The sequence below is a fragment of the Prinia subflava genome, assembly GCF_021018805.1.
Source record: "Prinia subflava isolate CZ2003 ecotype Zambia chromosome W unlocalized genomic scaffold, Cam_Psub_1.2 scaffold_31_NEW, whole genome shotgun sequence".
Lineage (NCBI taxonomy): Eukaryota > Metazoa > Chordata > Aves > Passeriformes > Cisticolidae > Prinia > Prinia subflava.
Window position 1 is genome coordinate 1,580,997 of NW_026960608.1, and position 60,948 is coordinate 1,641,944.

At 49.1% G+C, this 60,948-nt stretch overlaps 4 protein-coding genes across 12 annotated transcripts; 3 read left to right on the plus strand and 1 right to left on the minus strand.

The window, feature by feature from the left end:
- Positions 1-4,863: 4,863 nt before the first annotated feature.
- Positions 4,864-11,104, plus strand: LOC134565012 (arrestin-C-like). Its single transcript, XM_063424367.1, has 17 exons — positions 4,864-4,880; positions 5,275-5,305; positions 5,635-5,695; positions 6,057-6,101; positions 6,394-6,593; positions 6,703-6,762; positions 7,005-7,072; positions 7,369-7,504; positions 7,583-7,667; positions 7,775-7,847; positions 8,351-8,488; positions 8,920-9,003; positions 9,265-9,288; positions 9,366-9,418; positions 9,814-9,823; positions 10,643-10,645; positions 10,935-11,104. The coding sequence occupies exons 1-17, from the start codon at positions 4,864-4,866 to the stop codon at positions 11,032-11,034; spliced, it is 1,188 nt and encodes a 395-aa protein (XP_063280437.1). The 3' UTR covers positions 11,035-11,104.
- Positions 11,105-11,891: 787 nt separating this feature from the next.
- On the plus strand, positions 11,892-31,745 carry LOC134564977 (ras-related protein Rab-6A-like). 8 transcript variants are annotated; one of them, XR_010083729.1, is made up of 10 exons: positions 11,892-12,076; positions 13,398-13,456; positions 15,114-15,167; positions 17,152-17,251; positions 22,980-23,108; positions 23,387-23,498; positions 27,033-27,126; positions 28,234-28,477; positions 28,830-28,896; positions 29,713-29,784. XR_010083729.1 is itself a non-coding variant. In XM_063424316.1 (9 exons), the coding sequence occupies exons 1-9, from the start codon at positions 11,998-12,000 to the stop codon at positions 29,775-29,777; spliced, it is 759 nt and encodes a 252-aa protein (XP_063280386.1). In that variant the 5' UTR covers positions 11,892-11,997; the 3' UTR covers positions 29,778-31,745. The 8 variants fall into 8 exon arrangements, 7 of the variants coding, with proteins under 7 accessions (XP_063280386.1, XP_063280387.1, XP_063280388.1 ...); XM_063424316.1 differs by lacking the exon at positions 28,234-28,477 and having other exon boundaries at positions 29,713-31,745; XM_063424317.1 differs by lacking the exon at positions 28,234-28,477 and having other exon boundaries at positions 17,152-17,247; positions 23,003-23,108; positions 29,713-31,745.
- Positions 31,746-33,467: 1,722 nt separating this feature from the next.
- On the minus strand, positions 33,468-36,316 carry LOC134565031 (PDZ domain-containing protein 11-like). Of its 2 annotated transcripts, XM_063424393.1 has the most exons (6): positions 36,100-36,316; positions 35,903-35,986; positions 35,363-35,419; positions 35,011-35,109; positions 34,865-34,925; positions 33,468-34,211 (listed from the first exon to the last, which is right to left on the minus strand). In XM_063424393.1, the coding sequence occupies exons 1-6, from the start codon at positions 36,184-36,186 to the stop codon at positions 34,177-34,179; spliced, it is 423 nt and encodes a 140-aa protein (XP_063280463.1). In that variant the 5' UTR covers positions 36,187-36,316; the 3' UTR covers positions 33,468-34,176. The 2 variants fall into 2 exon arrangements, with proteins under 2 accessions (XP_063280463.1, XP_063280464.1); XM_063424394.1 differs by lacking the exon at positions 35,903-35,986 and having other exon boundaries at positions 36,100-36,314.
- Positions 36,317-36,526: 210 nt separating this feature from the next.
- LOC134565032 (chromosome-associated kinesin KIF4-like) lies at positions 36,527-58,544 on the plus strand. The gene is given in 32 exon segments (XM_063424395.1): positions 36,527-36,923; positions 37,001-37,115; positions 37,810-38,000; positions 38,243-38,332; positions 40,864-41,030; positions 41,208-41,302; positions 41,484-41,603; positions 42,986-43,161; positions 43,657-43,718; positions 44,379-44,518; positions 45,791-45,845; positions 46,024-46,129; positions 47,922-47,940; positions 47,943-47,986; positions 48,266-48,451; positions 48,820-48,923; positions 49,152-49,296; positions 49,745-49,855; positions 50,332-50,415; positions 51,019-51,132; positions 51,330-51,485; positions 52,037-52,131; positions 52,563-52,692; positions 53,788-53,958; positions 54,297-54,401; positions 54,577-54,630; positions 54,632-54,655; positions 54,737-54,838; positions 55,510-55,659; positions 56,425-56,541; positions 57,200-57,322; positions 57,837-58,544. Coding segments are annotated over 32 exon segments (3,651 nt in total). The 5' UTR covers positions 36,527-36,800; the 3' UTR covers positions 58,014-58,544.
- The last annotated feature ends 2,404 nt before the right edge of the window (positions 58,545-60,948 follow it).

Here is a 60,948-nt window from a genome sequence, read left to right on the forward strand (position 1 = left end):
AGACCCCCCTTCACCACTCTGCCTTCTGATGGCTGACCAGAGAGAACTTCTAGCTGTTCCTATGGGAACAAGGACTCAGCATCTACTGTTTGCAGTGGAATGATGAACTGGGACAGCACCTGCTCCTTTGGATGGCTGCAGCAGTGTGGAAAACTCCGATCGGACTCTGCAATCCTGCTGATGATTTTAATAATGAGCTGATCACTCTAATAAAGAGCTGAATATTAATAAAGGCATATGCCCTTTTCTTTTCAGACGGCGACTTATCCCATCAGGACAGGGTTCGGACAGCATCGCATGTCCTGGATGCAGTCCCAGAGGTTTTACTCCTCATGGCCAGGAGGCAGCAGGCCCACACGCATGGTGGCTCGAGCTGCCAGGGTGATTAGCAGCAATTAATTACAGATGAGCATCAGCCACCATCTGCTGTCCAAGTGCCTGGCAGCTCCAGGGATGCTCAGGGGATAGATGGAGAAGCAGATTCCTGCTGGAAGAGGGTGAGGATAAGGATGAGGATGGAGTGCTGTGCCAAGCCAGGTTCCTGACTGTCCCCCACCCTTGGCACCACTGGACATCCCTGCAGCCCTGGGCCAACACTAAGGGACTGTTCCCCCCACCTCCTGCCCCATCCCTCCAGTACAGATGTGCCAAAACCCCCTGAGAGACTTCCTCCTGGGTTCCCAGCCTCGAGAGGAACCTGTGGCTGGGCCAGCAAGAAGTTGGGCCACCCAGTTGATTTTGGGCTGCTGTTCTGGTCACACAGCAGCAGGTGCAACTCTGCCCAGCACCTGCCACGGGGACACACAGAGGTGGCAGTTTTGTGTGGGGCTGGAGACACCCATCCTGATGGAGCCCCAGTCCCACCAGTGCTGCTCCCTCCCATTACTTAACAGCACGGCAGTAATTCCTGGCAGGCGTAGAAGTGCCTGTCTCCTGATTAATGCCATCCATGCCGCTTAATCTGGATCAGGGGAGGAAGACCTGGAGCTCTAAGGGGCTTTGGGAAATCAGCAGTGCCTGCTGTGAGTGTTTATGTAAGGTGGCTGTGGTGTGCAGTGCCAGAGACAGAGCTGGGACTGTGCCAGAGGCACCTGGAAGCTCTGCCAGCACCTGGGCACAGGTGAGGTTGGGAAGGCAATGTGGCTTCACTGGGGCCAGACTGCTGGGGGCTCTGGCTGCACCAAGGCTCCCTCCAGAGCCTGTGGATGCAGGAAGCCCCATGGCCCTTCCCTGGGAAGGCAGGACACTCCTGGGCATTGTCCATTGGGACAGAGGGATGAAGCCAGGCCCCACAACACTCCACCAGCCCCACATCCACTGGTGTCCCGCCCCTCTGGAAGTGGCTGTTTGAGCTGTACTTCACACAGTGCATGGACCTGGAGGGATGGTGGGATGAGATGAGAGGAACCTCTGGCCATTCATTACACAGAAAAAAAGAAGGCCTCTTTCATTTCCCTGTTATTTTGAACTCTGCTTCCTTCCCTGGTGCTTGGTTTGGAGCACAGCGTGAGCATGGGAAGAGATGTGGGCTCTGTCCATCTCTCTGCTGTTTTGGGGAGGGGAATTATCTGCTCCCCAACTTGGGCAAGGCTGAATCCACCCAGTTGGGATTAGGCTGAGCTGAAGGGACCCAAGATGAGTCCTGCTCTCCACCTCATTACACTGTGCAGACCCTGCAGAGCCAGTGAGTGGCCTTGGTTACAGGGCCCTCATTAAGAGCATAACAAAGAGCCACAAACAAAGCTCAGGATTAGGTGTCCCAGGCACAGTGTTGGGGGCCCTGGCCAGGCTGAGGATGTCCAAGTGGGGCTGCCTCCTCCTCCTTTTCCTCTTCCTCCTCCTCCTCTTTCACCTGCCAGTGTGAAGGTCACAGTTCACGTGTCCCCCTGACTGTGGCAGAAATAGTGCCCGTTAATCTGGAACCTAAGCAGCTCTCCTCTGTGCAATTAAAGAGATCACAAGTCCTGGCCCCAGGGAACGTGTGCTGGCAACTAAAGCCCTGCCAGTAGGGCTGCTGGGCATGGCATGGCAGCTCTCAGTGGCCATGGGGGAACAGGTGAGCTGTGTTTGGGAGGAGTTGGTACCCGGGTGATAAATGTTGTTGAGCTGATTCAGGATCCTGCGAGGAGGTACAGCTCCTACAGGGATATCTTGATCCCAGTGCTCAGCTCTGGGGGTCGAGCCAGAACCAAGTGCAGCCTCAAAGGAAGGGCCTGAGTGATGGTGGAGGTGAGGAGGATGAGTGGGGCCTTGCTGGAGCAGTTTGTAGCTGCCTTGGGCTGTCCTTGTGGCCCATCCCTAGAGCCAGTCCTACAGCCATTCCCACATGAGGGTTTCCCACACAATGGCTGTGGCTGGGACAGGGTTGCAGTGGGAATTCTGCTTGCCTGACAGCCATAAGGTAGAGCCACTTTGGGCTTTCCACAGTCTCCTCTGCTGCAGCAAACCTGGAGTTAATGATGCACTAATTGGGTCAGGTGAAGCCAGCCTGGGAGTTATGAAATGAGGCTGGGCTGAGCAGGCTGTGTTGGGGACAATGGCAGCTCTATGTCCCACCCCCTAGGGGTGGCTGGGCCTTCCCTGATGGTTCAGGGAGGGTGAATCCTGCCTTCACCCCATCATCTTGCACAGCAGTGTCCCCATGGGGAGGGTGTCCTGTGTGCCCTGGGTGCTCTAGGTGGACAACCACATGGGCACGTTGGCCATGCAGGAAGCTGCTTGTGCCTCCATCCTTCTGTTATCCAGCCAAGAAGGTGAGTGAGGGAGAACTCCAGGCTGGTCCCTCCTTCTCTGCCATCTCCACCCAACCCCAGGCCCATCCCATCTCCCCTTGCCATGGGAGCAGCTGCAGAGAGCCCCTGTGGGAATCCACACTCCTTCCCACCAGGAGCAGAGCTTCCACCTCAATTACCATCACCTCGCTCCTAAGCCTCCTTTGCCAATCCCTCTAAGCTGCTTTCCCAGGGCTCCAGCAAGAGATGTATTTATAGCCCACTCTTACTCATGAAGCATCTCCCCAATTAATCAACTAATAGGATTCTTCCCGCAAGTCCCTGTCCCCGGAGCACTTACTTAGATATACACCCCCTGCAGCCCTGGCCGAGGCTGAGTGGGCGAGATCAGATGCCAGGGGAGGGACAACCTGGGGGGATATAAGAAGCTGCAGGACTGGGAGCAGCCCATAGTGACTGGGAGAGGAAGAGAACATCTGTCTGTCCATCCACCTGCCAGGTAAGTGTGGTCGGCTCGGCTGCCTGGGCCCTGCCAGAGCTTCCGGGTTCTGAGGGTTTGGAAAATAGGACAGGGACACTGGTGCTGGGTTGTGGCTGGAAGGAGGGTGGTTTACAGTTGAAAAATGGGGGAAATGTGGACACAAAGGATTCCAGTGTGGCCAAAGGACACAGCGGAGGGGTCGGGTAGGGACATGGGACAGCTGAGCCAAGCCAGGGAAGGTCTGAGTCCCCTCTTTGGGGCTTGGGAGATGCAGAGCAGGAGTTCAGCTCTTCTCCCCTCCACCTTTCATTGCTTCATTCCCAATTTCTGGGGTCTGGAGGGAGCCAAACTCTGCTCCCATTCCCTTTGCACCTTCCCACCCTGCGAGGTTTCCCCAACTTCACATCCCACAGCACCCAAGGGCCTCAAAGATCCTGAGCTTGGGACTACTCTCTTGTCTTCCTGTGGGGAAGAGAATCATCCCCTCACTCCTATGGCTATTTCTTTTCTCACCAGCTTCCCTGAGGTTGTGTTCAGAGGCAACTCTGTTCACATGCCCCTGGGGCTTAAAATCCTGCCTGGGCTTAAGCTGTGCTCATGTCAGAGCTGTCTATCCCTAAGAGGCTGAGCTTATCCCATTTAATATCCCAGAGAATCAGCTGGTGATCAGTGGGATCTTTACAGGTTCCTTCTGGACACAGGCTTGAGCCAGTAGAGCTTGGGTAGGGCTGGGAAGCTCCAGCACCAGTCCCAGCATAAAGGGATGGGGATGGAGGGACCCTGTGCCCTGAGACCCCTCTTTCCATGGGGCAGTTGACCTTCCCTTGACCTTTCTCCCTGTGTTTTCATCACCTTCCTGTGAGTGACAGGACAAAACAAGCCCATTCCTACCACTGAGTCATGACAGCAAATTTCCAGCAGACAGGAAAAACTATAAAATTGAGACTCTAAAAGGCCTTTTGTTAATTTTCTTGCCTTTCTCAGTCTTGAACCTGCTCCATTGGGAATCACCCCTGTGCTTACTCTTTCCTGGAGCAACACTCTCCCTTTCTCTCTCCCACTTCATCACCTTTTTGGCCAGGAACAAGGAGCTGGCTCAGCTTTCATGTGCCACTCCAAAGCCAAACCTAGAGCTCCCGAGTGTCACTGTTGGACATGAAATAAAAATGCTTGACTCCAGTCAGCAGGCAGAAGAGAATCAGAAGGCTTTATTTACAATTCATTCAGCCTGTTTATAACATGCTGCACTAAAAAGGCATATTATTGGTCCATAGGATGGACACCTCTCTCCATTGGTTAAGTAACACAAACAACACCTGGGAGAGAGGTTGTTATGGGAAAGGAATATTGTTTACTTAGAAGTGTTATGGGAAGAATAGTTATTTACACAAAGTTGCTTGGGAAAGGAGAAACTGCTGACAAGTTTCCCTTGGAAAAGCTAGTAACCCTCAGGCTTCAGAAATATCAGGCCCACACCCAAGCTCTGCAGAGGTGGCAGCGCCGTATCCTGAGGGCTGTGCAGTTTGTTGGGATGTCCAGGATACTGGATGGTGGCCATGGCTGGGGTTACCTCTTCCCCAGCACCTCATCCAGTGCTTTCCCTGTTTCTCCCCACAGATTTCCACCTGGAGATTCCTGCACTGACTTAAAATGGCAGAGGGATCAAAGTAAGTATCTTTACTGATTTATTTATCTGGAATTGAGATCGAGCAGGGCACTACAGGGCAGGAGCAGAGGGGGAAAGTGAGACCCCAGCTCGACCCAGGGGCTGGAATGTGAGCTCCCATGGAGCTGTCATGGAGTTCTGTGTTGGTCTTTCTCACTTGCCCTTAAGACACAAAATCCACCCACTCCTCCATGGTCACCCTGAGCTCAGGAGCACATCTGAGGTAGCCACATAGGTTGGGCTTGGCCCTGAATTTGCAGGACGTGGAATTCCCCAGGGACAGTACACCCTGGCATAACTCTTGTTGATCCACCACATTTGTAGGGGAGCCCATCATCTCCCTGTCCAGCCTTGTCCAAGGCATTCCCAAGCATCTGTCTCTGTTTTCTCCACAGGGTTTTCAAGAAGACCAGCCCCAACAGCAAGGTGAGTCTCTGTTCCCTGTCCCCTCATGTGGCCAGCCCAAGGTTTAGGCTGTGCTTGGATCCCTCTGGGCTGGATCTGCCCACAGGATCCAGGCTGGGTCTGCCTTCCCTTTGAAATCTGATTGATTCCTGGACCTACCACAATGCCACTGCAGGACTGGCTTTTCAAAATAGAAATTAAAAAATACCCTAATATGACCCCTTAAAGATGATTCTGGTCCAGCCTGATGACAAACCCCACAACACAACTCAGGGCTTCAAAATTTGGGCCAATTCAATGGCAGACATTAACTTGCTTCCTTCCTCTCTTTCCCCATCTACTGCTTCCAGCTTTCCCTCTACCTGGGGAAGAGAGACTATGTGGATAATGTGGATTCAGTGGAATCTGTAGGTGAGTGGGGCTGTGCCCAGCACTGAGGGGGAAGTACAGGCAGGAGAGGCTGGGGAGACCAGTCCCAGTGTTGTGGGCTGCTGGTAGAGCAGGAGCAGCTTTGGAGGAGCAAATGCCATGTTTTCCTGCAAATATCCTTAGGAAAAATAGTGGGGAAAGGGACAAAGACCCTTTGCAAAACAAACCAGCCACACTGCTGGTGGAGACGCTGGAGGAGGCATTACCATCCCCCTTGGTAGCAGCTCCTCTCAGTCACCTTCCAGCTGCAAAGTGGATTATTTTGGTTTAAAAAGCTATGTTTTAGCAAAGATCTTCCCAGGAAGTGAAGCTCACTGGTACTTCTCCTTTTGCTTGTTTGTAGATGGTGTCTGCCTGGTCGATCCAGAGTACTTAAAGGACAGGAAAGGTATTGATACAGAAATACAGCATGAGGGGAGGGGATGGAACCAGCTCAAAGCTCAACAGCAACCTGGGACTGTGCTCAGGTTAAAGCTGTTCTGTGTCACCTACAGCTTGTTGTCCATCGGGGCCATGGCAGCAAAGGACATGAGGCATCCTGTTCACATTTAGTGTCTGAGGTCCTGAGAAGTCTCACTTCTGCTGAAGAGTTTTAAAATTGTTTTTCTTGCCTCTTTATTAACCCCCTGTGCCTTGCCTCCCTCCCACCCTTCCCCTCATCCCTCTCCTGCCTGGCTTAGTGTATGTGACGCTGACCTGCGCCTTCCGCTATGGCCGTGATGACCTTGACGTGATCGGCCTGACCTTCAGGAAGGACATCTATGTGCAGACCACCCAGCTGTACCCGCCTGTGCCAGAACAGGCCCCCAAAACCCTCACTCCTCTGCAGGAGAAGCTGATGAAGAAGCTTGGGGAGAATGCTTACCCCTTCACCTTTGAGGTAGGGGCTGCTCAGCCCCTCCCAGCTAAGTGGCTCCATGGTGTCACCAGGGCTCAGCCCTGAACATGCCCTTTATTCCTTTTTTTCTCTCTTTCCCTGCTCTGCCCAGATTGCCACCAACCTGCCCTGCTCCATCACCCTCCAGCCCGGGCCAGATGATGTGGGAAAGGTGAGCTGCTGTCCCCAACCTGTGTCCCCTGGACCATCCTCCCTGGCAGGAGGTTGAGCTGTGGGGTGCTAAAAATGAGAGTTGATTCTCATGGCCCATGGGGTGAGGGGTGGGAAGGGAGGATGGCTGGAGTCAGCTCCAGAATCTCTGGGAATGCAGTGGAGGAAGGAAGGAAGTAAAAGAACCTAAAGCTCAAGCAGCTCTGAACCCCTCCTGCTCAGTAACCATATATGTTCCACCAGGCCTGTGGCGTGGACTTCGAGGTCAAAGGATTTTGTGCTGAAAATCTGGAGGAGAAAATTCACAAGAGGTATTTTCAGGCCATCCCTTTCCCCCCTTTTGGCCCTAAAACTAAACCCCAGGATCTTTTTGGGGTGACCATCTTTAGGGGTCAGGCTGAGGACCTTCTGTCAGCCTGTTCCATGCTTGGATGGGGAGCTCTGCCCTAAATTGGGGCAGTGGTCCCTGTGTCACATCCTAAGAGCCAGGTGAAACATTCACCTTTTGGCTGGAGACACTGTGATGTCCCCAAAGAGTCCCTGCAACCCCTTGAAGGCCTTGTTGATACTGTGAGGGACACTGGGGGTGCCACCTCTGTCCCCACAGGAACTCCGTGCGCCTCATCATCCGCAAGGTCCAGTTCGCCCCGGTGCAGACGGGGCCGGCCCCGAGAGCCGAGACCACCCGGCAGTTCATGATGTCAGACAAGCCTCTGCACCTCGAAGCTTCCCTGGATAGGGAGGTCAGTAGGGACACTGTTCCCCCTCAGGGATGAGGACCAGGATTTCTGGTCACATCACTGAGCCTCTTCCCACTGCAGATCTACTACCACGGAGACCCCATCTATGTGACCATCAACATCAACAACACCACCAACAAGGTTGTGAAAAAAATTAAGATCTCAGGTGAGAGAGGGGCAGAAGGGTCCTGTCCCAGCACCCATCACTGCCAGAGATGGGGACTGTGAGCCCCTGCCACGTCACCAACACGGCTCCCCCTTGTCTGTCCCCAGTGGATCAGATCACAGACGTGGTCCTGTATTCCCTGGATAAATACACGAAGACTGTGTGCACCGAGGAGATAAAGTAAGGGACAAGGGGCTGGAGATGATGTGGCATTTCAGAGAGGGAGGAAGAGAAATTAGGTGGAGGAGGAGGATTGGGAGAGTGATGGGGAGAGAGGATGTGACAGTTTTTCACCAAGCAGCAAAAAATCTCTGGGTTAGAAGAGCAGGTGCAAAGGAAGCAGAGGACAGGGAAGGCTGTGGACAACGTCCCACCAGCACAAACCAGTGGTGGCTGGGAAGGTCCCTGGGGAAGGTGCACAGCTGCTCCTAGGCTTCTTCATCTCTTCACTGCATTTTTGAGGCCAGACACAGCCTCTGCCCCCCTGAGAACGAGGAGGAAGGGAGCAAAGGTGAGGAGAGAAAAAAGAAGTGGTTGTAGAGGGGAAGGAGAGGAGGGAAGCAAAGGAGGAAATGGCCCAGCAGCTGCATGGGGAGGGCAGAGCTGGCCCTGCACAGGTGCCTGCAGTGATGCTGAGCACCCCCATGCTGGGGCTGGCTCTGACTTCTCTCCTACCCTTCCAGTGAGACTGTGGCCGCCAATTCCACCTTCTCCAAAACATACTCAGTGACCCCCCTGCTCTCGGCTAACCGCCAGAAGCGAGGCCTCGCTCTTGATGGCAAACTCAAGCATGAGGACACCAACCTGGCCTCCACCACCATGTAAGAGCTGTGTGGGCTCCCCCTGCTCCCCACCACACCTTCCTCTACTTCCCCCTGCTCAGGATGCTCTGGGCTCCCACCAAGGGCCCCTGAGCCCACCCCATCCCGCTGGAAAATGTAGGGATTTTGTGACATTGTCACAGACCCACCTCTCCATCCTGTAGGAGAGATGAACCTTCCCAGTTCCAATGCTGCTCAAACTCCTGGACCCCTCTGCAGGGCTGGGCCTTGTCTTGCAAGGGGCCTCCAGAAGCTGCTCTGTGGCTTCACCCAAGTGCCCTCCCCTCTCTTCTGTTTTGCTCTCCTGCTAAACCCCAGTGCATCTCACATGTTGCAGGACACAGATAAACCCTGGGAACTGCCATGGGGGGAGGGGATGGGGTCTGCAGGCAGCACTGCCCTCTCACTGTCCCCCTCGGCCTTTTTCCTAGCCTGAGGCCTGGCATGGACAAGGAGGTGCTGGGCATCCTGGTGTCCTACAAAGTGAAGATCAACCTGGTGGTGTCCCGAGGAGGGTGAGGCTCTGTGGGCATGGGAATCAGGGATCATCAGCTTGGGCTGTGCTGGGGGATTTTGTACCCTGGGGATATGAGAGGGCACTCACAACATGGGCCCCCTCATCCCTGCCCTGCTCCCCTGGGGTCACTGGGCTGCTCTCTGACCCCCGCCCCACCGCCCCTGTTATCAACCATCTTCCACCTCAGTATAAAGCACAGTCTAACACCTCCCCTCCTCTGCCTTGGCTCATTTCTGTTCTTCCTCTCCTGCTGCCACAGCATCCTGGGGGATCTCACTGCCAGGTAAGCGGAGCTGCCTGTAGGGCTGAGCGTGGGGCTGTGCTGGGCAGGATTCTGGACAGAACTGCTTTTCCTTCCAGTGATGTTGGGGTGGAGATGCCTGTCGTCCTCATGCACCCAAAGCCTGATGACTGTGAGTTATGTGTGGGATACTGCCGAAAATCAGCGGGGAAGAGGAACTTCTGTTTTAGGGGGAGCTGGTGAAAACAACTCTAGTGCAGCTGCCCCAGTGCCAAGGGCCCTGCTCTGCCCTCTGAGGGATGAGCACAGCTGTCCAGCTGTCCTGGAGCAGGGTGGGAGCAGTTTTCCCATGGGATGGGCACAGCTGTCCAGCTGTGCTGCACCCACCCTGTGTCCTGGAGCAGGGTGGGAGATGTCCTCTCCATAGCATCCTTCCCACTGTCCCTCTTTCCAGGAAAACACCCAAGCCCTGAGGAGAACTGTCTGTTGAAATGTTCTTTCTGTATTAACCTGCATATCTTTTCTCTCCCCCATCCCTTTCTTGCTGTGCTTATCACTGGAATACAGCTAAGCCAAGGTAAAGAGATGTTCCCTCTAACACACAAACCACATAGATCTATCACAGATGCATGTGGCATCCCAGCTTGAGGTCACATTCTTGGATTAAACTACCCAGGTCTCAAAGCCCTGAGCCTGTGTCACAGCAGCCACTCCCAGAAGCAGCAGGAGAGATCAAATCCTGGGATTGGGATGTGTTCTGCAAATTTCCAGGGCTTATTTGACAACTCCCCTTGCTGCAGCCACAGCAGCTGCAAGCCCAGGCCTTGCCCTGTCCCCCAGAAGCAGCTGGCAGTGTCTTCCAGCCACAAGTGCTGTCACTGGACAAAATGTCTCCATGGTCTTGGTCCCCACACAGATATACCTGGGCTGCTGGAAGTCACATCCCTGTGCCCCTACATGTTCCCCAGCACCAGAGGCCTCTTCTCCCAAATCAGCTTATTCCAGCTGAAGCCACAGCTGAGGCTGCTTCCCTCTGGGAAGCTGCAGTGCCAAATCCATTCCTGACAGCCATGGCCCTGCCAAAAGTTTTGTCTGGTTACACCCTGCAACAGGATGTGAGCACTGGGATTTGGGGCCTGGAAAACGAGACTGCAACTCCAGGCGTTCACACTAATCCCTTTCCCACCATCCCTTTCCCAGCTCAGTGAGAACATTTAAACTTCCAAAGAGGAAATCTCTTGATCTGTACCCACCATGGCTCCATGTAGGTTTTGCCAAATCATTTCACATTCCCAAGCTTTTGGAATCTCTTTTGCTGACTCGTTTCTTCTGTTTTCTCCCCTACTTTTCACTTTGTGTTCTCCCTTGCTGTTACTCACTGCTTGCCTTTCTCAAGGAGGTAACTCAGCTCTTTGTTTTCCTTTCCTTGTTTTCCCTTGGAAATGCAAAAATGTATAAAAAAACCACCAGAAGCTGCAGGCCCAGCTCCTTGGGTCATGCAGGTTCGCAGTGATGGGGCCTGGGTTTGTGTGCTGGGGCCAGGCTGTGCCTCACAGTGGCCTGAGTGTTCTGAGTGGGGTGACAGGGCTGGAGTGACCACCGCACTGTCCCCATTAGGAGCAGGGTTTGGGCTTAGCAGCGATTTCCCCTCCTCCTCTGGGCTCACTGTGCTCTGCTCCCCCTTCCAGCGAGGAGGACATTGTCATCGAGGAATTTGCTCGCCAGAAGCTCAAGGGAGAGAAGGATGATGAAGATGAGAAGGAGGAAGCTGAGAAAGAGGAGAGCTAAGCTGCAGGCCCCCAACGACCCAGTTTGGGACGCAGCCACCTGTGGTGTCCCCATTGTGCCACACCTGGCACAGCCCCCTCAGCCCCTACAGTCCTCATAGGTCCCCCATCCTCCCCAGGCTTCTGGCACCGACTCCAAGCCCTGGTAGTGGTGGTAAGAGCTGCTACAGCTCCTCCCAGGACCGCCACGCTGGAAAGCCCCGCGGTGCTCCCTGTTCCCATGGGTGCCAGAAGAGGGACAGGGCAGGTGCGATGGCCTCGGCTGAGTGCGTCACCAGCGTGGCTGTCACCTGCCCGTGCTGTGCACAGCAATGTGACATTGATACCAATAAACCCACCCGGTGGCCTGGTGCAGGTTCTGTGTTGTGGTGGGGGGAGCAGACAGTGCCTTTGTGCAGGGGGGGATGAAGTGATACAGGAGCTGGTGCAGCCAGTCCTGGCCAGGCCCATCCCTGGTACAGCTGGGCCCATCAAAGGTACGGCTGGACCCATCCTGCAACAGCTGGGTCCAATCCCAGCACAACCCCCCCCCGGTACAACCAGACCCATTCTGCTACAACCATCTCCAGTACAGAGGGGTCCAGCCAAGCTACAGCCGGATGCGTTCCGGTACAGCCGGCTCGAATCCCGCTACAACATCTCCGCTACAGCCTGGGCACATCCCCCTACGAGCCGCAATATCCTCACCCTAAAGGCTGCTGGTCGCCACGGCAACCGCCCTCCCCATCACCACGGCAACCTCCCCTCCCGTCGCCATGGCAACCGCCCTCCCCGGCAGCACGGCCCTCGCCGTTGCCATGGTAGTATCCCCCTCCCCCGCCTCTTGTCGCCATGGCAACGCGCCTCCCCTTGGGGCGGGCCTTCGGTGACGCGACGGAGGTGACGTGCGAGGCCGTGGTACCGGGGCGCTCGGCGCTGTCTCCTTGTCCCCATCACGGCTCCCGCTCGGCCCCCCCGCGCCGCCATGTCCGCGCCCGGCAGCGGCGGCGACTTCGGGAACCCGCTCAGGAAGTTCAAGCTCGTCTTCCTGGGCGAGCAGAGCGGTGAGCGACGAGCCGGAACCGGGAGGGGCCGGCGGGGCGGGGGCAGCGCCCGAAGCCGTGCGGGGCCGAGGCCGCGCTGTGCCCGGCGTGGGGGACGCGGTTCGGGCCTGGTGGGGCCCGCCGGGCCCGGGGGGGGGGGCAGCCTGGCCTGAGGCCTCCGCGGGCGGGTCTGGCGGGCCCCGGGACTCCGTTCCGCCCTCCTGGGGCCGCAGTGCGCCCGCAGCCCGTGCGGGGAGGCGGCCCCAGAGCCGCGGGGGCTCCCGGCGGCTGCGCTGCCCTCCTGGCCGCCGCCCCCCTCCCAGCCGCGGGGGTTTAGTTTTGCCTCAAATGGCCTTCCTTTTGTGCTCCTTCCCTGGGAATAGATGGATGAGTTGTGTATTTTCCTTAGAATCGTGCTGTTTTCTCGCTGGGAGTGTCCAAGGCCCGTTGGACAGGGCTTGGAGCCACCTAGACTGTGGAAAGTGTCCTTGCCCACGACAGGGGTGGAACTGGATGAGCTTTAAGGTCCTTTCCAACCCAAACCATCGTGGGGTTATTACTCCTCACCTTCTCCTCAAGCCCAGAACTGGAGGTCTTGGAGGGATTTCCAGAAGTTTTCTAATTTCCCAGCCTTTCCAATACAGGATTGACATTGCTGCTGATAGACATTTGTCTAATCTGTTTTTAACCCTCTCCAATATTCTTAATTTCACAACCTTTTTCGGAAATTTATTCCTCTCTCCTCTTCTGTCCATGTCCTTTAATTTTTTCTTGGCTTCTTCCAGCTTCCTGAGCCAGAATTGGAGCTTTATCTTTGTTTTTCAGATCTTGTCAGTTCTGCACTTTGTCTCTTGATTATATTTGGAGATGTAAATTTAAAGTTTTGAAACAAACCACCAGAGTTTGCTCTGTATCTGAAATCTTGTTACAAAGGAAGGATGGGAGTGTGGAATGTTGCTTTTCCATGTAGCCAGAGGCAGCAGAACAGCATCTGGGATATCACCTGCTTTGGTTTGATGTTTATGTCCCAGACTTGGGGATCACATAAGGAGCAGAACATGGTAACAAAGCAGATTTATTGCTTGCCCGAAGCAAACCACCAGTTCTTTGTTATCAACATACCTGATTTGAGAGCCAGGTTATCACCGTGATTCATTTTGGACCTGCAGAGATTGATCTGCCTGTCATTTTGGGACTGAAATTTCCAGCTGGCTATTTCCCAGGAAGTTATAGCTGGAATGGCCTGAGATTGGCAGCTGCCGTCAGATCAGTGCCACTCCCAAAGCAGCGCTAATTTTTTTTTTCACTGCTGCTTGAAAGTAATTTTTCTCTTCTCTTGTAGTTGGGAAGACCTCCCTGATCACCAGGTTTATGTATGACAGTTTTGACAACACTTACCAGGTATGTGGTACTATTTATTTGCTTTTTAAATACATATTTAGGGATAAATGTATTCCCTGCTGTTCAGATAGATGCTTGGGAGCCCATATCTCCATGAGATGTCAGTTCAAGATCAGATAAAAAGTTAAAATGTGCTGTGAGATGGAGATGGAGCTTCATGATTAAATCAAAGCATGTAGTGTGATGTCAGGAAGTGCAGTGTCCAGAAAGGCAGCAAGGTTTAAATCTCCTTTGGATGTGGGGTAGATCTCCTTGGATGTGGGATAGATCCTGTGAGAAGCCTTGAGGAAAATAGGGAGAACATTGTTTTATGGGAGGATGCTAGTCAGGATTTCTGGTGATGGATATGGGAGCCTCAGGAAATGGAGAATGAATAAAAAACCCAACATCTTCTGACATTCTTAGTCTCTGTTATCTTTAGAGCTTCCATTTCAGTCAGAATAGTTGAATTTGGAGTGTGTAGATGGATCTGCCAGAAGTCAGCTTGGTATATTTTGTCTTTCAATTTTTTAATTACTATTTTTTTGACTAAAGGACTAAAGATAGGAAAATCCAGGAAAGTCTTGGCAGGCAAAGAGGGGGGTGGGGATGAAGAGGCTGCAGATGTGTAAGAGGCCTGAAGGTTTGGGGAAGAATTAATTGCATCAAAAGCACTCAGAGTTATTTAATGGGAATATCAAATATCTGTAAAGCAGATGAGATTAGGGCTTTATCTTTTAATTCAGCCTGGAAGAGTTACTGGTTTAGATTGGGGTCATTTGAAATTGAGGATAAGTCACTCATTGGAACTAGATCCTCTTGTGCTTCCTGTGTTTTTTCTTTTCCTGTGCTTCCTTTCTTTTCCTGACTCTTGTAAGATGCTCTCATAGATTTATTTATTGCTTATTGTAGTTGTTATAAACCATGGCCTGGGTGGAAAATAGACCTCCCAGAAATAAATTCTCCCTCCCAAAACTGACTCTGTTGCTCTTTTCCAATTATCCAGTGGTACACATTCAGCTGTGTGTGTTAAGAGTGGGGATAATTTGCCTAAAACACTAAAATCTGTTACATCAGGAGCTCTCTCCTCTTTCCTGGGGTTCTGATGGGCTGGGATAGCTCCTTGATTGAAGTGCCTGGGAGTGCACCTGAGTTCATTATTTTAAATGCCTTTGTGCTGGAATTGCTGTAGCAATGGGAACGGGAGTGGATGCAGACCTGCCTAGGAAATGCAGCTGCTGAATGTCACTGGAAGGGCAGCACATTCTGAAGTGGAAAGGCCTGGATAAACATGGCTTTTTAGCTTTCAGTTGCCCATATTTTGTAGATCTCATTTGTTCTACCTTTTGGGTATTTCTAAAAAGATAATTCTTACCAGACTGAATTGGGGCAGGCCAGAAGGAGCTGCCAGCTCAGATATGATCTGTGTGGAAATACAGGAATGTCTGAGGTTAAAATCCAGACTCAGAGGTTCTTGTGGAGCTGAAAAGTGTTGAAGAATGCTGTGAAATGCAGCTGGTGCAGATCCCTAAATTGCTTTGTTTTTATCACCTCACTTGAAGGCAATTGAAGCCAAATCACCAGCTTTGTAACAAGTTTGTGAACATTTCTGAGAGTTTGTGCAGAAAGGGGATGCAGGAAGGCAAGTCACAGCTCCTAATGCTTCTCCTCTTTCCAGGCAACCATTGGAATTGATTTCCTGTCCAAAACAATGTACCTGGAGGACCGCACAGTGAGTGGGGCAGGGGTGGGATGGCTGGGAGGGCACTTCCCCCTGGCCCTTCTTCCAGCAGCTGCTGGAATCCCCCAGCGGCCTCCAGAGAACCAACCTTGGTTGAATCATATCACTGGTACAAGATCTAATACCTCTATCAGGAAGTCAAAATCTTCCATGGCAAATTGGGGCTGTATAATGGCCACATCTCAGGGAATGTGCTGCCTGTTGTATGGAGCTGCTTTAAGTGCAGTTTGCTCCCTGAATTTGCAGCTCTGCCTCTGGGATTGTCAGGATGAAAAGGGCTGAGCAGACCTCAGGTACCACAGAATATTCTGAGCTGGAAAGGACCCACATGGCTCATCCAGTGCAGCTCCTGAAGCCAATAAAAAGCCAAGGAGTTGGTGTTCCAAGTCTTGAAGTCCTTCATGATTAGACCTTGTTCCTCCTCCTAGGAAGCTCTGGTAACAGAGCTCTGACCTACTGCAATAAAGCAAATTGGGATTTAGCCTGCATGAGATTCCTGTTTGCACAGAGACCTCTCACTCCCTTCTCCTGGATTTCCTCTCACTATTTGTGGGTTTGCTCGTGTTTTGCCAGTATTTGCCTTTTTCCCATTTTGCTGCTGTGTGAGGAGTGTGACAGAGCTGTGAGGGGAGCAGGGAACACTTATGGGGAGCTTTGGGCCTGCTGCTTCCAAAGAACTCTCTTCCCAGTGTGTGTGCTGAGTTTCCTGAGAGTTTCTCTGCCATTTTACCAATGATTCCCTCTTAGAAAAGCCCTTCCTTAAGCTTTGTTTAAGGCAAAGATCCTGGGAATGCTGCTTGACACCTGTGGATGCCTGTGTGCTGTTATAGTAGTGTGGGTTTCTCATGGTTGTGTAAATCAGAATGTCATTCACCTGCTGCCCTGCTCTCCAGAAAATCCCATTTTGCTCCCAATGTTGGAATGCTGTGAGCTTTCCTGATTATGTAAGTGGTCCACAGAGCCCATCAAGCTTGTTCGAGTAACAGAGGTGGGATTTTGCAATAGGCTTTGATTTCTGGGCTGGAAACAAGGAATGCTGAGTCTCCAGCTGGGATGTGTGCTTTGGTGGATTTGATATGGCCTTACAGCAAATAATGTATCCTGAAATTGTACCTGTGCTCCGTCACTCAGCTCTAAACATGGCCTGGACAAGCCAGCCAAAGGGATCCTCATCCCTGGTAGTGTCCTAAGCCAGGCTGGATGGGGCTTGGAACAACCTGGTCCTGTGGAAGGTGTCCCTGGCCATGGCAGGGGTGGAATGAGATGAGCTTTAAGATCCCATCCAACCCAAACCATTCTGGGATTCCATGAAATACATGTGGAATTTGGTTCTTTAAAACCATCTCCCAGGAAGGGCAGCTGTGTGACATTTCCAGCACTGGGATGTGTGGCATTAAGTGAGCTGGAGCCATCAGAAGCCCCATCCTCAGTCCTGGCTGTCAGGAGCCACATCCATGTGCCAGTTCCCCTCATTCCCGACAGACTGAGCAGTTCTTCCTCCTCTGTGTGTCCATACCTTCCCAGCCTTGTTGGATTGCAGTGCAGGAGAAGCCAGCCTGGAGGGTGGTTGCTCTAGTTTTCCAGTGGGATCATCCAGGCCGGGCTGAGATGGTCCTTAGGGTCAGGAGTCCCACATCTGGCCAGCTGCTTGTGTGGCTGTTCTGGCAGGATCCTTGAGGCCTGGCTGTGCATTTCCCTTGTCAGCTGGTGCCGTGAGGAGGGATTTAGGGCTCTCCTGGTTTCTGGTGTTGGCATGTGTGTGATATTCCTGGGTTTGTGGAGGGAGGGATGCTCACAGACCTCGGGAAGTGTCGCTGCCTCTTTTCACATTTCTGTTCCATTTGAACTTTCCTTTTGTTGCCTTAGTTTTGCTTTGCAACTTATTTTTATTTATTTATTTAGATTTAATTTAAGTTTTGGTTTTGTTCTCCATTTTCCTGCTGTTCCCCTTCCCCTACATTTTTCCATTTCCCAGATCAGGCTGCAGCTGTGGGACACAGCCGGCCAGGAGAGGTTCCTCATTCCTAGCTCCATCTGTGACTCTGCTGTGGCTCTCATTGTCTTTGACATGGCAAGTAGGTATTGAGTCCAGGGTCTGCAGGGACCTTGCTTTTAACACATATCTTTACTCTGGAAGTGGTGGTGGTACCCAAAAAGAGCTAAATTAGCCCGTCAGCCAACTGTGGGTGTTGGGAGGGATTGGGAATTCCAGTGTCTATGCTGGTTGTTAGTAGCCTTTGGAAAGCTTTACTGTTTTTCAGTTTTGTTTTTTATTTTTCTAACTTCAAAATTATTTTTCTTTTTCATTTCTGGGTAAGGAGAGAGGTTATACAAGTAAGAGCTTCAGGTGCTGTTGCAGTGCGTTTTGGGGGGTCCCCTGGGGGGATTCCCTGGAGGGCTCCCCTAGGCTGTGGGTTCATTGGTGGCAGCAGGCAGACAATGAGACTCCACACAGCTTCTGGGGGTGCTAGTTAGAGGAGGATTTATTGGGGGTCCCACGCCGGGGAGCAGCATGGTTTCTGAGGGAAAAAAGGGAGGGGGGAAGGGGAAGGGAGGGGGAGAGAGAGAGGGGGTAGGGAGCAGGGGAGCAGGAGCAATAGGCGGGGAGCCTGAGAGAGCAAGAGAGACTTCTCGTCTCCCTGCACAGCTTAAGAGGGAGATTCAAAATGGGCACGGAAAAGGACTTGGGCCAATGGAATTACAGATACATGATACTTCAGGAGAGGGTTACAGATTTGGAATAAACTGTACACTTTCGAGGGGTGACACAGAGCATACCATTTCAGAGAAATGCAACACCTCACCCTTTTTTCGTTAGAAAGAAAAGATGAAGAGAAATATGACAATTAACAATTTACAAATGAGGCAGTAATTACACAGTTTTGCAGCACAAAAATAAATACAGTGAGGATTATGTTTTAAATTGAATACACTGTGAACAGTCTATTTGACTTTTGACTATAAAAATGAGCATTTAGTTGTAATAAACAGGTTATGTGGGTTCATATTGAAGATTTTAGATGAATTAAAAGCATGAGCGAGTGCTTCAGCACTAAGCTCATATGAGAGTTTTGGGATTGGCCTTTTTCAGTGTGACTGGCCCAATGGTGTCTAACCTTTTCCAACTGGCTTTTTCGGACCACCACAGCCCCCAGTTCTAGGCTATGGCACTGACTTCTGCTCCCCCTCTCAGGGACAGGGAATCACCTGGAGCCCCCTGGACTCCAGGCACGTGTGCGGCCTCAGATCCTTACTCTTGGATCTGAGTTTTACCACTACTTTCACTTTCCAACCGGTTTAACCCAGAAGACCCCTGGTTTTAGGTCGTTAAAAGAAAAAAAAAAAAAAGAAAAAAGAAAATTTGGCTTCAGCTACTACCTATACTCAGGGAGCATTCACCACAAAAACCATCAAAATACTTTCCCAGACACCATTTTAGGTTATCAGTCACCCTCAGAACCCACTGAGGACAGTATAAACCCAACAGTGATCTTCATTCAGCAGTCTAATACTATCTGAACCCTCACTATTAAAGAAACAATCAAAAACTGCTTCTCCTTGGATCTACCCTTGTGACCTGAGAGGCCTCTGCTTTCTAAAACTGAAAGCAGGACAATCTGCGATATGAACACACCCTTAACTAGAAAAGCATAATTGTAAAAACTACTCCATGGGGACGGGAGGGAGATGGAAAGAAGACAGGTATTGGGTAAAAATGACAAAAAGGTTAGAGGGTTTTAAAATAAAAGTTCTATCTGATGAGCTCTTTTCAGCTGGAACAAGTGGATAGGGATTGGCAACTGGGGAGGTTATGGGGAGCCAGGGACTCTGTGAAAGAAAAACCTTTTTGGGGTACCCTGTGCCCTCGGGTGGGTTGCTCCCAGTGAACTACCCAACAAAGGAAAAATGGGGTATGGATTGCAGAGGATAACATCCTGCTCTTGGAATAGCAGGGGAAGGAGATCGTAAAGTAGAATTCACAATTCAATGAATATGCAAGGCTGTTAAAACTGATATTACAAATTTACCTTAGCTTTGGGTTTTGGTTTCTTAGCTTCTTCCCTAATTCTAGCCTCTACCCTGTGGGACTTGGAAAGCAGAAGGTGGGAACTAGGAGCTGGAGGGGGGGCACGTGACCATGTTAGCCATGTGGCTGCTATGCCGGGCTTAGCAGGACGGGGTGGACTACCGGGGCTTTGTTTAGGGGAAGGTGGATTAGGGAGAAGGAGCAGCGAGGGGAGGAGGGAGTGAGGAAGGAGGTCACAGAATTTACAAAAACAGTTTTGGCGGGTGCGGGGCTTGGGCAAAGCTGAAGACTGCTTTTTCCTTCTCTGGTGGCTCTCTCTCTGAAACAGGTGGGCTTCGGTTCTTTTTGCCGCTGTCCAGGGCATTGGCTGCTCGGGCTCTACGGTCTGCACGGTCTGCTTGTTCTGCAGGGCCCCACCCCACCACCGGGCGGGGGGAGGGCGGGCTCGGCCTCGTCACCACAGCAACGGTGCCACGGGAAGCAGGCCAGGTGTGCTCCACATGGCCTCTCTGGGTGCCGGGGCGCACGCATGCACAGTGGCAAGTCTGCACCGCGCCAGGTCTCGGGCCCGCTCTGCGGCGGAGGTCCCGCTGGGCTAGGGCTCGCAGGGGCCAGGACCCAGGCTCGCGCCGGCTGGCGGTAATGGGACGGCGGCGTGATATCTCGCAGGGCCTCTGCACACGGCCTCTCCGCAGTGCCGGAGATGACGCTGAAGTGGTGTGCCGCGGGGTTCTGCGCTGTGCCGGTGGTGCGGTGGTCCATCTTTGTCTCAGGGTTGTCAGTGCTCGAGCCCCACGTTGAGAGCGCCATTTTGTTGCAGTGTGTTTTGGGGGGTCCCCCAGGGGGATTCCCTGGAGGGCTCCCCTAGGCTGTGGGTTCGTTGGTGGCAGCAGGCAGACAATGAGGCTCCACACGGCTTCTGGGGGTGCTAGTTAGAGGAGGATTTATTGAGGGTCCCACGCCGGGGAGCAGCATGGATTCTGAGGGAAAAAAGGGAGGGGGGGAGGGGAAGGGAGGGGGAGAGAGAGAGGGGGTAGGGAGCAGGGGAGCAGGAGCAATAGGCGGGGAGCCTGAGAGAGCAAGAGAGACTTCTCGTCTCCCTGCACAGCTTAAGAGGGAGATTCAAAATGGGCACGGAAAAGGACTTGGGCCAATGGAATTACAGATACATGATACTTCAGGAGAGGGTTACAGATTTGGAATAAACTGTACACTTTCGAGGGGTGACACAGAGCATACCATTTCACAGAAATGCAACAAGGTGCCCAAGCAATGTTGTCAGAGTAAGTAAAATAAGACAAGACCCTTTTAAACAGAAGCTGTGGAGTGACTTAGGAGGATTCAGTATTCCCATTTTGTTGGAAAAGAAACTGGGAGACTCATGAGAGAACTTTTGAAAGAGGAGAGATGCAACAGCCACAATTTCTAAAGAACAAACAAGCTTAGAGGGAAATTCTCTGTAACTCTTGACATGAATGTTTTAATACACGATAGGAAGTTATGAAGAGAATTATTTCATTGTAACTCCTTGTTATTGATTTCACTTGATCTGGTGGGGGCTTTGTTAATCTACAGTATCAGGATTTATATAAATTTCAGTGAAGAAAACAGCACAGGTAGAAAAGCTCTGGCTCAGGTTTATTCTGTTACAAACAAGTTTAGAGTGAGGACCAGGCATTTGTTTTACTCTGCTAGACTGAAGTGCTTAACAAATAATAGGCTGTGATTTATCCTCACTATTCAGCGCAAATAATTTCCCTGCATTTCTCCGAGTCCTGGAGAGAATTCTGGGGGAATTCCTAGTTTGGTGCAAATGATGTCAAACTGGCCTGTTTGTGGAGCACAGAGATGTGCAGGTGGTGGCCTGTGCTGGGGATTCTGGCTGAGGCAGCAGGGCAGGATGCACAGCTTGGCATAATTTTTCCCACTGTACAGGTACAGGATGCTGTTTATCCAGGCAGCTGGAAATATTTTGCCAGTCCAGGCTGTTCTTAACAGCTCCCAGCCATGTCAGAAGAAATTAAGTGACAGTTGATCTCATCATTCTTCAGTAACGGGCTGATCTTTGCAGATAATTTAATTTTGTTCTTAGTGACTGAGAGGTTTAAAGTTTTTTTGTGTTGCAGAAGGGACATGCTTAGGTACCTCTGGGGGACAATGAAATTGTTTAGTTATTGTTCATGTGCTGGACATCCCAAAATGCAAGTAGAGAGATCCATGAGGGGAGTCCATACTCAGCTCAGGCCCCTCCAGAAGGTTGTTCCTAAGGGAGGCTGGGCTCATTCCTGGTGTCCCACAGTGGTTATTTGTATTTTCCCTTCTAAAATGGGTACGCACAAACCTGGCCTTGCAGAAATGCAGCAAACCTGGGTCACTTCAGGGGTGTCTGTGTGGTACCTGCTCACTGGAGACCTTCCCTCAAAGAGCATTACCCTGCAGAAATAACAAATTAAACTAGTTTAATGAATTTAACAAATTAAACAAATTACCTGGGCCAGCTCTGTGGTGCTTCCTCCAGTTGCCTTTTGTCTGTGAGTCTGAAGGTTTGGGGTGGTTCAGTCACCACCTGGATGAATGTTCATGGTGAATATTCCGGTGTAACAGCATTGTCCTGTGGAAGCTTGGGAAGTCCAGGAGCTGTTGGCATAAGCCTGATCTTTCAGCTCTGCTGTGACACTGCCCAGGTGCTCCCAGTTTGTCACCTTGAGTTTCCTGGGATAGAGAAGAACCCTGACTTCTGCTCCTGTAATCGTCTGCCTTCAAAATGAAGCAAAAGCTAATTGCTTTAACTATAAACCCTAACCTTCCTTAAGCCCCAGGGCATCAGCTCGACATTCCCTGATGTAAAGATGTTGTTTTCAATCTGGCTGCAGCACTGTGCTTTATCAGCTTCTCTTACTCTTCTAAACAAGCAATGATTGGTCCTGAGGAAGCTGCTTTTTCCTTGATGAGCTTCCTCATTAACCAGTGCTTTGCCTCCCTGCTGGGATTATTTGTGGCTGTAAACTGGGAACCAGTGGGTGCCTCCATAAAACTGTTGGGAATGAGGAGCAATCCTGTTTTCAGGCACTGTGGGGCGAAGGAAAAGGAGGTACTCCCAGTGTGGAAAGCTTTTTATTTGGAGTGTTTGGGGAGTTTTTGAGCAGTGCTGGTTCAGCCAGGCCAGTCCCAGACCTTGGAGCTGTCATATATAATAATATACAATAATAACAGTTTGTGTTTGGGGTCAAACTCTACCTGGCCCAGCATTTTTGTGACTCCTGTGCTGCTCTGGAAGGGAGAACCCAATGTCCTTTGCACCACCTGAACCCCGCAGTGTGTAACATTTGCTTTCATTTCTGCTGGAATTTAAGTTATCATTGCTTCAATATCACATGAAGATCCCCACTGCCATCACATGGATGCTCCATGCTGGAGGTTGGATGTTGTTTTCCTGCCTGGTGTCTGCCCTGTGGGAATTTCCCCAAAAGCTTTGATCAAAGATGCTCCAGGCTATGAGTCCTGTGGAGATCCCATCCATAATCCTGGGAGAACAGTGCTGTACTGTTGGCTACCCCCAGTAATGAGGTGGGAGCCAAATCCTAGAGAAGTTTGGGAATAGCAGGATCTCCAGGCAAGTGAAGGAGGGAATTAAAAGCACTTTGCAAACAGATCCAGGAAACAGCACTGCTGTGGTTGGATTTGGGGCGAGATGACAAAGTCACCTCAGCTGCTGCAGTTGGGTGTGGAAGTGGCCTTTTCCCTAAAGGGTTTTCCTGCTCTCTCTCTTCTCCCTGGTGGGCCGGGCTGGCCCCAGCAGGTCCGGCTGCAGCTCTGGGACACAGCGGGGCAGGAGCGGTTCCGCAGCCTCATCCCCAGCTACATCCGCGACTCCACCATCGCCGTCGTGGTCTATGACATCACAAGTGAGTGGGGCCTGGTGACAGCACAGGGGAGTGGTGCTCTTCTGTGTCCTTGTTAGAAACACCCCACACAAGCAGAACTGAGAAGTTACAACCACAAGTTCTGCAAAAACATCATTAAAATCAGAAATGTTTTCCCCTCTTCCTTGTTTTCTCGTCTGGGTGGGAAATAATTGATGTGGGGTGGGGACGTTTGGAGAAGCACCAGAGTCCAAGTGAAGCATTTTCCCTGTCATAAAGGAGTTTTATCCTCAGCTTTGCTATTTCATTCTTCCCTGCAGACTTGAATTCTTTCCAGCAAACATCCAAGTGGATTGATGACGTCAGGACAGAGCGAGGCAGTGATGTCATCATCATGTTGGTGGGGAACAAAACCGACCTGGCAGACAAGAGGTAATGGAGGAAACTGGGCCCTGCTGCCCTGCCCAGAGCCACCAAGGACTGGGGCCAGTCTGGGCTTAAAACAAGGCTTGGTTTTAAACACAACATTGTTTGCTTGTCAGGAAATTCTCATTTCTGGTTTCAGCAAAAGTTATTCCCTTTGCTGTCCAACAAATAATTTAAAACAAACCCACCTAAAAAAATTACTTAAGTGGCTCTGCACTGTTTTCTCAGTGTGGTATTTATTCTGATTTTCCTTTTCACACTGAGGTAAAGGCTAAAAGCTGCCTGTAAAAGCAGGGAAATCAGCTGATTTTCACTATTTTCCACCAATTTCCCTCACACTCTGCACGTGCAGCTGGAAGTTCATGGCACAGTTTCTCATTAAGATACAACACACTTTTGTAAGATTGATCTAAAAGTATGAATTTTTCTGAGTATAAATTTTATGTCATACATAACACACACTGAGCTTGTGGATATGTGAAAGGAAACCTGATTAGCAAACCCCAAACTTCCCCCAAAGAGAGACCCAAAACTTTAATTAGACTCCTAAAATGACACAGACTTAATGTTTTGGGAGGTACCATAAAACATTTTGCTTTAAAACTCTTAATTCTACAGCACATCAACCAAAATAACCAATGTAATGTGTTCTTAGAAGAGCACAGGCTTTACTTTGTGATCCTATTTCAAATCCTTCTCTGGATTGTTGATTTAACAATAATTTTGTTGAATATTTTCAGAGAATTTTGTTCCTTAGGAAGGTATCAGGAGCAGTGTAGATAAGGAAAGGTTTTTATTTTAATGGGTGGTGCCAGAAGCAGTTGGCAAAGGGAAGATGGAGTGAACCAGGCAGTTCCAACCCTTCCAACTGAAACATCCTCACACACCCCAGAAATGAGGGGTTTGGGTGTCAGGGAATGTGTGAGGGCTTGAAACCATGGGGGGGGTTTTGATCTGATGCACAGAAAATCACATCAGGGAGGTAGAACTGGGAACTACCTGGATCTTGCAGCAAAATAGTCTTAAAAAATCATATTCTTGTACTTTGGCTATTCACAAGATTTTCCTGATCAAAGGAGAACAATTTATAGATGAAATTAATGTTTTCTCAGCAAAATCTTGGCTTTTATTTGAATATCATTGTTCAGTCTGTTTCTTGGGATGATGGGCAGAGTGATCTGAGTGTTCCATTGTGGGACATTCCCACATTTTAAATTCTTACCCCTGCTTTACTCACTCCTGCAGTTACACATTCCTTCAGGATGCGTTGTGATATGGATTTTCTCCTGTGATTCTGGTGGTTTTGTGTCCCAACATCTCTGGCTGTTTGCCCTGCAGGTTTTTAGTTTTCATGCCCAGCAGGAATAATTCTACTTGGCTTTTCCCACTTCACTGAGCAGCATTTTGAGGTGTCCTGTGCCTTGCACTTTGTAAATGTTCCTAAAACTTGGTGCTCAGAGCTTCAGGAATGCGATAAAAACATGTACAGTTAATTTTGCTTTAGAATTCCATGTGTGATGAACTCATGGTCTGTCCCTGAAATCATTCACAAAAACAAAATCCAAGATGTTTTCCCTGAGCCAGCTCTGGATTTTGACCACTGAGCCTCTCCCATGCTCTCTTGGGAGCTGGGAATAACTGCAGCTCCCTGACTGACTAGCCTGGCATTTCTAATTCCTCTCAAAATCCAGTTTCATATGAAACTAGAAAGCCCAATGGGATCATTTCAGCCTTGGAGTATTTCCTGATGGTACACAACAGCTGGCCTGGCACTGCTGGAAGAATTAAAAATACCAGAAAATTGTTTGAAGCAGCTACAGCTGAAGTTCATGCAGCTCTGGAAATTCTTATTTTGGGAGCTGAATGTGACAGTGTCTTGGGTTATGTAACCAAAAAATGTGTATTCTATTTCATCTGTTGAAACCAGTTGGGGAGATTTTTTTTTCCTTTATCTCTTGTAACTCCAGGAGGGAGGGGGTGGAGGCCTTCTGTTAATGGGCCAGCTGTTAAAACCAGAGGAGCAATGTTCCTTATCTCTTCTATGACCCATCCTCCCTCCAAGAGGATATCTGCTGTTAATGAGCCATTAAGGCTCACCACATGACTGATAAAATTACATCATCCATTGTGAGATGCTCCACCCAGTGGGAGGAGCCAAGCATTCCTACCTGGATAAAACCTGAGATTCAGAACAGCAAAGCATCCTCTTTTCCACTGGATTCTCAGAGGAAGACCGGACTCATTGCCACTTCAGGATCATCTCTACTTCAACAGAACCACATCTGTCACTCCAGGACGACTTATTTGGACTGTTTCCAACACCCTGGCCAACAGGGTGTCAGATCGTATTCCTGACTCAGGGTTTTCTAGGGCTTTTGTTTGCTTGCTTGGTTTTTTTTTTATTATTCCTAGTAAAGAACTGTTAGTCCTATTCCCATATTTTTTGCCTGAAAGATCCTAATTGCAAAATTGTTATAATTTGGAGGGAAGGGGCTTTACATTCTCCATTCCAAGGGAAACTCCAGTTTTCCCTGACAGATACCTGTCTTTCCAAACCAAGACAGACAGTAGTCCTGGTGTGGGCTGGAATTTGGAATGATTGGGAGTAGAATATCCAGGTGTCAGTAACAGGAGCTGCCTTGCCTTTCTTTTCAGAGGGAGTTGGATTTGTGTGAGGCTGAAATTCTGGGCCTATAAGGCTGGACAAAGCCACCTTTGGTGTCACAAAGGTGACATTTTTTGAGGCAGAATACAGGGAAGCCATTCATCCTCTGATAAAAACCAGGGATGAGGCAAGTTCTGAGGCCAAAAAGCAACACTAAAAATAGCCCTGTTCCTGTTCAGTGCAGCCTGGTAAGTGTTTCAGTCCACTCAATGTTGCTTCAGTTGCTGGCTGTTTTTTTTGTTTTGTTTTTGGAGTTTTTTGTGGGGGTTTTTTGTTGTGTTTTTTTTTTTTCTCCCTGCAGCTTTCTTTCTCTCATTTTTGGACTCTTGCTTTGGTTTGGTTTTTCTGTGCTGTGATTTGTTCTCATTACTGGAGACAGGTTTCTGTAGAGGAAGGTGAGGGAAAAGCCCAAGAGCTGAACATGCTGTGTGTTGAAAGCAGTGCTAAAGCAGGACTTAATGGGACAAGGAGTGGGGCTCAGAGGGGCAATTTCAGGTGCTTGTCCCCAAGCTGCTGCACTGTCCCTGCTGCTGGAGCCTTTCTGGAGTCTTTGTGTCACCTCACAATATTCCCTCTGTTCGATTTGGGAAACTCCCTTTGTGGGTATGGGGATTTTTCCTTCCCTGGAATGCTGTGGATGAGGCTCAGATGTTCTGCACAAGCTTCATCCTGTGCTGCTCATTTGCCAAAACTCCAGGTGTTTCCTGTGGAGCTTCCCTGAGGTGGTTTCACTCCAAACTGAAAGACCTGGGGGTGGTGAAGCCTCGAGGGTCCTGAGGTGGGCTGTACCCTGTTGGAGGGGGAGCAGCAACTCACTCCCAGCCATCTCTAACTCTCCCTTCTGTTCCTTGTGTCTCTTTTCCACCTTTGTGCAGGCAAATCACCACAGAGGAAGGGGAACAGAGAGCCAAAGAGCTGAATGTGATGTTCACTGAGACCAGTGCAAAGACTGGCTACAATGTGAAACAGGTACATCCAGGTTGTGTTCTCAGTCAGGAATCTGTCCCTCACTGCTCTGGGTCTGCTAGAGGGTGTGTTTGTGATCCTGCAGGAATTTCCTCTTGTTTAATGCCAGCCCCTGTGATGTTTCTTGGTTTATGTAGTGCAAGTTCCTTTCCTGTTAAGTCAATGATTCCCTGTCAAAGCTAAACCTTGAAACAAAGGAGAACTCACTCCAGAATGTGCTGAGGGATGGGAAAGAGGAAAAATTGTTTTGTGCAGCCAGTCAGCTGGAATTTGGTTTGGTTTGGTTCACAGTCGATGCACTGTTTGCTGAAATCACTGCTGACATCAGTGGGGAGAATTGTTTCTGCTGATACACTGGAGTAGAAGTTCCTCCTTCTGTTTGCCAGCCAGAGAATCTTGAAATATTTTAGAAGAATTGAGGTTGGAAGGTATCTCTGGAAATCACCCCTTCCAACCCTCCTGCTCAGAGCAGGCTGCCCAGAGCTGACTCCAGCTGAGTTTGGTATATCTCAAAGGATAGGGACCGTCCAGGTGCCAGTGTTTGATCAACCAAACAGCAAAATAACCTTTAAATTTTTGTTTTAAGCAGAATTTCTCAGATTTCTGCTTGTGCCCTTTGCCTCTTGCTTGTGATTCCCCTCTCCACTGGTTCAGGGATTGTTCTGGATATGACAGAGCTTGGAATAAAGAGCTGTGAGCTCTGGAGGAAATTGGGAAACATCCTCAGGAGTTTGCTTCACACCAGCAGCTTGGTACAACCTCACAGTGGGATTAGGAGGCTATGGGCTTGGGTTTTGTGGCTGTTCTGGATTGAACCCACTTTAGTGTTTGATTTTGACTCTTGTTGCCTTCTTTGCCCAGCGGGTATTTGTGGGGAGAGCTGGGATTTGAAGGCTGCAAACTCCAGCACCTCACTGGGACCTTGGTTTTGCAAGGAACACCCTTTGGAGGGGTGGCTGAGGAGCTGCTGGGAGGGAAATCATCATCAGCAGGGATTTCTCTGGTGTTTGGTGCAGCAGAGTTCAGCAACCTGGCAGTGTCTGCGCTGTGTGAGGGCAGCAGGGTGAGCTCCAAACATTGACTGAGGAATGATGCAAACCCATTTTCCAGGTTTTCTGGGGCTATCATAGCCCTTCCCAGCTCCAGCACATCCTTCCCAGTGTAACTGCAGCTCCTTGGAACCAGCACTTCTGCTGAGGAATGGCTATTTGGCAGCAGGACTGACCTGAAGGGCTGGGCTCTAAAAGCTCAGTTATTCCACAGAGGAATATTCAGTGCCAGCTGAGTGATCAGAAATCCCCAAATGTGCACCCTGTGTGCACAAGCAGAGGCTGGACATGGTAAATGATGTTTGGTGAGTGCAGGAGGGAGTTCCATGAATCCCTGGAAGAATGTTACTAATTAATTCCATGTTCTCTTCAAGCAGGAACAGGTAAAATAAAACTGGTTTTTTTGTAGGCATTGAACTGTTTATTGAACTGTTCCTGCTTGTTATAAAGTTATATAAATATAACTTTATATAAGTTCTTTAAAACCCGTAAAATTTCCTACATAAAATTCTCATGGCATTTTTGATCACTGCTCTGCCTACTAAAGTACCCACTTTATGAGTTCATACAACTCAGACTCCAAGTCCTGCTGTAAAACAATGTTTTTAACAGGAACTTTTTTCTGACAAGCCTTGAGCTTCTCTCGCTGCTTTCCAGCTTTTCCGCCGTGTGGCTGCTGCCTTACCTGGGATGGACAGCACACCAGAGAAGAGCAAAGAAGACAGTATCCTTGTTTTCCCATGGATTTGGGCATTTATCTGGTGTTAAGTTGGGCTTACTGACTTTCTTTGGCACCTTGTGGGGATGGGCCTTACTGGGGTTTTGCAGGGATGTGGCTGAAACAGGGCGTGAAGCTGTTGGAGTGTGAGCAGAGGGATGGAGCAGCTCTGCCATGAGGAAAGGTTGGGAGAATTGGGATTGTTCAGGCTGGAGAAGAGAAGCTTTGGGGTGATCTAATTCAGGCCTTCAGGACCTGAAGAAGCCAAAAAGAAAAATGGAAAGGGAATATTTACAATGGCTTGGAGTGACAGGACAAGGGAGAATGGCTTCCCACTGCCAGAGGGCAGGGTGAGATGGGATATTGGGAAGGAATTCTTCCCTGTGAGGGTGGGGGTGCCCTGGCACAGGGTGCCCAGAGAATCTGTGGCTGCCCCTGGATCCCTGGAAGTGTCCAAGACCAGGTTGGATGGGGCTTGGAGCAACCTGGGCTAGTGGAAGGTGTCCCTGCCCATGGCAGGGGGTGGCACTGAGTGATCTTTAAGATCCCTCCAACCCAAGCCATCCTGGGATTGTATGACTTTGTGGGCCAGATATAAATGTGCACAACTAATGGCCGGCACAAGTTTTGCTTCTCCACTTGAACTGAGACTGGAATTTCCACAGCTTTAAAGCACCGGAGTTTATTACTATTTTTGTCCATCTTCTGAAAGGTCTCACCTCGTCCCTGGCTTTGCAGTTACCCTGTGCAGGCAGGCCATGGAGAGACACCAAACAACCCTTCCAGATCCTGTTCTAGGTGATTCCTTGACTGTCCCTGCAGTGATTGACATCAAACTAGAGAAGCCCCCCGAGCAGCCAGTCATGGAGAGCGGGTGCTCCTGCTAACAGCCCCTGCCAGCAGCACCCTTGCCTGGCCAGGCTCCTGGAGAACATCCCGCTCATTGCCACCCCTCTAGGGCTGGAAAACCATTCCTAAGCAAGCAAATCCCTGTGTACTGGTGGGGAGCAGCCCCAGATGTCCCTCTCACTGCATGGTTTGAACCCTGAGTGCAGAATGAGTGTCCTGTCTTTTATTTTTTTATGTTGTTGCACTTTGGCACCACGGTGCCCTTCACACTCTCTCCCTCTCTCTCTCTCTTCCTCCCTTTCTCACCTGGAGCCTCCCTGCTCAGATGTACCTTGTGAATGCCATGGAAAAGCTGCCAAGTTAGGGAAGACAAAAATGAAGCTTTGGGGGGTGGGTTTTCCACCTTCCTTCCTGCCTTGCATCCTCCCCCTGCCCTCTCCAGCCCCCTGTCCTGCATCCCCACTTCCTCTGGTAAAAGGCTGCTCCTTAAACTTAAACCACTCACTTGGACTTGCCTTTTTGGACTCTGCAGGTTCCCTGTTCCCAGGCTTTACTTCCCGCAGGGCACACACCCCATGAGCTCCCTGGTTTCTCCTTTCCATGGATGATCCTGGCTGACTCTTGCTCACAACTTCCCAGTTTTGCCCCTCATGTCACACAGGGCCCTGGAAAGCCCCAAACTCTGAGAGCTTTGGCTTTGTTGCTCCCATTTGTGTAGCAAGGACATCCCACAGCCTGCTCCCCTCTGCTGGAATCTCTTCCAATCCAGAGGATGTGGATGAGTGTTGGCTGCAGACATGGGGGAGGAGGAGAGAACAGAGGCTTTGCAGCCTGAAGCTGGGTGGGGAGAAATCCTCAGGGATTCTGGAAGCAAACAGTGACCTGGTATCCATCACTTCAGGGGCAATATCTGCCCTGGGAGTCATGGATGCTCCTCAGGCTCCTTCCCTGATCTCTGTTCTCCTATTCCTCATCACAGGAGCTGCTTCATGCAGAGCAGGAGAGCCACAGCAGAGGGAAGGGCAACATTCCACTCTCATTGCCAGGTTGCTGCTTGATGGAATCATTCCCATTGCCTCTGCCCTTGGAACAGAGCTCTGGGGTGGGACCAGAAGCCGTTTCGCTCCTGGGGGAGTTTTAACCTTTGCCAAAGCTGAGGGGAGCAGTGGCAGGGAATTCCTGTCACAGTGGGTGGAGGATTGGAGGGTTGGACACTGCTGAAGGGAATTCTGGTGTCACTCCCCAACCTTGGAGGTTGGGAACTGCTTCCTTTCCCCCAGCCTCTGGTTTTGAATCATTTCATAGAGCTTTTCAGAGATTTCCTGGGGTTTGGGGTCCACAAAAAGTTTGTCAGTTGGCAGAGAGGAGAATTCTACTATCCTTTCCCCACCTGGCCTGCGTGACACGGAAGATGCTGTGGTAGGACAGTGACCACAGTGTGACCACGGTGGGGGAGGGTCAGTGACACTCCCTCCCATCCCCTGGCAGGGTGTCCCTCAGTCCCTGACACCGTGTGTGCACCTGAGGGCGGGAAGGGACAGCCCTGGGCTGGGATGTGGCAGCCCTGGCCACAGGTCACCAAGGTCCCCAGAGTCCCTTCCCCTCTGGGCAAGCTGGCTGCAGGAGGAAGCTGGGATGTGACTCCCTGTTCTCCGCCCCTTGGGAAGCTGATCCCGTTCCCTGTACATAGCCCATTGTGGGAATTACTGGTGTCGGTGTCCGTGTCTGTAGAACAGGTGTTGCTGTCCCTCCTCACAGGCAGCTCTGCTGTCCCTTCGTGTTGTTCGAGTCACGGACTGGGGCGGGAGGGGGAGACCCCAATTATGGGGCAGGGGGTAATTAGTGGAATCCAATAGTTCCCTTCCCACTGTTTTTCTGGATGTGTTCCTGCCGTGTGTCCAGCCCTGCTGTCTTGTAGCTGTAGTAAGTGTGACTGTAACTCTGAGTAAGGACTGTGTGGCACAGCCACAGTGTATCACGAAATAAATAAAGTTATTTCACCAACACTGCACTCTCCTGCTGACACATGGGGGCGGGGGGGGGGCTAAAAGGGGTTTGCTCTGAGGTGTGACATTCCTGTCCTGAGTAGGGATGGAGGAGGAGGGATAGAGGAGAAAGGAAGGACAGAGGAGGAGGAAGAATGGAGAAGAAGGAAGAGGAGGAAGGATGAATGAGGAAGAAGGATGGGAGGAGGAGGGACAGAGGTGGAGGAATGGAGAAGGAAGGACAGAGGAGGAAGGAAGAATGGAGCAGAAGGAGGGACAGAATGAGAAAGGGAGGGAGGGAGGGAGGGAGGGAAAAAGGATGGAGGAGGAGGGGGAAGGACAGAGGAAGAGGAGACTGCTGACATTGTTGCAAAATGTGGAATATGTAACAATTTTCTCAGGCAGTCTCTGACATTTGATCTTTGTTACTTTCAACCCTAATCAGCAAAAAAAAGAGATTTAATCCAAGAAATTGAGCAGCTGAAAGTGATGTCCAGGTGTTGGAAGGACAAGTGACTTGTGGGTGGAATTTCCTCATTGAGGGTTAGGGCTGGACATGCTTCAATGATCTCAGCCCTGGAGGAGGTTATCAAAGCTTGGGAAGAATCCCTGTTTTGGGATAAAAACAGGACCCTATGGATCCAAACATGACTCAATGGAGCCAGGAGCATGTGGCTCCTGGAGCCCTCAGGTGAGGCCTGCCCTGCAACACAGCTGGGACTGATCCTGCTGCTCCAGAAGGACCTGCAGGACCTCTGCCAGTGCTGCTTCCCTGCAGCCTGAACCCCTGGCAGTGATTCCTTCATCCTTGCAAGTGTCTGAGGCCAGGTTGGAAAGGGCTTGGAGCAACCTGGGATAGTGGGAGGTGTCCCTGCCCATGGCAGGGGATGGCACTTGATAATCCTTAAGGTCCTTCCCACCCAAACCATTCCATGATTTTATAAATTTGTGCCTCTCATCTCAGTTTTGTCAGTCACTAAAAAGATCCAGTGTTGCTGGGGCTGTTGTTTTCCCACCAGGAATCAGCAACTACTCTACTTTGGTGGTCTTAATGCTTTGCTAGTTAACATACCCAAGACATGAATGTACCTTGGGAAACAATCCACTTTCCTGTCAGCCAGGTCAGCAGGAAAACACCTGAGTCATTCCCTGGGAGGAACTGCCCAGGGCAAGGGAGACCTTCCTGGAGCTCCTGCAAGGGAATGCTCTGAAGCAGGAGACAAATTCAACGTTGAAATTGTACCTGCAGCTCCCTGTGGAGAGAGCTCCTCTTTCCCCATGGAACACAGAGATTCTGGAAAACCAGTGTGAGACCAGAGAGGTGATACAAAAGGTCTCCTTCCCCTTCTCAGGGTGTTGCAGGGGCTTCCAAGGATGTTCATTCCCCTGGTGGAAAAGCTAATTTTTAATTCTGAGTGAAAACCTCTTTTCCAGTGTCTTTTTCTCGCTCCCAGCCTGGCTCAGTGTCCTGCCCTGCTCCTGGAGTTGTGCTGGTGCTACCACAGCCAAAATGCTGCCTTGCTCCTTCCCGGCACTGCTGGAACACACTCCAGGTTAATCAGGGGCTGATTTACAGCAGAGCCAATGGAAAAAGCCCCTGAAACAGCTGCAGATCTCAAATTTTCTCCTGCAGGCTGCAAGGGTGACTGGAGCTGGGCCTTGTCCCAGCATTTCCTTGGAATGGTGCTCATGGTGGGTACATCCCAACCTCTACAGAGACTTCCTGAGTGGGAATAAGTTCAATTCAGGCTGCTGTACTTGATTTATTGATTGTTTTTACAGAAAAAGAGGAAAACACCACAAGGAAGAGAAGGCCAGAGCCAGGGCTGTCCTGAAGCCATTACAATGTGATCCCACCAGGCATTTGCCCCTGGATTTGCTGATAATTAACATGTTTCCTTGGTAATTAACATTTCCAAATATCCCAGCCCTATATTGTGGGGGTTTTATCAGCAGAGACACCAACGGCCAGAGCTGTGCATGGACTGGGGCTGGATTTTACTCCTGGAGTTCCCAGCAAACCCAGAAATGCAGAGCAGAGATAGGACAGAGAAGGAAAGAATTCCATGGCACAAGAGAGTGGAACAGGTGAATTTCCTGGAGGACAATGCCCATTGCTCTGCTCAGGAATGCTCAACAACCAGGGATCCAGGATCAAGGGATCCAGAACCAGCCCAGAACTCACTTAAGGTCTTGCTAAAACCTGGATCCTGCTGGAGCAGCTGCCCCCCAGGACCTACTTCACACCAGCTTTTCCCCAACATCCATTCCCAGGAGCACAGCCTCAATCCCCATCCATTTTCCAGCCAAATGAGCCCCTTGGCATCTCTTCATGTGGGAAAGAGCTGATGCTGTGCAGGACAGTAGTGCCTCCAGTGAAAGCTGAAACATGGAGTCATCTCAGACGCTGGGAAAAAGGAGTGGAGAGGTTTTGGCAGGATGAAGTTCCCTGTTAGTGAACTGTCCGTTCCTTCTGCCGCTGGTAATCTGGGAGGGAAGGACAAGGAGAGAATAGCCAGGGGGAATTACCCAAAATGTTCAGGAAAACACACATTCCCAAGTGGAGGCAGTGTTTGAGACCCTCTGGCTTTAAAAGTGCACCCCCACCAGTCATTTCAAGTGATTTTAGGGCATTTAGAACAAAATTATTTGTTTGGAATGATTTGCTTGAAACCCCCTCCTCCCCTACTCCTTTTTTTTTCTTCTTCATGGCCACTTTCCATTTTATGAAGAATCCTTGTTTGGCTTGACTTCTCACTTTTTTTATCCCTTAAATCTTGGAACTATATGGGTGCAGAAGCAGAAACTGGGAGTGAACCCAGTCCTTCCCTTCACTCACAGTTCAAACATCCTTAGGGAGGGATATCCACCATTGGCACTTGTGCCAGAGCTCATTCCTATGTTATGCAAGGATAATTAGCTTAAATTTATGAGCTCTAAATTGTTTTCCATTCCCCAACCATCCCACCTTCTTGCTCTCTGAGTTTTCTTATGTGGGCAGATGAGGCCAGGCCTCATCCTGATGCAGTGCCTGATCCCAAATCAACAGTCAGTGACCTTGGGCTGCTAAACTCAGGTGGAATGGGCAGGGATTTATGGAAGTTTGCTTCCCAAGGAGCATTCCAGAACTGGGCACTTACTGTAGGGGAAGTACCGGACACGCATTGTGATCTCCTGTGCTGTCTTCAGGATCTCCACTGCCTAGAAAACAAGGAAAGAGCATTCCATGAGTTCTGTGCTGGGCTGAGAGCCTGGAAGGAGGTGGATTCCCCATCCCAGTGCTCACCTTGCTGTGCTCAATGTCCTGGAAATCCACATCGTTCACTGAGAGCACCTGGTCCCCCTCCTGCAGCCCAGCCCTGTGAGCATCTGAGTCGGGAATCACCTGGGAAGGGAGAGCAGGGATGGCAGCAGTGGATCTCACACAGCTCCCCTCCCACACTGCCCCGGGGAGCAATTCCAGGGGCTGGGAAGAGATCGGGGAGGGGTGCAGGATATTCTGAGGACTTTATGGCAAATCCCAACCCCAAGGTCAGGGGGTCTAAGGCAGCCAGAGCCTCCCTGCACACCCGGTTGGCTCAGCTGCTCCCACTGGCACAGGCGGGATCCGGGCGGGAATAGGACAAGGACGGACATACCTTGGAGATGAAGATTCCCAATTGCGAGGCTTTTCCTCCCCGGCTGTTGAAGCCCAGCTGTGGGAAAAACCAGCAGGGAAATGCAGTCACCAGGACCCTTCCCTTGGGCAAAGTCTCTTTCCATTCCCCAGGACTCTTCTCCCTGTCCAGGGCCCTTCCAGTTCCCCAGAACCCTCCTCCCTGCTCTGTCTCCTGGATGGATCCAAGGCATGGGTGCTGCAGTGCTCAGCCAGGCAGCAGCACCAGGCCCTCTCTCCTAATTCCTGCCACCGGGAACACCTGAAGGGCCCCTGCTCCCATCTTCCAGGAGCTGCACATCCCAAGATACCACATCGGGAACAAACCCTCCCCTTGCCCACCGCCCTGGAATCTGCCACCCTGCCCGCCCCACGCCTATCACAGCACTTCCCTGTGCCAGGACGCTGCCAGTCGGGAATATCGTAATCCCAGCACCTTTTTTACCAGGAAACGCTCTGGGAACCGCGTCCAGGAACGCGACACGGCGCCCAGGCAGCGCCGGGCCGGCGCCGCCCACCTCACCTGCGCCCCGGGCGGCTTCTTGAGGACGATGGTGCGGGGCAGGAACTGCGTGAGCTCGTTGTTGTAGTCGGGGTGATACACGCGCTGCGGAGGACGCGCGGCGGCTAAGCCGGGGCCGGCCCGGGCTTCCCCGCCCAGCGGGACCCCGCGGCCGCCGTCCCCGAGCTGTCCCCCCGTTCCCCCCGTCCCAGGCTGACCTCGTGCGGCGGGACCCAGGCGGGCGGGCTCTCGTAGGGCGGCAGGAAAACCACCGGGAAGTCATCGTAGGGCACCCATCTCTCCATGCTACCGCTCCGCCGCGGCCAGGACGCGCCCCGCGCGCGACGCACTGGGCTGCAATTAGCTGCGCCCCGCCTGACACACCCGCACGCGGTTAGTTCTGCCCCGCCCTTCACTCCGCCCCTCGCGCTGTCCCACCTCCATCCTCGGTTGACCCAGCCCCACCTGACGCACCGCTCTGCGATTGGCTGCGACCCCGCCTCCGCCCCGCCTGACGTCCCGCTCGGTGATTGGCCGTGGCGGCGCACGGCCCGGTTTGGATCGCGGCCGTTGGGGCGCCTCTATTGGAACGGGCAGCAGCGGTTCCAGGCCAGTCCCACAGCCGCCCCACAACACCGGGCAGGGCAGGGCAGGGCAGGGCAGGGCAGGGCTGGGCTGGGCTGGCCCGGCCCGGCCCGGCCCGCCCCGCCCCAGCCCCACACCCGGCCCGGGGTCTTCTGCCCCACCCCAGAGCTCCGGCAGGGCCGCTTAACCCTCGCTCCATCCCAGAACCCCACTAAGGCCGCTTCACCCTCACTGTATCCCCATCCCGGGCAGGGTTGCAGCGGTTCCCGCTCCACTCCATCCTCGCTCCCGTGTCCCGGCCCGCCTCACGGCGCTCGTGTCCCGCAGGCTGGCGATGATGCGGGAGGACGAGAAGGGCATCCCGGTGCGTGTGGCGCTGCGCTGCCGGCCGCTGGTGCCCAAGGAGGCCAGCGAGGGCTGCCGGATGTGCCTGTCCTTCGTGCCCGGGGAGCCGCAGGTGAGGAGCGCGGGGCTCCCGGGGGTCCCGCAGCCCGAGCGCGGTTACCAGCGCTGCCCCATCCCTCTCCTCCGCAGGTCGTGGTGGACAATGACAAGGCCTTCACCTACGACTACGTGTTCGACCCGCTCGTGGAGCAGGAGGAGGTTTTCAACACAGCGGTGTCGCCTCTGGTCCGAGGCATCTTCAAAGGTTTGTTCCAGATCTTATCCATTTAGAACCTGTTCCTCTCCACAAAACAAGGGGGATGTGCTCTCTGAGACCGCCTGGTTCCCGAGGCTGCCTGTGAGGTAAATTTCACGGAATACCAAAAGAGTTTGGGCAGGGAGGGGCCTTAAAGCCCATCCAGTGACACCCCCTGCCATGGGCAGGGACACCTTCTACTAGCCCAGGGTGCTCCAAGCCCTGTCCAACCAGTCCTTGGACACTTCCAGGGATCCAGGGATAGTCACAGCTTCCTTGGGAAACCTATGCCAGGGCCTCCTCACCCTCACAGGGAGGAATTCCTTCCAATAATCCTCTGGCAGCAGGAAGCCATTCCCCCTTGTCACTCCAGGCTCTTATAAAAAGTCCCTCTCCCTCCTTAAGAATAATAGAATGAATTGATAAACATCCTGTTCCAGGATGCTGCAGTGGAGCTGGGATGGCAGAGAATTTGTGCTGTGTTTCTGTTTAGCTTTAATAAAACATCCAGTCTTTAAAAAGAGCTGAAATTATCATTTTATCTGTGCTTTATGGAGTTTTCGTTGCCTTTTTTTCCCCTCAGTGTTCCTGACTGATCTATGCTTCAAACTGGTGTAAACTGATGATTTTCTGGAAGGGTGGTTTTCAAAAATGCAGCTTTCTGTCCCCATGTGACTCATCTGAGTGCCCTTTGTTCCCCCAGGATACAATGCCACTGTCTTGGCCTACAGACAGACGGGGTCAGGGAAAACCTATTCCATGGGAGGCACCTACACTGCCAACCAGGAGTATGAGCCCAGTGTGAGGGTCATCCCCAGGGTCATCAAGCTGCTCTTTGAGGAGAAACAGCAAAGGCAGGATTGGGATTTCATCCTCAGAGTTTCTTATCTGGAGGTAAAAGTTTTGTTTTTATCAAGTTAGGAATAAAGGGAGCTTTGAGATTACCTCCTTCAGGTAAGAGATATTGATTAAATCAACCCCTTAGGCTCCAGGAGGTTTTGTCAGTCCTTTCTGGTCCAAGGTGTCTTTCCCTAAAGGTGAAATGAGTGATACATGATGCCAAATTAGCGCTAATTTCAGCATAACTGGCCCTTTCTTTGGTTGTTAACTCTGAGCTGCTCCTCTGCTGCTTCCAGATCTACAACGAGGACATCCTGGACCTGCTGTGCCCCTCCCAAGAACGTTCCCAGATCAGCATCCAGGAGGATCCCAAGGAAGGCATCAAGGTCTGCCCTGTTGGATGTGGGAGCAGGAGGGGGTGGCAGGGCTGGAGACTGAAGGAGTTTATGTGGAATTTTCTGTCATCCCTAAAGCAGTGGCATGGGGCTCATCCATGTGTTGGGAGCAGCACAGAGAGATCCAGGGGGATGGATCCTCAGGGAAAGCACAGCTTGCCAAGGAGCACATCCAGTCCCTTGTGCTCATCACCTCTCTGGTTTGTGTCCCTGGGAGTGATGCCTTGGGAAGGCTGACCTGAAACAGAGACTGGACAGAGCTAGAGAATAAAGTAGGTATTTATTGAAAGGCCTCCAGGATCCACCTTGGACAGGAGAGGAGCCTGACCAGGGCTACACCCAGGGTGGACTAAGAATAGTCACAAAATGCCTGACCGGTCACGCGATCTTACATTTTTATAAGTTTTGGTTCATTTGCATATCGGAGTTTAATTGTCCAATTACAGCTTCAGGTTATGAGGTCTCATCCTTCTTGTTCCTCCCTTCAGTCCACCATTGTTTATGCTTTTGGGCTTGAAAGTCGTCCTTGGTCTTCAGCTAGAAAAGGATTTGTTTTGTCTACCTGCTCTGTGAAGAGAGCTTACTAACACTTAATATGAGGCTCAGAACTACACACCTAAGCAGCACAGAATCTGAAAAACGTTAAAGCTAAAACTTAAGGCATCATTTCCCCCTTTAGAGGCTTGAAAAGGCCTTTTTCTTGTCAAGTCTCTATTCTAAATATCTACTAATAACAGGTATTTAATAACAAATAACTATGTAACAATAGTAAACAGCTAACAATAATAAACATCTAACTGTAGATAAATATCTAAATATAGATAAATATCTAGCAATAATAATAATAAACATTAATAAACATTTAACAGTAGTAATGTCTTGTATAGTTAGGTATTGTGCAAAGAAGAATAGTGATTACTGTGAACAGTTTTTTTAGGTACAGAGGAGAAATCATTTAAAGCATGTTTTCATCTGCATCAGTCCCTGTTTTTACAGTTGTTTCAGGAGCAGAAGCTTTCTTAACTCTGGAGTAGTGAATTCAGGGTCCTTTGCCAGCAATTTTGACTGTGGTAAGGGTGGTCAGCAGAACTTGAAATGGTCATCTCCACCTGGCTTGTAGAGGATCACTGTCCCACCACTTAACATAGACCCAGTCTCCAGGTAGGAAGGGATGTGCAGATGTGTCCAGTCCTATGGGTCTGGGTAGCACGATGTAAGTCTGGAGCTTCTGCCAAGTGGAACCTAAAGCAAATAAATAACTCTGTAAATCAAGTTTCCCCTTCATGTGAATTTCACCTGGAATATGCGGAATCTGATATGGTCTGCCATACAGTATTTCATAGGGACTGATGTTATCCCTCCGCCTTGGTTGTATGCGAATTCTCAGTAAAGCTATAGGCAAGGCCTGAACCCATGTCATGGATGTTTCCCGACAAATTTTGCTAATTTGTGTTTTGAGAGTCCCATTCATGCATTCAACTCTACCACTCGCTTAGGGTCTATAAGGTGTATGCAGATCCCAAGTAATTACCAAAATCTGGCTGACTTCTTCAACCACTGTTGCAACAAAGTGTGGTCTCCTATCTGATGACACTCCCAAGGGAGCCTCGAACCTTGGAATTATATGTTTGAGCAAAACTTTCACCACTTCCTTGGCTGAATTAGTGCGACAGGGGTAAGCCTCTGGCTATCCACTGAAGGTGTCAACTAATACCAGTATGTACCGGTATCCCTCCTTGTGTGGTAACTCTGCAAAATCTATTTGCCAGTAATCTCCAGGAAGATACTCTGCCTTTGTTACTTTTAATACAACTCTTTTCCTCATGTCAGGGTTGTTTTTACAGCAGATTTTACATTTCCTCACTACTGACTGTATAATGTCAGTCATTCCCTTTCCTATTACTACTTTTTTTATATGTTTCAGAAGATTTTCAACTCCAAAATGTGTGTTTTTGTGTTCTCTTTGAGCTAGCTCTTGAAGGATCAGGGGTGGGACTACAACCTGATTTGCTGGTTTAACAGCCCACCCACTCTCTGTGATCTCAGCTTTAAGAAACTTGATTAGTTTGTGGTCTGCTTGGTCATATTTTGGGGTGAACATAAAGCTGCTCATAATGATGCCTTATCTATTAGGCATCAGGTGCTGCCTCACCAGTACTTTACTCACACAAATCCCCTCCCCATCAGCCCCTTCCTGTGACTGGCACAGCTCTCAGCTCCCAGCTTGGCCCGGGATTTGTCCCTGGAGCCCTGAGGAGCTGTCTCTATCCCAGAGCCCAGCTGGCTCTGGATCAGGCAGAGGAACTTGAGGGGTGTTTAGGAACAAGTGATGTGATTCCATGTTCCTAAAGTGAAATTCAGAACCAGTTTTTCCTGGGAGTTGCCATGCCAGGCCCCTGGCTGGAGGTGACACTGATTCTTGGGAATGGGCTGGCACAGTCTGAGGTGCAGGGAGATTTTTCTGATCCCAGGTGGGAGGAAGAGGAAGCAGAGGATGAACAATGTTTCCTTCCTGGCTACAGATTGTGGGGTTGACAGAAAGAAATGTCACCTGTGCCCAAGAGATCGTGTCCTGCCTAGAGCAGGGGAACAACTCCAGAACTGTGGGATCCACAGCCATGAATTCCCAGTCCTCTAGATCCCATGCTATCTTCACCATCTGCATTGATCAGAAGAAGAAAAATGATAAGTGAGTGTTGTTGTGCAGCTGATGGGAGTTACTTTCCCAAAATTTACTCATCCTGGTCCTGAGTTCTGCTTCTCAAGGCAGTTCAGGTTTTGGCTCTCTGAATTTTCAGCTCCTGGGCTGCTCCTTTTCTACCTGGAAGTTTACCTGTGAGAGTAAAACAGTTTCTTTCTGCCCTAGGAATTGCAGTTTTCACTGCAAGCTACACCTGGTGGATCTTGCTGGCTCTGAGAGACAAAAGAAAACCAAGGCTGAGGGAGACAGACTCAAAGAAGGTCTGTGGGCTGGGACTGGTGGAATTTGGCTTTCTTCTCACTTGAGAGTAAATAAAAAAACAAAGCACTTCTTTAACCCTTTAGTCTGCTTTTTTAACCTTGTTAAAGTTTTACTAAGGGCTGGAAATGAGGAGTTTGGAGCTGTTGAGGTGGCTTTGCTCACTGTGAGCTTTGTCTGTAGGAATCAACATCAACAGAGGCCTCCTGTGCCTGGGGAATGTCATCAGTGCTCTGGGAGATGAAAATAAAAAGGGAGGGTTTGTCCCTTACAGAGACTCTAAGCTGACCAGGCTGCTGCGAGGTGAGAGAAGATGATGACAAAGCCTAAACTTACAGGTGCTTTTTAAATAACAAATCAGGAGAAAACCCCACAGCTCAGAGCTGCTGCTGCAAAGGGATTTGTTTATTTAATTCCTCACTGAAGCCAGGCCTTTCCTGTACTCTTATTTTAGGTTGCAAATGCAGTGAGATGAACTCAAAATGAGTCCTGTTCTCCTGTACTTTGTGTGGCAGGAGGAAACAAGACAAATTCAGGGTATATTTTTGGTGGGGAGAAGGAAGAGGAAGAGGAGAAGTCTGGGAGCAGAGATCTATTATTTTACCTTAATTATAGCAACTCCCTGGGTGATGTCACAGCCAGAATGAAGCTCCAGCTGTCTGTGCCCTCCCTGGGATTTGTTTTCTTAGGCTGAATATCTGGTCTTTATTTTTCAATAACTGGGATTTGTCTTTTAATGCATTTTGTTTAAGTTACCCTTTAATTTGGGCACAGCTTTAGTAATGAAATTACTAGAATTTTTATGGTAATTACATAATTTGGTACAAAAGCTCTTCAGTATTTTCCATGTCTGAAAGTACCTCATTAAAACTTGGACTGGGCTGGATGTGGGGCCCTTTTTTCTTCTGATCAGTAGCTTTAAGGAGCCAATTTGTATAAAAACCAAAGGATGAAGTTCCATGCTGTTGCCATGAGGTTTTTTCCTGGTTTGCCGAGCGTTCATATTAAAGGAGAAATGTGCAGTTTCTCGCGCTCGTAAATGTAAACACAGGACCATGTTTTGTAAACACTGCCCTTGTTATGAATTCCTTCTCAAGGAGAAGGGGAGGTTGAATGACAGCCTCCTTGGCCAGTGTGGTGGGGAGGTGGGAATTCCATCCTCCAATCCACAGGCCTCATAGGAAAGGTATAAGAGTGGGTTTTTGTAAATAAAGTCTCTTCCTGCCCTGCTCTGCCCGATGAACCCAGATCAGTCCCCGAGTCTCATTTCTGGTCAGGCCCCGCGGTGATACCATGCAGCTTTGTGATCTGTTCTTAGCCAATAATTCCTTAAATTGGAGAAAATTCTGGATATTCATGGAGCTCTTGTTACTGGGGGGGGGGGGGGGGGAGAAGGTAGGGGCAAACCTGAAAGAACCAGGCCAGAAACGGCATAAAGGAATTATTAGGGAAACAACTGGGGCTTCTGGGGTGAAATCTTTGGTTTCAAAGCCTGACTTCGGCTTTCAAAAACTTGCTTTAATACAGAACTGAGTGGGCAGAGGAGAAAGTAATGATTTGCACTACAATCCAGCTGTTTAATCTGCATTTTGGGGATGCACTCATGGGGTTGGAATCCTTGCATGATGACGTTTCACTGTCATTGTTGCTCTGAGAGCTTTGACATTGTTTCTTTTCCTTCCCAGACTCCCTGGGTGGGAACAACCACACGCTGATGATCACCTGTGTGAGCCCAGCAGATTCCAACCTGGAGGAGACCCTGAACACTCTGCGTTATGCAGACAGGGCCAGGAAGATCAAAAACAAACCCATTGTCAATGTGGACCCCCAGGCAGCTGAGCTGCACCAGTTGAAGCAGCAGGTACTGGGGGTTCCCCTCAGGTTGTGAGCTCAGCAAACCCCAGGGGAAGGCACAACCTCACAAAAAATGCAAAACATCCCCAATGTGCATTGCTCCATCTCTGGAGGTGGCTGGGAAGGGGATACGTGGATATTTCTTGGAGTTTTGCTGTAGCCATAGAAAAGTGGTGGTGCTGGTGTGGTTCAAATTTCCCTTCCACCCAACAAATTATTGCCTGGCGAGCTACCAGCACAATTAGAAATACAGAGATGGTTTGGTGCCTTTCTGACATCTGCTTGTGCCCAGCATGGTGGGAAGGGAAGTGTTTTCCCTGGGGTGATCCTAGAGGGAAATGAAGAACCTTTTATTTGAGGAGTAAATGACTTGAAATACTGTAACAACACCACTCCTTTCCACAGGCAATGGTAAAAGGGGAATTATGGAGCAGGGGAGTTAGGAAGACCAAGGATCCATGGAGCTGCTGCATTTACAAGCAATAATTATTTGTCTTTGTAGGTCCAGCAGCTCCAGGTGTTGCTGCTCCAGGCCCATGGAGGGACCCTGCCCATGGCTATCAAGTAAGATTTGTTATTTAATGTCCTATGGATGTATATTTGTCACACTCCAAAGAAGTCTCTGGATCTCCTTAGCTCTGGGCAGTACTGTGGAGTGAGGGAAGAAATTGGTTGCTTTTTCCCCTTTCTTTTTGTAATCCTTACTGGAATTCCCTGGGATATTTAGTTTTGTAGCAAACACCTCATGATTGCAAAAAACTGTTGCAGAAAGTAAAAGAGGAACCAGGAAACACCTCCTGAATAAATTCCTATCTCTGAGACCCATTTATGCCTGTTCTCCTCACCCCTCTACCCCTAAATGTGGGGCAGCTCCACCTCCATTATCCTTAAAAGCACAAAATCTGGGACAAATTTGGATTGTGCAGGTGTTGTGTTCTGGGGATGTTTCAAAACCAAGTACATGGAGTTCACAACCTGTGTTTGGAGGGTTTTCCTGCGTTCCGGAAGTGTCCAAGGCTTGGACAGAACCTGGAGCAGCCTGGTCTGTGGAAGGTGTCCCTACCTGTGGCAGGGGTGGGGCTGGATGAGCTTTAAGATCCTTCTCTCCCAAACCATTCTGGGCTATTTATTGTAAATTATTTAGGGAATAATAATAATTTTGGAGGTGACTTCTGTGCTGTCCCAAAGCTCAAACTCACACCCAACTGCTCCTTGCTGTTGCAGTGGTTTGGCCCCCTCAGAGAGCCTCCAATCCCTAATGGAGAAGAACCAATCCCTGCAGGAGGAGAACCAGAAGCTGAGCCAGGGGCTGAGTGAGGCTGCTGGGCAAACAGCACAGATGCTGGAGAGGATCATCCTGGTAAGTTCAGTTATCCCAGGAGAGCTCTAAATTGCTAGGAGTTGAATCAACAGCAGCTCCTGTATTTATGACATATTGAGACTCTCTCTTAAATGTTCTTTTCACATTGATTCCAAATCAGTCAGAACCAATAGCCTGCCAGAATCTGTTGGCCTTTAGTTTCCTTGTGGAAAAAAGAGACTTGAATCTTTCAGCTTTTTAATACTTTAAATATTTTATTTTAATATTTTAAATAGCACTTGCACACTTGTGCTCTCCCTTCCCCACCCTGTGTCTTGGTTTGAAAGACAGATATCTGCTAGGAAGGGGGCAGGACCTCCCTAGAGATGGAGAATTCAAATCCCCTCCCTCCAAATTATTCTAATTTAGAAAATTTAAAGGGGCTTTCAGGCAGAGGTATGGGGATGGGAATAACAGTTCTTTACTAGTATATATGACAAAACAACAAACAAACAACAACTACAGCATTAATAATAAACAGAACCAGGAACCTTGAGGACTTTCTTTCACAAAAACGCCCGGGGCAGTTTGATCTCGGTGCCCCTGCAGGACTCCGAGAGGCCAAGCTGGAAGGGAGGAAAGTCCCGGGCTGGTGGATGAGATCAGATGCACTACGCTGGTGGCTGGAATGGCAGGGACGTCCTGGCAGGGCAGGGAAGTGCAGGGCTACAGAGTAGCAGGAAGGCCTCAAAGCTCCGAAGAAGCAGTGGCGGTGGGGGCAGGGCCGGAGAAGGTGAGCTCAGGATTCCTGGGTACATGAGCAAATGATGGTAGATTTCCCAGGACGAGACGGAGTGATGACTGTGAACTCCTCCTGCAGTGAGCAGCAGCCTGACCTTCCTCCCCGATGCCGAGAGCAAGAGAGGCGAAGCTGCCCTCAACCCTTCTTTTACTTCCCCCAAAACTCATGTTATCTCTCCTCTCTGAGGGAAACTCCTGGAGACCCAAAAACAATAGGTGTAGCCTTGTGCTGCCATCTCTTTTGACCATTTTCTTTGTTTTGGTTAAGCACTGTCATTAAGTTTGCTAGCAACTTATGGGAAAAAAATTCTATAAGTGAAAAAGAAGCAAATCTAACCCCCAACACCCTGCTTTTTTCCTATTGCCTGCAGTGTCTATCCCTGAAAAAATACTGTGAAATCCAAACTGGTGGCCCCGACCATGAAAGATCTTTCAGTGCATTGATTTTCACACTGCCAGTCTTTTGCCGCAAAATAATAATCTGATTTCTGGCTTCTTATCTTCTACAAATCAGTATAATTCTGATTTCTCTTAGAGCAAGAAAATGAGAAGATGAATGCAAAACTAGAGCAACTCCAGCACCATGCTGTGTAAGTGTCCCTACACCCTTCTCCTAGGATAATGTCCTTGGGAATTCAATGTTTTCAGTGGGATAAACTGGATCAAATCAACTGGGATTTGTTCATTCAGAATTAATTCAGAGGTTGAGTGGGCAAAGTTGTTCTTACCTGGCACAAACTTGCCATGGACTTGTTCCCATGTTTCCAGGTGCAAGTTGGATCTGCAGAAACTGGTGGAAACTGCGGAAGATGAGGAATTAAAGGAAAATGTGGAGGTGATCCGTAACCTGCAGCAGGTGCTGGCTGAGCTGCAGGTAAGGCTGAACCTCGGGGGGGGTGGAAGTTGTGTCAGCTTACTCAAGAAATTTGGGATTCCACTCCAACAACTTCCCTCAATCAGCCCATGAATTAAAAGTGTGAAATAACTCTTGAGATCTACTTGAAAACTGTCCTGTTGTGCTTTAATGCTGCAGAAAGGCCACTTATGCTGATCCTGGGACGGGGGGGGGGGAAAGAGGAGTCTACATGAAAAAACCTGATGCTGGAGCTTGGCATGGATTTGCAGTCCCTAAATTGGATGGAGTGTTCTAAACTTGGTGATTTTTATGGACAATGTAAATTGCAGGGACCTGAAATTGTTAAATAGAAGCTTCCAGGCTTTTGTCTAATGGAGGCATTTTAGTTCTCCCTCACTGATGATTGATAGAGAGATGGGAAGACTGACTGGTGATCAGAATCCATTTTTGCTGTGAGCTACATATGCTTGTATACCCTTCTAGGAAGGCTAGTAATTTTTTACTACAATGATTAGGTTAAACATCACACAAACTTATACATTTTGCAACATCTCTTGCTTGCAGAGGTTGATTTAATCTTCTTTTCCTGTTGCCAGTCTTGATCCAATCTTCTTGTAATCTTCAAAGTTCTGTTTGTTCTTTGCAAGGCATCTTGCTTATCAAACTGACTATGCTAATTAAATTCACAGTACTCTGTCCTGTGGGCCCCAATATCTCCTACACTCCCTCACTGGACATTTCTCTGTTCTCTCCAGTGCTGGAGTTCAGGGAAGATGTCTTGGGTTGAAAAAATGTAACCAAAAATGTGTATTCTATTTGCATCTCTTGAAACTGGTTGGGAGATATTGTTCTTTATCTCTTGTAACTCTAGGGGTGGAAAGAGGGCCTTCTGTTAATGGGACAACTGATAACACCAGATAAGGCAGTGCCTTCTTATCTCTTCCTCCACCCATCCTCCTCTGAGGGATATCACCTCTGAATGGGCCATTTAAGGCCTCTCACATGACTGATAACATTACCTCATTCCATTGTGAGATGTTCCACTCAGTGGGAGGAGCCAAAGCCTTTCCACCGGGATAAAACCAGCAATCCCAAACACCAAGGGAGTCTGTTTTTCCACTGAATTCTTGGTGGAAGACCAGACCCGTCTTGCCAGCACTGGACCCCTTTTTTCCTATAGGATCATCTCTACTTCGCAGAACAACATCTGTTACTCCAGGAAGACTCATTTGGACTGCTTCCAACACCCTGACAACAGGGTGTCAGGTCATATCTCTGACTCTGTCAGGGTTTTCTAGGACTTTTGTTTGTTTGCTTGCTTTGTTTGGTTGTGGGTTTTTTTGTACTACTGCATTTGGGGTTTTGTTTTGTTTTTTTTAATATTCCTAGTAAACAGTTACTTGCTTGTTTTTTTGTATTACTGCATTTGCATTTTTAATATTCCTGGTAAAGAACTTTTACTCCTATTCCCATATTTTTTGCCTGAAAGCTCCTAATTGCAAAATTGTAATAATTTGGAGGGAGGGGGGTTTTACATTCTCCATTCCAAGGGAAACTCCAGTTTTCCCTGACAGATAACTGTCTTCTGAAACCAAGACAGAAGATTTCAAGGAATGGCTGTTCCAACTAGACAAGGAGGAGTTTCTTCACATTCCTCGAGGAAGAGGCTGATGGTCTCCTCTTTCCAGAGAGGTTCTGGCCAGAGGAGAATCAGATTGTGCTTTGCCATAATGTGCCAACAGACTGTTATTTACTTCATTTTATTTCGTATTTCCCTTTTCACCCAAATTTTCTTCTCTCTGTCCACCAGATTGAAAACAGCGCCACCACAAAGCTACTGCAGAGCTGCCAAACTCTGAACAGGATTCTCCAGGTGTGAGGGGTGCAGCAATGCACACCTCACTGGGGCATGGTTTTATCTCCTCATCACTTTTATCTGCTCCCTTCTGCTAATTTTCTAACCCAAATGCTTGATAAATCATCACTCTTGTCTGTGCTGTTTTAAACTCAGTGTGTTCAAGGTCAAGAACCTGTTCTCATTTCTGCGTATCTGATTTTTTACATAAGAATGCATTTGAAGCACTCTGTAGAAACAGAGATCATGTAATTCAGGAGCTCTGGATTGGCCTCTCCTCATGGCTGTGTCTCCTGCAGGAAGCAGAAGTGGGCCAGGAATCCAAGAGAGCTTCCAATGACTTCAGCACCCAACATGCCCTGTGCCAGGCACAGCTCTCCAGGGAGCTGCTGGAGCTCAACAAAGCCCTGACTCTGAAAGAGGCCTTGGCCTAAAAAATGTCTCAGAATGATACTCAGCTAGGGCCCATTCAGTCCCAGTACCAGGTAAAGCTGAAATCCTCCTTGGTCAGTTTGTTTTCCCCAATTCTTGCTGGGGAGGGAAGGGAGATCTGTCCTCGGGAGCCTGTTCTGAGTCTGTTCCTTAAGCTTGGGTCCCTGCTCCCTTGGGCAGTTTTTCCTGCTGTGCTGGGATCTCTCATCTCTGAAATGATTCAGTCAAGATGTGACCCCAGTGACTCTGTGCCCACCAAAGCTCCAGAGTGTGCTGGGCCAGCCCCCGTGACCCTGAGACTGCTCTTAGATAAGGTGGTTTAGCAGCCTGCTGAGAAGGAATGGGGTTTGTCTTAAAGCTTTGCTTCAGGGTGTCTTTCCAAGTTTTTTATTTGGAGATTCATTCTTCTTGTCCTTTCTAGACCAATATCGAGGATCTGGAATTGGAGGTCAGCAATTTGCAAAAGGAAAAGGAGGAATTGGTTCTTGCTCTGCACATGGCAAAGAAGGACATCAACCAGGCCAAGTAAGAAGACTGCCTGCAGCTCTGGAGGTTGTTAATGTGTCTGAAAATCCAATGACTTGCACTTCCATGATGTGTAAAAGCTCTTTTTTGATGTAAGTGTCCCTTTAATGTGCCAGGAGCTGCAGAGAAGCCTCCTGTGGGCTTTCAGCAGCAGCAATGGTGACAAAAGTGACATTCTTCATGAGGTGTCTCTGAAGCTGGAGAGGATTCGTTGTTGCTTCTCTCCAGGCTGAGTGAGCAGCGCAGGAAAAGGCTCCAGGAGCTGGAAGCACAAATTAATGAGCTCAAGAAGAAGCTGAATGAGCAGTCCAAGCTCTTGAAGCTGAAGGAATCCACGGAGCGCACGGTGTCCAAACTGAACCAGGAGATCAGGGTAACCAACAGGCACCTCTGACTTGGGCCAGTGAGGGCAAAGCAGCCCACAGACAGGAATCCCAGAACTCCCAAACAGGAATCCACTTTCTGTTTAGTCAGACAGAAAATAGTTTTTGGCAAGATTCCTTTGGCTATATGACCACAATAGGCAGGTGGCTACTGAGATTTGGGAGGAAAATAAGTCTGAAGTCTCTTCTGGCACTTTTAATGTATTGCCTCAGTCAAATCATTTGATTCCTCTTTGGTTTCTCTAAAGTGTGCCTGTGTTGGTCTTCCCTTTATGCCTAAAAAAAAATCCCTGGTTTTTAGCACTTTGAGAGTGTCCTGAGTGGGAGCACAGTGAGATTTCCCACCTGCCACTTTCCACACCTGGCAGGCATGGAGGGAATGGGAGCTCTTTAGGATGTAAATCCTGGATAATTCTTCCAGGCACTGGTGTTTTTCAGGAAATGAAGCGGCAAAGGGTGCAGCTGATGTGTCAGATGAAAGAAGACACTGAGAAATTCAGGCAGTGGAAGCAGCAGAAGGACAAGGAAGTGAGCCAGCTGAGGGAAAAGGTGAGCAAACAAGCCACTCACACTGTTCCTCCCTCTGAAGGGCTGCTGCAAAGTTTCTTTAACTGGGAAGCATCTGAGAAGAGCTGGGAATGCTTTGAAGAGAAGCTTGGCTTGTGTGGCTGCCACTTTTCACCACTTGGACTTGTTTGTGGCTGGAGATCTTCAAGCTCTTGCCACAGCTGTGATGCTGCTCTAAAGCAGAAAGCAAAAATAGTCAATATTTGAAGGATTTAAAGATGTAGGGTTTGGCCTCAGCATGGGAGGTTTTTAAACTTCCAAAGGAATGTTGGATCTGCAGGTTAATAAAATCTGTCTGCTTGTGGTGGCTGAGTGCAATGGCCAGCAAATACCTGGAGTTTGGTGTCACAGCAATTCCTGCCCCTCAATGCCTTGGGATGCTCAGGCTGGAATTCTGGGGCTACAATTTTTCCTTTGTCATGGAAAATGTGACTTTTCCAGCTGTTTTTTTCTTGCAGGACTGAAAGAGACAATACGAGCTCCTCAAGCTGGAGAGAGATTTCTAGAAACAGGCCAATGTCCTTCAGTGTAAAACAGAGGAGGTGAGGAGCCAACATCTCCTGGAAATTCCCAACCAATCCCTGAAGTCTGCCAAGGGCTGGAGGAAGGAACAGGATACACAGAAACCTCTTAAAAGAAGTTTAGAGGCTGGAAAGAAAAGCTTTTCTCTCTGTAGAGAAATACCCATTTCTGCCCTGGGGCCTTTGAGGGATCCCAGTTAAATTTGCTTCTTAAAGGCCAAATTACTCTGGATACCAAATGACTCTGAGTCCCAGGTTCCTGTGGCAAATCCATCCAGATACCTAAGGTAGGAAGTGGGAAATGAGTTTGGGTGGTGGATCTACAAGGTTGCAGTTCAAAATCCTTTCAGGATGGCTTTGTAAAAGAAATGCTTCTTCAGCCCCTCATTTTGGGTGTTTTCTTCTACCTTCAGGCCTAGAAGGAGCTTCTCTTTAAAGGAGGAATGGCAGCAAAGGAAATAAATCAAGGGCAGGAATCCTTGAGTTAAACCAAGATAACTTGAGATTTATTAACCTTGTGCTGTCATTGTCCCAGTGTTTGCCCTGGGCTGGGAACCCCTGGTCTTTCCAGCTGTAGCAGATGATTTGCAGTCACTATTCAGCTCCTTGTGGCATCTTTTCCAGGCAGCAGTTGCCAACAAGCGCCTCAAGGATGCCCTGCAGAAGCAGAAGGAGGCAGCAGATAAACGGAAGGAGACCCAAAATTGGGGCATGAAAGAAATTGCTGCACAAGTCAAAGTGGGTAACAGCATTTTTGCATCCCAACACTGGGCAAACTGGGATTTGGGGTGGGTGTTGCTGGCCTTGGTGGCTGGAGCATAGCAGAAGGACCAGGGAATTGCTGTGGGATTATTCAGTGTCTCTGAAATGCCTTCACAGAGGATTCAGTCTTGGATTTGAGCTCCACCACTGAGTTTTGGGGGTTATTTTTCTAGAGCTGGCTTGCAAATGAAGTCGAGGTTCTTGTCAGCACTGAGGAAGCTCGAAGACACCTGGCAGACCTGCTGGAGGACAGGAAAAACCTGGCAAAGGAGCTCCTTCAGCTGAAAGAGAAGAAAGATGCTGGAGAAAACCCCCCTCCAAAGTTCCGGGTAAGAGGGAAATTCCCCTTTTTCCACCCCACTCTTCTGGCTGTTCAGCAATACTGAATTCATTATTCTCCTAGTTGACCTGTTCCTTCAGAATATGGGGATGGATCCTACCCTTGGCTACCTTTCTGGGAGAAAGGGTTAATGTTCTTGTCCCCTGACATGTCAGGGACAAGAGGTGCTGAAGGAACTTGTTACTTAATGGAATTTGGGCAATTTTTTTCCCTGAAAGGGCAGTCAGGCTTTGGAACGGGCTGCCCAGGGAAGTGGTGGGATCACCATCCCTGGAAGAGTCAAAAAAACATCTGGATGTGGCACTTGGGGACATGGGTCACCTGTCAGTGTTGGGGGAATGGTTGGACTCAATGCTCTGGGAGAGATTTTCCAACCTCAAGGATTATTCTGAGGGATGTGAGTGGCTCACTCCCCTTAGCAAAGGCTTTTGGGAAGGAACAATGGAACTGAAGCTGTGGGGAGATGCCTGGAGGCTTTTCTAGCTGGAATATCTGTAAATGTGTGATTTCCTGCCCTGGATCCGTGTGCTGTGATTTCAGAGGCGCATGTACTGTGTGTCCGACCCGCAGGCTCTGGACACGGATCTCTCCATCTCCAAGCAGATGGAGAGCCTGCAAACAGAGATGGAACTCAGGTAAGGCACTGCCACAAAGCTCATCTACACAGCCTTGCCTCTGGCTTTTCCCTCATTTCCATCCCAACTCTCTGGGAGGTGGAAGAGGATGTAAAACACGCAAACTGACACTGGAAATGATGAGGGAAAGGTGTGGGTTTTCCTGGCTGGAATTTTTCCAAAATGTGGGGAAAATACTCAGGCACTTAGACTGGGTATTTTAAGGTGTTAGTGAGCACCTCTGAGGGTAAAAACCTCCACTTTTATTTGGCAATGTGGAGTGGAGGCAAAACTCCCCAGGGGAGCAATGCAGGCTCCAGGTGCTCTACTGAGCAGCAAAAATCTCAATTTATACTATTTTACTTAATATTCTGGGAACAGTAACATTAGCTCAGAAACCAGCCCTGGTTTTCTCCTGTGTCGTAACCCCAAATCCATGGGTTCTTCCCCAGGAGTGCCCAGATAGCAGATCTGCAGCAGAAACTCCTGGATGCAGACAATGGTGATCGGGCCAAGCAGTGCTGGGACAGCATTGCCACCATCCTGGAGGCCAAATGTGCTCTGAAGTATCTGCTGGGAGAGGTAAACCCTGGATTTTTCTCTTTTATCCCTGAAAACAGAGGCTGTAAGTCTGCTTAGCCACAAATAAAAGGAACTTACCAAAGGAATTTGAGTGGAGCCCTCTTGTAGTGGATGAGGTTTATTCCCTTCTCAAGTTTGGATTAAAGTAATCTATATTGGGAAGTGAAATCTGAAAAACAGGGAAGAGGTGTAGCAAGAGCAGGATGACTTATAGAATAAAGGTTGAGCTATCCCAAACTAGGCCTCAGATTCTGGCCTGCCAGGCCTCAGATTTTGGCCTGCCTAGAAGTAGATAAACCTGTGGTGCAGTTAGAAATTCACTTAAGGTGTGTACATGCTTTAGCTAGGATAGTTAAGATGGAAATACGGTCGCTGCCTTAAACTGTGATAGCTTACATACTTGTTCACGCTGCATGCCAATAGAAATGCACCTGCTACTGTAAACTATTCTGTACCGTATAAAACCAGCCATTTTGTGAATAAAGAGGAGATCGTATGTTACCACATTGGTCGGACCTGCGTTGCTCCGTCTCCAAACTCCATTCTCAGAGTCCCTAATTCTTTAGAAGAGGGAAGTGGAATAGATGAGGGTCTAGAAATACCAGCTAAATGCTTGCATGGGAAAGGGAAAAGGCAAACTTCACAAGTGGAAGAGAAGAAAAAGTATCTAAAATACTTCCTGAACAAGCAGGGAAACAAGGGCAGTGCTGGCTGAGGTCAGGGGAAGCAATGGAATTGGTGTTGAGATGGGAAAAAAAGAAATTGGGGTATTGTGGGATCAGGGAAAGAGCAACTGAAGGACAGAATCACCTGTTGCTCCCTGGTACTTGGAAATCAAAGCAAAAGGGTGAAAAGGAAAATACTCCAAGTGTTGCAGGAAGGGAGGTGAATTCAAATCTGTGAACAAGACCGTCAGCTCCCCAGTTTGCACTTCCAAAGTGTCTGGCTCTGAATCTCTCCTGGTTTCCTTGGTGCTGAGGGCTGGTCCAGTTTCTGAGGTGGCTGGAAGTTACAGGGATGCTTCCCTTCCACACTGCAGCACCTGTCCCAGCAGAGAATCCCTGTCCCAAGCCATCCTTTGCTCTTGTTTTCCAGCTGGTCTCTTCCAAAGTGCAGGAGAGCAAACTGCAGAGCAGCCTGGAGCAGAGCCAGGACAGCTGTTCTGACGTGCAAAGGATGCTGATGGAAGAGAGAAACCACATAGCAGAGCTGGAGACAGAGTTCCAAAACCAGATTTTGGTGCAGGAACAGCAACACCAGGAAAAGGTGAATCACAGCTCATTGAAATATTGGAGTCTGATCTCCAGGTCTGCTCAGAGAGAAAGGCAAAGGAGGATGTGCTGAAATTAAGCTGGTGCTGAATATCAACTCAAATTTTGTTGGATTTTTGCAGATGGGTCATTAAAAGCCAAAGAAATCTCTGTTTATTCAGTAACTTTCCTCCTGCTTTACATGAGGAGGTTACACCTGAGCGCAAGATCACTTTTCAAGTAGATCAGGGTGGAATTGTGCTGGAAGTGGCAGGAAATTTCCCTGAGCCTGGACTTTGATGCCAAGTGCTCCTTTCAGGAATTCACCCGTTTTTTCCAACAACTTGCTTTTAGGTTCTGTACCTGCTCAGCCAATTCCAGCAGAAAGAAGCATCAAAGAGATTGGAAGATTCCCTGAATGAGCAGGAGAAACAACTGCAGGAGCAACTCCGGTTCCAGGTGCAGTGGCTGGGGGAGGGTGGGATCCTTTGGGATACCTGGAATTAGGAGAAGGATTGTGTGTTCTCTTTGCAGAAGTCTTCATGGGGTGGTTGCTGTGCAGGCTGGAATAACCCTGGGGGATTTTCTCTTATGTATCTCCAGTGAAACAAATTTCCTCTTGTGCTGCAAACAGGAGGAAGAGCTGGAAAAAATGAGGGAGATTGGTAAGAAGAACCAGGAACTCCTCTGGGGAAAATGACACTCTGAAACAGGTAGAGTCTTGTAAACACCAGAGCCTCGTGGCAGTTGGGTTTAATGGATTTTGCAGAGCTAATTCTTGTCCCTTTTGACAGAAACTGCTGCTCCTCCGAGTTGCCAGTGGCCAGAAGCTCCGGCACGTCCAGCAAAGGCCACCTGAGTCTTCAGACTCTTCTTTTGATTATGTTCCACCCAAAGTAAGAGGCTGCACAGTTTGTATTGCACCTGAATTCTTTACCAAAGTTAATCTTGGCTATTGATAATGTGGAGGTTTTTTTTTCTTTCTCCTGAGCTGCTTTTACCAGACACTTGTTCTATTCATTGAAGTTCTGCTCATTGAAGTGACCTCTTCAGTCCTTTCCAGAAGACTCAAATACCTTGCATTAGTTCTTTGATTTAAAAACAGAAGGCAAACAACCCCCCAAACTTGTTTCCTCACTGTAGTTCTGACTCTGTATCCTTCTTCACAATCTAGATTGTTTTTCTATAGTATTCCTAGTCTTTAAATTATGGAACAAGGCACGTGTGTCACAGCAAACTTTGCTGCTTTGCAAAGAGCCAAATCAGTGCTGGGAGGAAGAAATGGTTTAAAACTCTTTGGACAGGAGTGTGACACTTGTTTTTTGTCATGTAATGTGACAACTCAGACTTCCAAGGATTTGTCATTAATAGTTTAAATTGATTGAATTTTCAATCCTGCCAATTGGTTCTTTTTTTTCCCTCCCTCAACCCACAACCTTCTTGGCTGTGAGGGACTGTGAAAACCTTAATGAAACATAATAAAACCTTATTAAAATATAATAATTATTAATAAAATAGAATCTATGTGGTTTTTGGTGGCCTAACCCCTCATGTTCCTGTGTTGCAGCTCAAGAGCCGCCGGCAGACAATGGCCAAGCCCCGAGCACCCAGCCCCGAAGTGGATGTGGAGAAGCTGCTTTCTGACCCTGGGGAACTGGAGGATTCTGACTGGCTTCCTAGGAAAGCAGGCAGAGGAGCAAGGAAAAACCTCATGGGGGTAAGATCCAGCTGCCCTTGATCCAGTGTCTATTAGGGAATCGCTTGCTGTGTCCAAGGACTGGGTATGGAGCTATGAGTTGTGATGTCTCCACTGTTCTCAAAGTGGCAGGAATGGGTTATTTGGGTGCCTGGGGATATTTGGGACCTTCCTGCAGACACAGGAAAGGTTATCTGCAGTCAGCAACACCTTCCTGGACAGGCTTTCTCTGTCCAAGTCACCTTCTCCCATGTTCTGTCCTGCTGCCTGTGCCTGAGCTCTGGCCTCTGCTTCAGGAATAGCCCCAACAGCAGCCAGATCCATCCAGAGAGCCAATTTTAGGGAAAAATAATAAAAAAAAAAGATGGCCCATTGCAGATCCCGGTTCCCTTTGGGAATCTGCAGCTTCCAGTCCTGACAGAGCCTCAGCTTCCATCTGTCTGTGTCTGGAGCTTCAGCCTGTGGCTCAGAAAATTCCTGAGGCTTTTGGGGTGGGGACTCCCTCTTTTTGTGGAAGTGTGGCACAGAAACTGGGATCCTTTGGCATAACCTCAAGTCAGGCACTGAGTAACTGAATGTACTTAGCCCGTAGATCCTGAAGATGGATCTGTAGGTGGAAGGATTTTATTCTGGATATTCGGAAGAAAATTATTCTGGGATGTGGGACTGGCAGCAAAATACAACAAGGGGCAGCTTGGGGGTGTCCCTGTCCTTGAGATGCCACAGCTGGCAGGACCTGGAGCATTCCAGGAGCATCCTGGCCATTGGATCCCCCTTTTCCTTCAGTGCTCGTGCAAGGGCCGCTGTGGGAACAGGCAATGTGGCTGCAAGAGGCAGAAGCTGGCATGCACCAACGGCTGCAGCTGCGCCACGGCCACGTGCAGGAACAGAGACCGGGGCCTGGTGAGTGCTGCTGGTTCTGGAGGGCCACAGGGGCTGCAGGGCCTGGATTTGGGCAGGAGCAAAGCTGGATGAAGGGATAATTCCCACACAAGCATAGTTTGTCCAGGCAGAGCATGTGCACTTTGCTGAAACTCTGTGAATGTCTCTATTTAGTGCCTCTCTGGTAACTGAGGACAACTTTGCACTGCAGGACCAGACTGCCTTTTGGCACAGACATTTGGAGATTCACAGCAGAGATTTTCATGCTTCCACTTCTCATCCTCAAATCTGAGGACAAATAATTTCAATTTTCTTTTTGGACTCAGTAAATTAAAGTTGTGTCTTTGGCTTCCGACAACACAAAACCTTGACTCATTCCCAGATTGCTTTTTAAGAATGGAAGGGATGGTTTGGGGAGGGGGTTGTAGCAGCAGGAAGGTCCATGAGAAACTGATGTTCATTGAGGAAGATGTTCCTAGTGGGAATTTTGCTCTTGGATCTCAGAGATGTGGAACAGGGACATCCCATAGTGCTCTAATTATTGCCTATTTTATGGAGGCCTAGCCTGAGCTGCAGCATCCTGTACTGTGCAAAACTTCCGAGCTGGAGAGCAGGGGGCTGGGGTGGGAAGGGAGGGGATGGATGTTATGCAAGAGCTTCACCCTCTGCTGCCCCTCAGGAAACCGCAACATGTGAGGAGCACAAAAGGGACTCGGAAGGGTCCTTGAAGCTGGAAGACCCCACGGAGGTGGAAGCAGAAGACAGCTTCTTGCAGCCCATGTATGTCACTACAACCTCAAAGGTATTCCCAGAGGAGAGCAGAGCTGCTGAATGAGGGATTTTGGAGGGAAATCACCCCAGAGAAGAAGCTGCTGCTGGAAAACTGCACAGCTCCAGGCAGCTCATGTGGAAGTTTAGAGTGTGCTGAATTTCTGAGTTTCCACACTAAAATGATGCCACAGGCTTGCCACAATTTCCTGCAGCACCTTCAGCAAGGAGAGAGGGGAAGTGAGGAGTTTGCAGGATAAAATCACATCTGTCCGTGTTCAAAGTGACCTTAAGCTGTTGTGCTCTCTGACCTGGCACATCTCATTTTGCCTCAGCTAAATAAATTCCCTTATTCCATGGGAACCCTCTATTCCAACTGCTTTCTCTTCCTGCTGGATCTTGATATTTTATCAAAAAAATTGTCTTTTTCCTGACTTGAGTAAAAAAAGCAACTCTTGAGGTTGGCCTAGCACTTGGTGTCCCGCTGTCTCTGGTGGGTCACTCCAGCAGTGACTAAACTCCAAAGATTGTCCCTTACTTTCCCACAGGTCCTGCAGGACATCACAGACCAGGAGGTGCCCCTGAAGATTCCCAGCACTGCTGCCTCCCTGCTCAGGAGGGATGAGTCATCCCAGGAAAACCAGAACCCCTTTGGGAAGAAGAGGATGCTGAGCAGCAACATCAGTTTCTTCTCAGGCTGCACCCCCATCAAGGAGTTTAACTGACCTGGAGCTTTCCCATCCCTTTAGGTCACATTCCTGGTGACTTTAAAGGGAGTTGGATTCTCCTGCTGAAGTAGCAGCTCCTGCCCTCAGCAAAAGAGTCAAACTGCTTCTTGCTGGTTGTGTATGTAAATATTTGTGTGTTGGGGCCAGGGGGAGGGTAACAATCTTTTCTCTGTAATTCCTGGAGTGAATGGGGGTTATTTTCCAGGTGGGTTTTCCCAGCTTCCTCCCTCCTGCTGAGCTGTGAACACTGGGTACAGTTTTACCTGTAATCTTGAAAGAACTTTGCCTTGGCACTGGAGATCTGCTCCTGCCTCTTCCCACGGAGCCTGAAGGAACTTTTCCAGCTGCCCTGGGAGATCCATGGAGTGAGAAGACCCTGGCTGAAGTCTAGACCAGCAGCTCTGAACTGGTCAGGCTTTCTGGCCCCTTTGGCCACTGGACTGTCCTTATTCAATGAACTTAGAAACTTGACCTATGTGAATAATGTAGGGATTTTAACTCTGGTTTGTAGCTTTAATAAAGGAATTACTAAAGAAACCTGGCTTGGAGTTGGAATTATTGTGCACAACACCTCACAGCCTCCCCTGAACTGTCTGCACTTACACTTGGTCTTAAAACCAGTCCAGGAGTTACTGCCACTGGGACCTGCTCAGGTCTTTCTGTCCAGACACCCCAAACAAGGTCCTGCTGCTTTTCCTTGCCTTCAGCCCTAAGTTATGAGTCTCAGCAGGAAGAAAAGGTGATAAATGTAATTTTTGTTTAAATTTAATTTTTCCTCTACTGCCAATGGTGGTGGCTCAGCCCTTCCCTGGGATGTGCACAGGGATGTGGGATTTGGGCTGTAGTTTCCCTGACCTAAGACTCCTCTTTATTTACCTGTTGGATAAGGGCTCTGCCAACTTAGGAAATCCCAGGATGGTTTGGGTTGGAGGGGGTCTTAAGGATCATACACTTCCACTATCCCAGGTTCCTCCAAGCCCCATCCAAGCTGGCCTTGAACACTTCAAGGAAGAGGGCAGCCACAGCTTCTCTGGGCAGCCTGTGCCAGGGCCTCCCTACCCTCACAGGGAAGGATTTCTTCCCAATATCCCTCCTCACCCTGAACTTCAGTCCTCTCCCTGCTTTCCAAGTCTATAAAGGCCCTGAGAGCTGTAAAATATTTCCAAGTGATTTAAATGAGCTTGGAAGTTCTGAGGGCTTATGCCCTAATAGAAGATAGTCCCCTCCCAAATGCCATGCCACCCCACAGCCCATCCTGTTCCATCCCACAGCCCATCCTTTAGGCTTAATCCTGAGTCAGGAGTTTGGTGCTGAAGAACAGACACAGGACAAAGGCACCAAATCTGTGCTCGGGAACAACACCAGGGGCTGAGGGGAGCTTGTCCTGTGGGATGAGGGAGCATCCCCTGGCAGCGGGATGGGGATAGAGATGGCACCAGAGGCTGCCCAGAGCCTAGCTCTGCCCCAGGGGCATTCCAGGGGCTGCTGGCACTGGGACATTTCCAAGCACCTGGAGCAGAGCCACGGAATATCCTGAGTGGGATGGGACCTAGCAGGATCATGGATGCAGCTTCTGGCTCTGCATGGCACACCCCAATGATCCCACCCTGTAATAAATTATACAGTAAATAATATATAATTCTAGACAACATTCCATAATTTTGTCTTATCTCTATTGTTTTAAATTCATTTATGTTGTTATAATAATTTTATATTAATTATAACCAATATATGTACATTTGTACCTGCCAACAGTAGGCAGTAACACAATTGTGTGTGGAAATGTATTTCTATATATTATAATTTTTAAATTGTGGATGTGTGAGAGAGCATCCAACAGTTTTATGTATATATATATTAATATTTACATATATATTCATAAAAATATAACTATATTTCATATAAATATATTTATAAATGCATGTTTGAATTGTATATATGTAACAAAGTGTTTAAGCATATGCATAATTAACTACTCTATATTCTATATATGTATATCAAAATGTTTATATACCTATTATATTTATATATATCTATCTAAATACATTTTTATATATTTAATGTCAGATTTAGTATTCTGTTAATATTTTAGCAGTCTAATTAAATATTGTAATATATATATATATCTTATATATATATAAACCCCAATATGTGTCTGAGTTATATCCATAAATTAAAATTTAAATATATGTATTGGTTTGGAAAGACAGGTGCCTGCTAAGGAAGGTAGGAGCCTCCCTTGAAATAACAAATATAAACCCCCTCCCTCCAAATTATAATTTTGAAATTAATGGGCTCTCAGGCAAAGATATGGGAATAGGAATATCAGTTCTTTACTAGGAAAATTAAACTAAAAATGCAGTACCACACAATAAAAACACTGACAGAATCAAAATACAACCTGACACCCTATTGGTCAGGGTGTTGGTAGCAGTCCAATAAAAAATGGTGGCTGCAGTTCTCCTGGAGTGACAGATGTGGTTCTATTGAAGCAGTGATCCTGTAAAAGGGTTTTGGTTTCCTCTGAAAGTCCAGTTGTGGTGTAGATGGGTCTGGTCTTCCTCTGGGAAATCCAGTGGAAAAACAGGCTCCCTTGGTGTTCTTAATTGCAGGGTTTATCCAAGTAGGAATGCTTGGCTCCTCCCACTGGGTGGAGCATCTCACAATGGGATGATGTAATTTTTTCAGTCATGTGGTGAGCCTTAATGGCCCGTTGACAGCAGATATCTCCCTGGAAGGAGGGCGAGTCCTGGAAGAGATAAGGAACATTGCTCCACCTGGTTTTAACAGCTAGCCTATTAATAGAAAGACACCCACTCCCTCCCAGAGTTGAGATAAAGAAAATAAACCCTCTTCAACTGGTTTCAACAGATGGGGAATAGAATACATGCTTTTGGTTACATCTTGCATTGCAACCCAACACAACAATGAA

Bases quoted from the DNA above. Each gene is read 5' to 3' on its own strand.
- LOC134565012 (XM_063424367.1), top strand. The intron at 5,306-5,634 runs GTGAGTCTCTGT...TACTGCTTCCAG, and splicing joins AGACCAGCCCCAACAGCAAG to CTTTCCCTCTACCTGGGGAA. The intron at 7,668-7,774 runs GTGAGAGAGGGG...GTCTGTCCCCAG, and splicing joins GAAAAAAATTAAGATCTCAG to TGGATCAGATCACAGACGTG.
- LOC134564977 (XM_063424316.1), top strand. From the start codon at position 11,998: ATGTCCGCGCCCGGCAGCGGCGGCGACTTCGGGAACCCGCTCAGGAAG. The intron at 12,077-13,397 runs GTGAGCGACGAG...CTTCTCTTGTAG, and splicing joins CTTCCTGGGCGAGCAGAGCG to TTGGGAAGACCTCCCTGATC. The intron at 23,499-27,032 runs GTAATGGAGGAA...ACCTTTGTGCAG, and splicing joins ACCGACCTGGCAGACAAGAG to GCAAATCACCACAGAGGAAG.
- LOC134565031 (XM_063424393.1), bottom strand. From the start codon at position 36,186: ATGGAGAGATGGGTGCCCTACGATGACTTCCCGGTGGTTTTCCTGCCG. The intron at 35,420-35,902 runs GTGAGGTGGGCG...TTTTTCCCACAG, and splicing joins AGAAGCCGCCCGGGGCGCAG to CTGGGCTTCAACAGCCGGGG. The intron at 35,110-35,362 runs GTATGTCCGTCC...CTCCCTTCCCAG, and splicing joins TGGGAATCTTCATCTCCAAG to GTGATTCCCGACTCAGATGC.